Raw genomic sequence first — 68,739 nt, forward strand, 5'->3', positions numbered from 1 at the left:
CGAAGTTGCCCCCGTCCTAAACTGCAGAACCTGCCTCTTACCTTAGGTGGCAAAAGGGACTTTGCTGATGTGATTAAGAGTCTTGAGATGAGGAAATCGTCCTGGATTATCCAGGTCCTCCCAGTGTAACCACAAGACTCACAGAGAAGCGGGCAGTTCAGAGTCAGAGCGATCAGAGATGTTAGAGAAGGCGGAGAATGAATGCGTCCTCAGGCTAAGGAAGGCAGGCAGCCTTGAAGGACACTGAGAGAGTTTTGCCCCAGTCTCCAGAAGGGACCCAGCCCTGCCGACACTTTGATTTTAGCCCAGTGAGACCTGCTTTAGAACACTGGCCTGCATTGTGAGAGGATAAATGTGTGCTGTTTTAAGACCCTAAATTTGTGGTAATCTGTGATAGCAGCCGGAGGAAACCATTCCAGTCTCCTTCCCTGAGAAGTCCTAAAGAAAGGGAAAGCAATGGATCGCAAAGGAAGAGACATCTAGAAGTAAGGAGAGGGGGCGCCTAGGTGGCTCAGTGGGTTAAAGCCTCTGCCTTCGGCTCAGGTCATGATCTCAGGGTCCTGGGATCGAGTCCCACATCGGGCTCTCTGCTCAGCGGGGAGCCTGCTTCCCCCTCTCTCTCTGCCTGCCTCTCTGCCTACTTGTGATCTCTGTCTGTCAAATAAATAAATACAATCTTTAAAAAAAAGAGCTGATTTTAAAAATCTCTACTTAAAAAAAAAAAAAAAGAAGTAAGGAGAGGTATGAGCAGCCGCCTGAGGGGCCTGGGAGGGTGGCTTATGGGGCAGCAGGAAGCAAGACCGTTCCCCCACCCTCAGGCCAGCCCCAGTGCCCCCGCAATCCCAGTGTGAGGGGAACCGTGGAGTGGATGGTAATGCCTCACTTGTCAGATAAGGAAACTGAGGCTCAAGGACTAAGGTGACTTGGCCCAGGGCTAGATTGTCCTCACTCTACCCACTTGAACTCTGGCGGGGCTGGTGATAAAAATAGGTAGCCCAGCCGAGATGGGGCTGAGGCCTGTGGGTCCCTGGGCTAGTAAGCAGCTGAGCTGTCCGCAGGGGAGAAGTCCCAGTCCAAAGACAGCAGGAGGCTGCTGCTCCAGCCAACCTGGGAGCAGGCCACACCCCTCTTCCTTCTATCAGGTGAGCTTGAACAACATACTCCCCGCCCGCCCGCCCCACCCCCGTGCCCACCCACAGCCCCCCCAACGTCTCAGCTTCCCCTTCCGCTCAATGGGGTGAGATTCCCCACCTGTTGGAGCCCACTTCACACGCCAGGGAGGGCAGCCACTGTCCACGAAATGCTGTGGACAAAACGAGAGCTATTATGACATGTGTAAAATAATGCTCATGTTGGCTAAAGGGAAAAATAGAAACACGTACCATACGGTTTTCCATAATGTTGGCTATGACACTCAGAAAACTGCCACCAGTGAACTCTGGGGAGCCAATTGTGGAGCGTGTCTACGGGGGTGTTTTTATTTTATATTCTATATGTTTTTAATTTGTTATAATAGGCACGAGCTACAAAATAAATTTCAGATTTGTCATACAAACTCGTCCGTGGAGCATTGCCACAGATGTAGAAAGTGGTGGAAGTCTTTGAGGCTGTTCCCAAATACTGCTTCTCACTAAAGCCCCTGGGAGGGGGAGTCAACCTCGCCTGCTGTCACCCACTGACACGCCTCCCCACCCAGGTTGAGAGAGAGAGGGCAAGTCCAAGCAATAAACAGAAACCCAACAGAAGGACAAATCCTGTATGACTCCGCTCCTGTGAGGTCCCTAGAGCCCCAGACTCACAGGGACGGAAAACAGGATGGTGGCTGCCAGGGGCTGGGGGAGGGGAGTAGAGAGTCGGTGTTCAGTGGGAACAGAGTGTCAGTTCAGGGGGATGAAAAATTTCTGGAGACGGATGGTGGGGTTGGTGGCACAACCATATGAGGTTACTTAATGCCGCAGATTCGTGCACTTAAAATGGTTAAAATGGTAAATTCTGTGTTATGTATATTTCGCAGTGACAGCAAGCTAGTTAGTGAACACATCATCACCTCCTGTGGCTAAAAGAGGGAAGTAGGAGATTCTGAGGAGGAGGCTGGAACCAGGGGTCTCCGCAGGTGTTCGCCCTTTGTTCTGGGTCTTGAAGAGGAGTTTGGAGACCTCCACCTGCGTGCACAGTGGGAAGTTACAATTTGTCCTGAAGCTGAAAGATATTTTGTATTTTCCTGGAAGCCATTTTGGGGAGTTTGGACTTTAGCTGTCCAGGAACAGATGATGGGAGAACAAATCAGAAATGATCATGGCCTTCAGTGAAAAACAGAGTGTCTTGGTTTTTTCTGAGGACGGGAGTGACAAGGTCAAAGGAGCTGTCCCTGAGAGGCCTCCTCTGGCACCAAGGTGCTGGCAGCCCAAAACCCAGGAAGGAGGCTGGGGCGCGGTCAGGTCCACCGGGGAAGCTCCCCACGATGCGAGCCATCAGGGGCGTCCTGCACACAGTAGTATACGGATCTGAAGTCTGAGCCTACCTTGGAGGTAGACAAGGCAGCATTACTGAGCCCCGTCTGACCTGGGCGCTGGACAGAGTGGCTCTTGGCTCCGCTGGTCTGATGCAGAGTCCTGACCAGACGGCAGACAGTCACAGAAGGGCATCGCCGGGTCCCACGGGCTGGGGTCTGAGCTGCCCAGTCTTAAACTGCAGTCTTAAAGTTGCTGATTCGCTGTGGGTTCCCAGAGAGGGGCCAACATCTGCAAAGGCGCCCAGCCCCAATGGAATGTGCTAGAGCTTCAGCAGGGCGGGGGCACCAGAGTATGGAGCTAAGATGTGTCCCAGCGCCAGGGGAAGGTGAAGCATAGGCAGTGAAGGAAGCAAAGCGGAGCCCCAACATCTCCTTCTGGCACCTTCACAGGCCTGGCACACAGCTGGTGATGGATTAATATTTGTTGAGTAAGTTACAGAGGGAGCTCTCTTTCCAAATTCTGGTCCTGTAAAATGGGCGGGGACTTGCAGTGATGGGAATGACATTTGGAGAACAAAGCATACAGTAGGTGCTCCGTACCTTCCTTCCATCCCCAGGAAAAGGCCATTGTCGACTTGGCAAGTTTATGTCCTAAAAGCTAGACTCTGGACTAGGGTAGCTCTTTGGTAGAAGGAGCTGCTGTGTCAGTTCTGAGCCGAGCTTGGGACCCTGCCTGGCCAGAGAGGAACTCTGGGGTCTGGAACCCTGTCGTGGCGGAGGGGCAGTGGTGGGGGGGGGTCTGAATGTCCTGCCAAGCCCCTGGCGGTGGTGTAGCCCTGGGAGGCCACAGTGGGGCTAGGCAGCCTGGCTCAGCGGGGCCCTGGAGCAAACGGTTTAGGTCCTTAGGCAGGAGGCTGTGGGCAAGACCTCCCTGTCATCCGTGTTGCAATCACTGGCCTTGCCCCGAGGCTCTGCTCAGCCATCACTGGGCCACTGCCTCCCAGGGTCTCTCGGTCTCCAGTCTCTGTGTCTCCCAGCACTGAGGCATCTTGAGCTCTCTCCCCCAGCCCCTTGACACCTTTGTGCCCCTGTGCTTCTGTATCCCTGCATCTCTTGGGTCTGTGGGTCTCTCCTTCCTTCTCCCCATGCCCTGCTCCCCCATCTTCCTGCCCATCCCCACCCCACCCACTGCAGTCCCCTCCAGCCCACTGTGTTGCCCTTATCTGGGTCCAGCCCCTGCACAATTGCTGGGAGCCCATCCCCATGACAACGGGGCAGATGGCGGCTGCGATTAGCCTCTCTCCCTCCCGCCAAGGCTCAATCCGTCTTTGAAATTAAATCAGCTGCGATAACATCGACTGGCCAGAGGGAGGGAGGGAGGGCAGAGGCTGCCTGGGCCCCACCCAGTCCGCCCCAGGCCCTGGGTGCAGGGGGAGAGGATGTGGAGGGCAGCAGCAGCTTCCAGGGTGGCTGTGTGACCTTGGCCAAGTCTCTAACCCTCTGAGCCTCAGTTTCCCCATCTGTAAAATGGGGACAAATAGCCGTATCTCTTTCTTGCTGTGGGTGCAAGTCCGTTGGGGACTTGTGTGGACAAAGTAGGAACTCAGTAGGGTTAAGAACATTGCCCCCACCTGAGTCCATGCAGAAACCAGACTCTGGTGGAAACACCCCAGTGGGGGGGGGGGTGCTCCTTGGCCAGGCCTGAGGCTACTGCTAGCAGAGAGGTTGCAGACCTGGCTCCCCACTTGCTCTGGGAACCAGGGAGAATTCCTCCCCTGGGCTTTGGTGCCCTGACTTGTAAAATGCCCCAGGGTCACTAAATCCTAGCGCCAGAAGGACACACTGGGAAGCCATCTTGTCCAACCATTGATGGGGAGTCCACTCCTTCCCCATAGGATTTGGGTCCCTTCAGACAGCCAGGGGCCCAGAAGGGATGTAGGGACCCTGGAGTAAAGGGTGGAGGAGGGGGAGCCTACCTAAGTCTGAGGTCTACCTGCAGAAGTGGCATCTGGGAAGAGGTTGTTGGTAGGAGGTAGCTGGGCAGGGCTGAGCGGTAAGGGGTGTTTCAGGCAGTGAGGTCAGTATGTGCAAGAGACCTGAGGCAGGACTATAGCACAGAGAGTGAGGGGGGCATGGGGGGATGCATAAAGACCTGAAGGCAGGTGTGGGGAGAGGGGATGCATGGAACTCTGGGAGGAGGGTTCCAGGCAGAGGGCACAGTCAACACAAAAGTCCTGAGACAGGAGCATGACAGGTATGCGTGCTGGATGGGGAGGTGACAGGTGGGGCTGGCGTAGAGCAAGTAGCAGGGAAAGCCAGAGATGTCCTGGGGGCCAGATAATGCAGGGCCTTGTCGCTGCCATGAGGACTTTAGCTTTTTACTCGGAGTATCTCCTCAAACTGTTTTCCACAACATCCTTCTGGCTGCTGGGATAAGAACAGGATGAAGGAGCGGAGGGGGGGGGGCAGGGAGACCGAGGAGGAGACTGGCGCAATGCCCGGGGGAGTGATGGGGGGATCCAGGAGGCAGCAATGGGAGTAAGGAGCTGCATTCTGAAAGTGGGCCCTTCCCCCCTTAGGAGCCACTTTGAGGCTGGGCCAGGAAAGGGTCCTCCACGTAACCCCCGCCTTGGGGCACTCTTGAATGAGAAGGCCCAACCAGCCTGTCCCGCCAGGGTTTGCGTGCTGGCTTGTGGGGGCTCTGCGGGCGCCCCCCTCCCCGGCCTTCCTCACCACTACAGTCTCTGCACCTGGCACACAGCCAGGCCCAGAAGGCGAGGCTCCCTCGGCCAGACTGTCCTGTTCTGGTGGGACTTGGTGAGGCCTCCCCAAGGAGGCGACTTGGAGCGAGGCCCCCAAGGATGAATTTAGCAGGCCCTCAGGCAATGAGAAGGGAGGCTCAGGCGCAGGGACAGAAGGCACAAGACACAGACGCTGGGCAGTCGGTGCCCACGGGCGGGTGACATGTGCGGCCAGAAACACAACAGGGGCCTCCAATGCCCGTTCAGGGAGTTGAACTTGATTTGGGGGGCCCATCCCTGGTTGCACGTCAACCTGTCTGGGCTCAGGTTTATCAACGTGGCAAATGGAGCTAAGTGCTGAGACAGGATTCAGCAAAGCGGTCATGGACACGGTGCATGCTTAGCCAGGTGATCGGCAGCCCTGGGAGGAATTAGGAAGGGGAATGTCAAGACCTACCACAGGTCCGGGCTGGAGGGAAAGTACCAGTTTCATGTGCCAGGCTGGTGAAAGGAGGGGAATGCAGACAGCGACTTGGCCCTGGGACCCTGAGGGCATTTAGGCACCAGAGCCTTGCAAGCACCCAGGTCTGGGCAGTGCACCCAGCTCTCCACCATGCACCCAACCCCAGGACCTCGCAGCCGCCTGGGCTGCTGGGCCATAATTGAATTGGCCCAGCAGCTGTCGGAGCTAAGCGGGCCCACTTGACGAAGCCGCGGTTGGCCAGTAATTGGTGAAATTAGCAGGTCGGCAGGGGCACAGGTCAGGTGCTTAATGCTGTAGCTGGGGCTTTGATGAAGTTAGTCACATTGCAGGGCTGGGAGCTGGGATGCAACCTTCTGTGCGTCATGGGGGCTCTCCTGTTCCTCCAGTAACATGGTTAGGAGACCTCCAGCTGCTGGCCTGTCCCAGGGGCTCCTGGAGGCAGGACTCGAGAAACCAGAGGCTAGACTGAGCCTGGAGGTGCAGCCAACAGCTAGGTCACCTACTGTGTCCCCTTGGCCAGGGCACTTGCAGCACCGGAGGGGCTTTGCAACCCCTAGAGATCTTGGGATGATGCCCCTTGACTTCCTAGAAAAAGCCTTCAACAGGTTCCCCTTGGGGAAAAGCACCCAGGCCACTTCTAGGCATCCAGCCCTGCCTCCCTGCCACCACTGTGGGTGTCCTTCCGCCTAGCTATCCATCTGGAAATGGAGATGAACTCCTTCCAGGTCTATTTTTTACCGGGTCCTGCCCTCCCCTCAAGGTTTATGGCCTCGCAGCAGCTTCTCCTCTCATGATCTCCACAGACTATCCCCTGAGCACACCCCTTGGTTCTTGCTGTTCCCTGGAACAGTGTGCTCTCACCTTCTTCCATTTCCCATCAGTTGCTGAACTTGTCAGGCTGGGAGTTGAGATACATAGATGAGCAAAATCTGCTCAGGTCCCAGCCAGATCAGCACTCACAGCACCTTTCCTGGCCACGCTCACAATCCCCTCTTCCCAGCCTGGGAACCAGACACCCTGTCACTAACCAGCCTTGAACCTTGGCACCTGGAATCACCTCCATTTCTGGCTCCACTCCAGCCCCCCCAAGGAACAAGGAGTTGCCGGCATGCCAGTCCTTCAGGGATGCACACGTTTGCATACGCAGGCACACACACATGTACATGCACACGCATACACACACAGGCACACTGACCTTGGTTGCTGTACTTATTATGGTTATTGTTACTGTTATTATCATTTGAAAGGTGAATCCTTTGGAGTCAAAACACCGGGATGAAATTCTGGCTCAGCCACTTGCCAGATACTTGACCTTTCTCTCTGAGCCTCAGTTTCTTCTTATGTGACATAGGGCAGCAACCAATCTGGAACAGTGTAGGCATTAAATGGCACTGTGTCTATCTGCCTTCGCCTGTTCCTCATTAGGGCAGGGTCTTGGAGTTTTTGACCAGGTCCTGCCCTCCCCTCGAGGTTTATGGCAGCAGCTTCTCCCTGCCCAGAAATGCTTTTCCCCCTACCCAGAAATGCTTTTCCCCCCAGATAACTACATGGTCCACGATTTCACTTTCATTCCCATTTCCTCCTCAGGAGGTCTCCCAGAAGCACCCGACAAAACACTCCTGTGCCCACACCCTTGACTCCATCCTTCATCTACGAGTTACCCCCCTGTATTTCCTCTCTAGCATTCATTACGACTCAGGACAAGGTTCTAAACACCTGCTCGTTTTCTGTCTCCCCAGTAGAACATCTGTCCCATCAGACAGGGGTCTGTTTCGCCCATTGCTATATCCCCAGCACCTAGAACTGTGCCTGGCATATAGTAAGTGCTCAATACATATTTCTTGATTTGCACTGAAGTAAAAGTGCATGACCGATCCGTAACTTGGGATTGTTTCAAAATAGAAGTCTGTGTAAACGGTATTTTTAAAAAAGACTGGCACTCTGTGGGCCCACAGGTAATCAGGACTCAGTTCTGTCACCCCTCCCGTGATTGGAAGCTCACTACCCTTAGGGGAGTTGGCCTTGCTCTGACTTAGAGAAAGCCCCAGTTCCATAGGACTAGGACCTGCTCCTTGTGACACCCAACCCTTCTGGTGACCCCTACGCCTAATCCCTGGGCCTCAGACTCATCTGCTCTCCTGGCCTGCAGGAGTCCTGCAGAGACTTGGGGACAGCAAATGGAATTCATGAGGCTGCCTTTCTCCAAGTTGAGTCTCCCCAGCTTCTCCTAGGATGAAGTCTTCAACCTTCTCCCCACCCTAGCCACCCCTTCTGGACCCACTCCAGGCTGCTCCTGCCCATCTCCTGGATGGGGCCTGGAGCTGAACACAAAGCAGGATCAGAATTCTGAACAGAAGAGCTATGCATTCCCCGAGGGCATATGCAACTTCCTGGGCACTTCCTCATTAACACCTTTGGTCACACAAAGCTTGTGGCCCACTAAGATCTCCAGCTCCATGTCCACACATGGCTGACACAGCCAGGTCTCCCCAGCCTGACTTCCTCCTTCTCTTTAAAGCATAATTAACAACAGTCACTCCAGTTTCAAGGGTTGCTCATCTTATTTCTGATGTGGACAGTAGTTCTGCAGCCTCCCAACTGAGCATGTCTGAGAATGTAAAGTCTGTGCCTTTTTTTGGCTCCTTCAAAGCCTTAGTGCCTCATTGAAGACACAAGGCTGAGGACAGAACCCTGTGGCCCCGTTTATAAAGACCTCACTCAGGCTCAGACAAATACATACAAGCACGCCCACACAAACACCTTCATACAACAAGTATTTATTGAGTATATGCTCTATTTATGCCTTGAGCTAGAGGCTGGAGGTGAGCAAAAAACAGGATCAGAGCTCCCATTTTTGTGGACCTTATGGTCTACTGGGGCAGCAGACTGAAATCAACCACCCTGCCCTTCTCTGTGCTATACAGATACAGACAAAAATGTGTGCACAGTGTCCGCACACACATGACCCTCAGGCTATAGTACCCACACCCACTCCCCACCCTGAACCATGTGGGGTTACTTAAGGATTATTTGGGAAATCACACAACAGAGTCCCAGTCCTCAGATCACCTGCCAGGAGGCCTTGTATGTGTCCATGGTCTGGTCTGCCTATAGCTGGCCTCACTTTCTCTCCTACTTGTCCCTCTGTCCACAGCCCAGGAAACTTCTCAGAAGATGCCTACCACTGCTCTGGCTGGTAGAACCCACCACTAGAACACCACGCCAATAGCCTGCCCTGAAGTCCAGCCCAGGGGCCCAGCCATGAGCTCTACAGAGGCAAGCAAAAGTCTTCACCCCAAACTGTATTTCTGAGTCCTAAACAGGACCCAGGACCTCCCATCTCCTGCTCCAACAGCCATTTCCTCCCAGTCAGTCCCGCTCTGGCCTGCCTGGGATTAGCACACATCCTCCAATACCCCCAACACACACACACACACACACACTCTCTCTCTCTCTCACACACACACACACACACACACACCTAGAAATATTCATTCTTCTAATGCCAGACGTTAGAAGACATTCTTCTTAGTGCCAGACATAGCTCTAGACTTTAGGGATACAGCGAGCAATGAGGCAGGCACAGGTCTTATCTCCCTTGGACCTGCAGTATATTCAGGAAGGCACACATCTCTTGGTAGTTCCGCAGACAACCCTAAGGGCTGGGGCAAAACAGGTGAGGGACCTTTAGTGTGGGGTAAGTGGAGAACTAATTCAGAAGAGTGGTGTTGGGGAAGGCCTCCTTGGCTTCGAGATGAGAGGGCATAGACCAGGGAGAGCAGCATGTGCAAAGGCCCTGAGGTTGCAAGGCATTTGGTTCCATGGAGGACTGAAGGGTTGGCCAGTGTGTCTAGAGTTCAAAGAATGAGGGTTGCAGGGAGGGGAGACCAGGAAGGTGTGTAGGGCCAAGCCACCATGACTTGGCCTCCCTGGGAGGACGAAGACTGAGGTCTTTACACTTAGAGCAGAGAGACCACCGAAGGCTTGCAGCAAAGCGGGCAGAGTGATGTGACTTGGGTTTGGCAGGTTGGCTGCCTGACAAGTCACCAAGAGGGCTGGGAGTGAGACATGGAGCTGGAGGCATGTCCCCCATCAGAGATCCGATGGCAGGCACAGAGGCAAAGGGCTGGGTTGAGATGGACAGATGCCAACCCCAACGGCACAGACAAGAGATTACAACAGATCACCCACGCATGCACCCCCTCCCACTAGTGCAGCCTGGGCAGAGGGGGCGCCTGCGGGCCTTAGCATACACACTCCCCTGCACAGGGGCTGCCCCCCTCAGCGGCCCATCAGGTCCCCACACCCCACACATCGGGGCCAGTTGTTTCCATGAACTAACTTGGCAGGTTTATTAACCACCAGCCACGCAGGTGGCGTGTGCACGGTGGGCAGCACGCGGGAGCAGACCCTGGGGGACGGCCGGGTGCTCACTTGTTGTCCACCCGCTTGAGCTGCTCCTTGCCGTTGATGGTCACCGACCTGAGCTGCCCGTCCTCCTCCACTTCCACGCGCTCCTGCCCGTTCTCCACGATGCGCTTGGTCGTGACCTTGTGCCCGTTGACCATCTCGGTGGACGACATCACCGACTTGAAGCCGGAGCTGCCGGCGCCCGAGCCGCCGAAGGACGTGGACGAGAAGGTGGCACGGTTGGCCCCGCCACCTCCGGCCCGGCCCAGGGTGTCGAAGGATGAGAAGGCTTCCATGAAGGCCGGGAACTCGCCGAAGCCTGCAGAGAAGGCCCCCCTCAGGCCATGGCCCCGGCCCGCACGGTCACTGTTGAAAGGGACGTCCCAGAAGTCAAATGAGAAGGGGTCTAGGCCTCCGAAAAACTCGCGGAAAATGTCCTCAGGGTTCCGGAAGGTGTAGCCTGTGTCGAAGGGGCTGCTGTAGTGAGTGCTGGCCCCGCCACCGGCCCGCCAGCTGTCGCAGCCCGCGCGGTCATACACAGAGCGCTTCTTGGAGTCGGACAGGACCTCATAAGCCTCAGACACCTGCTTGAACTTCTTCTCAGCCTCCTCCTTGTTGTCGGGGTTCTTGTCGGGGTGCCAGCGCAAGGCCAGCTTGCGGTAGGCCTTCTTGATGTCCTCTGGGGAAGCACTCGACTGCACCCCCAGCACTTCGTAGTAGTTGGCCATGCCGAGGGGAGGGCGGGGGCAGAGGTGAGGTGGGCACGGGGGCCCGGGGGACCGGGATGGACTCGGAGGAGGCAGCAGCTGGTGTGGGTCCCTCAACGGGGGCCTTGCTGGAATCTGCTGGCTCCGGGCGTGGCTCTGCCCGGCGACTTTACCTTTTCATAGTACCAGCTCTCAGGGACGGGTGGGCGCCTCCACTAAGAGGGGTGGGGGGAGGGGGACACTGCCACCGTGGGGCCAGGCCAAGGGCAGACACCCCCTGCAGAGCGGAGGCTGGGCCCTTTGTGACATCAGCCCCATGGGCGGGGCAAATCCCACCCCCAGCTCTGCACCAGCAACCCTCCTCCAGCCCTGGGCCACACTGGCTGCCCCTGCCCACAAGGTCAAGGTTGAGGTCAGCACTTTGGCTGGCTGAAAATTTGGAGCTCAGTTATGCCGAGCCTGTGGGCTGAGCTCCTTGGAGCCACGGAGCAGAGACAGGGCCGGCCGCAGGATCTGGCCAAGGTGGGCAATGCAGGTTGGAGACAGTGGTCGGGGAGGGGAGGGAGGGCTTCTTGGGACAGGTCCACTTAGCCCACTGGCTGGGTTCTTGGGATGGAGGGGGAGCCTCAAGTGGGAAATCAGGCAGGGAGGCGAGAGAAGGGATTCATTCGGGTTCATTCTTCTTGTGCCCCTTCATCAGGTCAGATCCTCAGGTAAGCCCCACAAAGGCAGGCATGTTCGTTGGTGTCTAAGACCTTACCTGGAAAGCAGTAAAAGTTTGTTGAATGAACGAGGCTCAGAGACATGTAGGATATACTCAAGGTCACACAGCACATCTGTGAAAGAGAGAGAGTGAGAGGCAAACCCAGCACTGTCTGAAGACAGCAAATAAAAAGAAGCATTCCACTCAGGTCTGGTAAGAAAAATCCAGATAATAAGTGTGACTAGTGGGGTGCCTGGGTGGCTCAGTGGGTTAAAGCCTCTGCCTTCTGCTCAGGTCATGATCCCAGGGTCCTGGGATTGAACCCCACATTGGGCTCTCTGCTCAGCAGGGAGCCTGCTTCCCTTCCTCTCTCTCTGCCTGCCTCTCTGCCTACTTGTGATCTCTGTCAAATAAATAAATAAAATCTTTAAAAAAAAATAAGTGTGACTAGTGAGCATAGTGGGGTGAGTGGTGGTCCCCCAAAAGCTATGTCCCTGTCTTAAGCACTGGAACCTGCGAATGTGATCTCCTTTGGAAAAGGGGTCTTGTAGATGTAGTTAAATTAGAGATATTGAGACGAGAGCATCCTGGATTTTGTTGGTGTGTCCCCAACCCAATGGCAAGCATCCTTATGGAGCCACACAGAAGAAGAGGGGGATGGCAAGGCAGCACAGGGAGAGCCCACAGTTACCAGAAGCCGGAAGGAGGGAGTGCAGCCCTGCCAACACCTTGATCTTGGACTTCTGACCTCCAGCATGGTGAGAGGTTGCATTTCTGTTGTTCTAAGTCACTCAGTTTGTGATCATTTGTCATGGCAGCCCTGGAAAGCTAGTAAGGTGAGCGAGTTAGGGACCATATGTTCCTAAGCATTTACATTTCTTTAATTCTTGCCCCAATGTTAGATCATATTTAGAAATAGTAATTAACAGTACCAATTGAGAGCTAGTCCCCCCTTCCCCTCACCGCACCCCTGTTAAGATGGAACACATGCTAAACCGTCTAGGGACCGCACCAGTGAGGAGCAGAGCTATTGGGATCACTAACTCTTACCTAAGAGTGTTCTGTTCCTCTTCCTTCTCTCCCCCTTCCCTCTCTTTCCTTTCCTTCTCTTCCCCCCTCCCTTCCTTCTCTTCTTGCTGTCTGTAGTCCTTATCCCTCTCTGTATTCTCTCTCTCTCTCTGCTCCTTCCATACCCATCAGTGCTGGGTTCCCAGCACCTAGCAGGGACAGTGGGTTTGAGCCAGTCCCCAATGCTGGGAGGGATGAAAGCAGAACCTGGAGACACTTTACAAACCTGACTTAGAGTGGCAGACGCAGTCACCCCCCAACCCACCTCACCAGGAGCACGACCCATCCGCCGTGCCCCTGTCCATCCACCCCGAGGGGCTAACATCTGACACACGTCGCTTGGTAGAGGAAATGATGAGCAAGGAGCAAGTCCACTGGGGATAGCTACAAATGAAAATGCTCCTGTGTTTTTGTAACTATATTTCTGTCACTATCGTTACAGACTACTCTCGACAGGCTTGTCCACTGGAGCGCGGGAAGGCTGCCTCCCCACACAATTCTCCACGATGACTGTGGGGATGGTACAGTGGTGAACCAAGCATCACTAAGACGGAAGAGGTGATTAGGTTAGTGGCGTTGACGTGGAGCCGGTGGTGAGAGGGAGAACAGCCATGGTGCTGATGGTGGAGTTGATAATGGGAGAAAGAGGTGCTGGCAGTGGCAACAGCAGTCATGCCTGGGGTGGGAGAGTTAACAAGTGGAGGTGCTGGTGGAGGGGAGGGTAGCTGGAGACCCGTGGTGGTCGAGGTGGTGTTGATAGTGAAGGTGGTGATGGTGGAAGTGTGACAAGGAGGTGATGAAAGGGTTGCTAGGGGCACTATCGGGGAGGTTGGCCATGCTGACTGTGGTCCTAGAAGTGGTGACATTGGTGGCAGTGATAGGGACAAAGGCAGTGGGGTAGTGCAAGCTGCATGTCATATGGCTTTGCTTCAGTAATGATCCCCACATCTCGGAGCCTCATGACAGACATTTGGCCCTTGCCTACTTCGCCTGGGCTCCAACTCACAGGTCTTCTCCTTCTGGATCCCGGATGAGGGCATGCTCCAGTTTGGAACATACCATTCTCATGGCAGGGAGGGTGGGAGTAGGAGCTGGAAGACACATGGAGTGTTGCTGAAAACTTCTCCCAGGATGTGATGTGTGTCACCCATGCTCACACCATGTGGCCCAGGCCAACATCAGTGGGGCAGATAGGGAATGGTACTCTGTTCAGGAAGGTTTTGCGAGTCTCCAATAGCTGCAATAGCTGGAGAGGAACTTTCTGCTGAGGAAGTGGGCAATCCTGCAGTGTGCTGCTGGCGATCATGGGACTGATGGAGCTGGTGGGATTGGTGGCCCGGGTGCCACCGGCGATGGCGGTGCTGGTGCTGATGGCCATGCCATGTGGCTGAGGGGAGCTGTGACAGCCATGGAGGGAGTCAAGACAGTGGGAGTCACGGCGTGCTCTAGCAACAGTGCTGACACCGATGGCAATGACATGGCAGACGTGGCATCTACCTCCCTCCTTTGAAGGTCTCCTCCATGCTCTAGAGAGTTAGGGAAAATTCTCCAGAATTCCCTTACCTGTGTGGGTCCCAGGGGGAGTCTGCCAATGCACATAATTTGGAAAGTGAAAGAGAAAGAAGCTGAAGGCAGGTGACGACTGGAGGTTTGCAGCAACTTCCAGACCATCCTCTGAGACACCCCAGCATCAGAGCCGCAGGCTGAGCTACTCCGGGGAGCTTCCTGGAGTAGCGTGAGATTCCAGCAGCTTCCAGGCCAGGTCTTGAAATCCACTCACACTGGAGCAGCGATGACTTGTGTCCCTGATCTTTCCCCCCCGGGTCATCCCATGGTTGCAAAAACTTCTGTTAGTCTTCATACCTGTTACAGTCACCCAACTGTGTGATGTGGTCACGGTGACAGTGGCTCCGAGGGAGGTGGTGGTGGTGCGGGCAGGTTTGTGGTAATGGTGACAGTACAGACAGTGGTGATGGTATGATGGCAGAGGTGACAGAGGGGATGATGATGATGATAGTAATGAGAAAGGAGGTGGTCAGGGTGGAAACAGTGATGTTGCAGGTGATGGGGACAATGGGAACAGTCGTCATGGTAACAGTGGCATTGGTGGAGGTGAAGGTGGTGCAGATGATAGTGATGGTTGTGATGCTGGTGGCAGTCTTGGTGGTGATGAGAGCCATACTGGTAGTCAAGACAATGCAAATACTGGTTGAAGTGGAGGTGGGCAGTGATGGTGACTGATGGTGGAGGTGGTGTCAGAGATGACATGGTGGCCATGGTAACAGTGATGGTGGTGATGCTGATCATGGTGACAGCAGTGATGGGCATTGTGGAGGTCACGGGATGATGATCCTGGTCTAGGTGATGGAGGTGATGGCAAGTGGGATATGGCAGCGATGGCGGTGGCAGTGATGGTGGTGGCAGTGGCATGATAATTGTGATGTGGTGTGGCTGGTGATGATATTAGTTGAGGTGGAGATGGTCGTCATGGTGCTGATGGTGACAGTGATGATGGGGATGAGGGGAGTAGTGAAGGGAGGGAGGCTGGTATGTTGCTGGTGATGGGGCAATGTGACATTGGTCAGGGGAGGGGGTTGGTAACAATGACATCAACACAAGTGAAGCCTGAGGGTCCCCTAACAAGGTAGCTGGAGCAGAGTGTGGGTGGTTACATCAAGTTAAGAGACAAGGGACCATGGGGCACCTGGGTGGCTCAGTGGGTTAAAGCCTCTGCCTTTGGCTCAGGTCATGATCCCAGGGTGCTGGGATCAAGGCTCTCTGCTCAGCAGGGAGCCTGCTTCCCTTCCTCTCTCTCTCTGCCTGTCTCTCTGCCTACCTGTGATCTCTGCCAAATAAATAAATAAAATCTTAAAAAAAAAAAAAAAGAGAGAGAGACAAGGGACCCAGCATGACGAGATGCCCCCAAACCCCACAGAGACTTCCCCTCAACCCAGGCCCCCTTTGCCCTGCCTTGCCTGAGACTTGTGCTTTGCCCACACTGTCTTTCCAGGGAGGAGCTTTTTTGGCCACCCAGCTGGATCTCTGCACCCTGCTGACCCCAGGCCCTGTGCTCAGCCTGAGGTCCTACTCTGTGGTGGTCTGTAGGAGGTAGCTGGGATCACACAGCATTGGAAACCTCCTAGCTTTACAGCTGTCCCAGGGCTCAGAGTGAAGAAGGTAGGCTTCCTGGGATGAGCGCACTGCAAGGAGGGAGATCCCAGCTCCCCATGCCGAAGGTACCCTGAAGATAGGGGCTCTCTCCAGTTTACCGAGGGCGAGGCAGAGTAAGCTTCCCACAAAGGCAGGTGTGGAAACTGGAACCATGCAGAACTGATTCGCCCTTCTGAAAATGGCTCTGATTAGTCTCCTCTGAAACCCACCACTGAAAGTGTCAGCAGCAGGGGCCTCTGGGGTCCCTCCAGAGTCTCATGGGGAGACAGGGATGTGCAGGCATGACGTTAGCTCAGGCCCCATGCTCCTGACTCTCACTGGCTGTTTGCTCACTTTCCCTCTCTGAGCCTCTCTGTCCTCATTCATCAGTGAGGTATAGAAACTCCTCCTTTTGGGGCTAGTCCCTCTGGTCTGTACCCTCTGATGTTCTGGGTCCCTGTCTCAGGCCCACCCTAAAGCCTGCCCCCTGAGCCATGGCCTGGTTAGAGAAAGAGGATCTTGGGGGACCAGGTGATCTCAAGCAGAGACTAATTTGGGGCACGGGGAGGCCCAGAGAGGGCAGAGCACACCCAAGGTCACACAGCAGTCGCAGGAACCCTCCCCAGGCGAGCTGATGGAGGCTGATTAGGCAGCCAATTGGTATTCTGAGCAGCCAGAGGCCCCTCTCTGTCTCTGTAATTAATGGAGTGGCTTTTTAAAAGGATTCTAATCACCCTCGATCCTATCTGCTTATCACTAGCGTTCCTAATTAGATGATCCTGGCAGTCACTCTGCTAATTCCCTCCAGTCTCATGCAGCCCTGCCCAGCTTGGGGCAGCCCACCCCACCCCCGCAGTCCACCCTGGCCCAGCCAGATGGGCAGTCCGGACCTTCTCTCCCCTCAGGGGCCCTGGTTCTCTAACTGCATTACTTTCAGGATGGATGGGTGACAGCGATCGATGGGCCACTGGATGGTCAGTGACAGGTGAGTGAAGGGACTGAATGACGGACAGCTATGAGGGTGGATAGATGGACGAACAGAACACTGAGAGGTTCAGAGCTCAGTCGGTCAGGTCAGAAAGTTCTCCCATTTACCAGCTGTGTGTTTTGGGGGAAGTCACTCAACCTCTCTGTGTCTCACTTTCCACATTTCATCTGTAAAATGGGAATAATAGCATCTCCTCATGGGGTTGCTGCAAGGGCAGCTTAGAGCAAAAGAAACCCAGTGTACATGGGTTTGCTAGCCTAATGATGGCAATGTTGATAGTGGAGAGACGGATGGAAGGACAGATGAGTGAAGGGAAGGAGGTAGATGGACGGGTCTGTAGAAGAATGGGTAAAAGGATAGGTGGACATATAAATTGGTGAGCTGATGGAGAGCTGGTCAGGTGGTGGGTGATTCAACAGGTCGAAGGAACAGTGAGTGCTCAGTGCCAGACAAGGAGGCATGGGAAGTGGGGAGAAGCCTCTCTTCTTTTCCAGAGGGAAAAGGATGATCTTAGCTCAGGTCCCAATACAGACATGGCACAGACTTACTTTCCCTCCCTAGGACATCCAGGGCAGTTTCCTGGTCAACCCTCCTGGCCAGTGGAAATGGGGGCCCACTAGGTCCTTTCCCCCACCCAGGTAACACCCTTCCTGGTCTGGTGGCCCATGTGGTGTCTGGAGGCTCAGATCTAGCCTATGGTGGGGGGTTACCACCTGAGCAAGGGCATCATTTGTGGGACCCCTGAGTTCAAAAGTGTGCCAGTCTGTTAGGGTGGCCACTCTCCTCTCCCCACCCATAGTGCCCTAGTTCTCAGCACACCCCCACGGAGAGCAACCCTGGGCAGGGCTCTGATCCTACTTCCAACAGCTAGTCCTAAGCCTCCAGGAAGATTCAACCCCCATAGCCTCCACACATACCTCTGGACCTCTGCAGCTTCTGGGGCTTCCTGGGTCTTTCTGGAAAGAGTATAGAACAAAGAAGCCTGAAGTATCTTCCAGAGCCAAGGCCTACATGCATATGCACACATTCATACCCACAGTCATCCACCCATTCACCCATCTACCCACCCAATCATCTGTCCATCCATCCATCCATCCATCCATCCATCCATCCATCCATCCACTTACCCATCCACCCATCCATCTACTCACCCAATTATCTGTCCATCCATCCATCCATCCATCCATCCACTCATCTACTCATCCAACCACCCATCTACCCACCCACCTACCCATCCATCCATCCACCCACCCACTCATCCAGCCAGCCAGCCCTTCATCCATCCACTTCACATGTTTCTTGAGCTCCTATACATGCATATACTATAAGCCAGGCACACTCTGGGTGTGCAGGCATGTATATGCCAGTGAACACGCTAGTCAAGGCTCTGTTTTCATGGAGTTGCCAACTAGTGGGGGAGACACAAGAAACTGATAACGAATACACATTAATTTTTTTAAAAGATTTTATTTATTTGACACAGAGAAAGAGACCGTGAGAAAGGGAACACAAACAGGAAGAGAGGGAGAGGGAGAAGCAGGCTTCCCCCTGAGCAGGGAGCCCAATGCGGGGCTTGATCCCAAGACCCTAGGATCATGCCTCCAGGCCAAGGCAGATGCTTAACGACAGAGCCTCCCAGGCGCCCCACAAATACACATTTAAAACAAAGTCAGGTAGTGATAGATGCCATGAAGAAAAACAAAGCAGGAGGGCTTAGAGTGACAAGGCTTCTCTTTCAGACAGGGTAGGCTGATATGGCCCCCCACACCTCCACACGTGTCAGGCATCTGCGCCCTTGCACGTACTCACACACCTGTATACTTGAACACAACTGTACACACGTGCACACAAACACACCCAGGTCTCCCACGAAGCCCGCAGCTCTCCTGTGCCTGAGCATTGGGGTATGATGTCTTCAGAGATGCCCCTACCCAACCCAGCTGGGGAGATCTGGCCCACATCTCTGGCAGAACTGTTTTCCTTCTTCCCCACCCTCGCCTCCCCAGGCCTGCTCACCTGGAGCCCAGCGCACATCTGGGTTGTGCTGGGTCAACTACAGAAAGGCCTACGTGACTTTTATGCAATTTGTCATTCAGATCCAGGAGTCTTTCCTGCGCTGGCCTGGGTGCAAGCTAGAAACAGAGCAGATTTCAGCTGTGACCCCCTTCCCTCCATCCAAAGAGGTCTCTCCCAATCTCAGACTGTGGGAAAGGTAGCAGACACACACAAACATGTGAAAACATCTGAGCATTGCATGACCAGTTCAGTTATGTATTTCTTAATAAAGCAGGAGCCTTGAAATGTTGGGGCAGCTTCACGCAGAGGGACCAGAGGGAACAAAGCCTCGTGGGGTGGGAGAGCATCTGTTGTGCCTGGGACTGAGGAGAGTGGGGGGATGGGAGCTATAGAGGGCTGGGGACTGCAAAGGTCATGTAAGGCTCAGATGCCAGACCCAAGCTGGGGAGCCCTTGGGAGGATTTGAGGCACAGGGAGAATGTGATCAATTGCATGTTCTAGTGAGATCTCTCCACAGCGGTGATACTCCCCCTCATACCCAACAAACAGGTAAAAAGGTCAAATTCTGACATCACCAAGTGTTGGCAAGGATGTGGAGCAACCAGAATTCCCATACCCTGCCGGTGGGAATGTAAATTGGAACGACCAGTTGGGAAAATGCCTTGGCCTTACCTCATAGATGTGAAGGTGCCCAGTCCCTGTACTAAGTGATTCCCCGTCAGCATATGTTCCCAGAGAAACGCTCACACATGACAAAGGAGCGGACGCAGCTGCCTCTATCTGTTTAGAATGGAACACAGGAGGATGGGTAAATACACTGCGTTATCTTTAATAGCGTCACAGCCATGAAAAATGAACGGACCAGAACGTCATGTATTCATGTGAAAGAATGTCAGCAACGTGCCAGCAAATAACAAAAAAGGTAAAAGTCATAGAAAAACCGACCATTAGGATACCATTTATATAAAATGTAAAAACATGCAGGGTGATATGATCCGTAGTATAACGATTCATGCGTACGTAGTAAAAATATAACTTACAGGGGAGTGGTAAAGCCCTGGCTGCTTCTGGAAAGCGAGGCAGGCAGGCAATATCCCATCATGTTTTCTTTCTTTCTTTCTTTTTATTAATTCATTCATTTTTTAATTTTTAAAAATTTTTAAATTTATTTTTAAACTCTTCATTGACTACTTTTTTATTATGTTAGTCGCCATATTGTACATCATTCATTTTTGATGTAGCGTTCCACGATTCAGTGTTTTCTTTCTTAACTTGAGGGTGTCAGCGGGACTGCCAGTTGCCTCCGTTCTGGTGGGCAGGACCTGCGGCTTGTGTATAACCAATAGGATATGGCAAAGGGGATAGGATGTCATGCCCAGGATTGCAGGACATCATCTAAAACTGGCATGTGTTGGCCACTGTCTGCAGGGTGTCTGTCTGTGGCTGGCTTTAGAGGAGCAAGAGGCTATGGGTCCTCCAGTTGCAAGACTGCTCTTGTGCTAAAACCTGAGAATGCTTAGGAGCAGAGCCGACCCTTCCCTAGTCGAGCCTCTGAGAGGCTAGACCTGGTCACACAGCTTGACAGAAGGCAGGCTTGTGGGACCTGAGGCTGAGGACCCCACTAAGCCATGCCTGGGCTTCTGACCCACAGAGGTGGTAAGATAATCCATGTGTGTGGTTCTCAGCAGCTAAGCCTGTGGTGATTTCCTATGCAGCACAGAAAACCCATACTGAGGGGTACTGGGGCATTTGTTATGGTATTAGCTATTTTGGGGGGGGGGTATTTGAAATAGTTCATAATTAAAATAAAAAGCTTAAGAAAGATCAGGAGCAGGGGCACCTGGGTGGCTCAGTCGTTAAGCATCTGCCTTCGGCTCAGGTCATGATCTCAGGGTCCTGAGATTGAGCCTGCATTGGGCTCCCTGCTCAGAGGGAAGCCTGCTTCTCCTTCTCCCACTCCCCCTGCTGTGTTCCTTCTCTTGCTGTGTCTGTCTCTGTCAAATAAATAAATAAAATCTTTAAAGAGAGAAAGAAAGATCAGGAGCAGGTGAAGGGATGGTGCACAGCGGAGAAGACAGCCCAAAGGGTGGAGTCCACATGGCTTGTGGAACAACGTCCCCTCCATTCCTAAATTAGGAGCAAAGGGAGGGGCCCATCCCAGCATCTCCTCAAAGCCTGGGAAACCTGGATCCCAACTGCCAGATCAGGACAGCGGAACCTGGGTGGGGAGGGGCAGGGAGAAGGAGCAAGGACAGCGTTTTCCCAGAGTTCCCCAGGGAGCCCTGCCCTGTGGGCTGGGGAGGGCCAGATGGGACGGTGGAAGGAAGCAGCTGCACAGGGTCCGCCAAGCTCCCTCTTCGAGGAGGAAACCCCCCCATATCTAGCCTGCCTACCAGTGGGAGCCATCCTGTTCTGTCCCCTCCCAGGAAGACCCCCATCCCTGCCTGGGCCTCAGTTTTCCCAGCTGTCCAGGAGGGATGATCTGTGGGGACCCTGACTGGTTGGGATCAGGGTAGGGGAGAATACTGAAGCACTAACCAGGCATCCACCGGCACTTCTAGGGACCCTGACAGTTTTGGGAGATGCGTGGGAAAGAGAAACGGAAAGGGCAGGCAGCTTGCCCAGGGTTCCCAGACACCCTGGATTCTAGGAGTGGAGAAACTTGAAGGGGTTAAGTCTGAAGCCAAATGGGCTGAAATAGCATTAGCAAAAGGTCTCTTTGCTAGGTGGGCTCTTCAAGAACTGAGGACCCTTTGCTTTCCTCATATTATCCTTAAAACACCCTGCAAGGTGTGGTCTTATTTTATTGGTGAGGAGTCAGGATTCCAAGAAGTTAAGCCACTTGCTCGGGGCTGGACAGCAAGGAAGAGGCAGGTATGTCTGACCATAGCCTGGCCTTATAACCTGAGTGACGTTGCTTAGGGACTGGGAAGGCCCTGAGGTGCTCAGGGAAAGAAGAACTCAAATAAGGTTTTCCTCTAGGATCTCTGAAGGGGTTTTGAAGGATGAAGAGGAGCTCTCCAGGCAGGTCTGAAGGGAGAACATCTCAGGGAGAGAGACCAATCAGAAACAAGGCAGAGAAAAGAAAACAGGAGTTTGTCATGATTATTCTTTATGTCAAAACAGCAACACATGGTCTCAGCATGTTAAAATAATAGCACAAGTGTCTAAACTGAAAAGTACCTCCCCTTGCCCCACCCCCCACCTGCCACTGCCCCTGAATGATCATACTTCTCCAAACTAACAACTATTCTTCACTGGGTATGTATCTTCCCTGATTATTTTCTGTATCTACACAAATACTTTTATTTTTTAAAGATTTTTATTTATTTGACAGAGAGAGAGAGAGAGAGAGAGAAACAGCAAGAGGGAGAACACAAGGAGGGGGGAGTGGGAGAGGGAGAAGCAGGCTTCCCACCGAGCGGGGCTCCCTGGAATCATGACCCCCGAGTGGAAGGCAGATGCTTAACAACTGAGCCACCCAGGCGCCCCTCTACACAAGTATTTTTTTTTTTTTAAGATTTTATTTATTTATTTGACAGAGAGAAATCACAAGTAGTCGGAGAGGCAGGCAGAGAGAGAGAGAGGGAAGCAGGCTCCCTGCTGAGCAGAGAGCCCGATGCGGAACTCGATCCCAGGACCCTGAGATCATGACCTGAGCCGAAGGCAGCGGCTTTACCCACTGAGCCACCCAGGTGCCCCTACACAAGTATTTTTAAAGCCAAAAAAGAGTTATGCTTTATATATCCTGCAACTTACGTCCCTACCTCCCCCAAATTCCCTGCAACTTCGTTTTTTCTTTTCCTAATGTTTCTGTGAGGCACACCTGAGTAGGGCTCGCTGGGGCAGAGAGCTCGCAGAATCCTGGTCGATGTTCCTGCCAATGGCACGTGCCCAGAGTCTACACATCTGCAGCCCTTCCATGTCTGCTAAAAGAAGCAGACAGTGGTAATTTGCATGTATGATTTGCATGTACTTGATCCTTTCTCAGAGGCAGAGTACCTGTTGGAATGTTTATTTACATTTTTAATGGGAAGGCCCTCTTGCTGTGGCTTTCACTTGTTTTCCTCTTTTTTTGCAGTGACTATTGGTCTTTTTATTATTTACTGTGTGTTTGTTTGAGTTTTTGTTTTTTTTGCAAAATTAGCCCCCCATTCTGCAATAATCATTATCAAATATTATTTTTTATCATGAAAGCTATTAAACCTTATTGCAGAATTGCTGGAAAATGGGGAGAATAAAGGGGAAAGTATCTTCTATGACATAGATATCACCATTTGTCAACGTTTGGTGACAATTCTCTCCCCTTAGATGCTGTAAACACTGTCATCATCCTGTTACATATATACCTCTATTCTGAGACTTGGCTCAAACCTTCAGGAAACATTTGGAAGTCTTTGTAGCAGAAATCCTATAGTTCCTTTTCTCCCTCCCTCTATTATAGTAAAATAAACCTAACATAAAATTTACCATTTTAACCATTTTTAAGTGTATAGTTCAGTAGTGTAGTACCTTCACACTGTGATGCAGCCAGCCCCAGCATCTGTCTCCAGAACTTTTTCATCTTCCCAAATGGAAACTCTCTCCCCATGAAAACCCAACTTCCATTCCCCTTCCCGGCCCCATGCAACCACTGCCCGACTTTCTGTCTCTATGAATCTGGCTACTCTAGGTGCCCCCTATAAGTGCCATCCCATAGTATTTGTCTCTCTAGTCCTGGCTTCTTCCGCTGAACACAACATCCTCGAGGTCCATACACTCTGTAGCACGTGTCTGAATTTTCCTCCTCTTTAAGACCAAATAATATTCCATGGTGCGTCTAAAGCACATTTTGTTTATCCTTCGCCTGTCGAAGAACTCTGGTATTGTTTCTACCTCTTGGCGCTTGTGGGTAATGCTGCAAATAAACATGGGTGTGCATGGGGTACCCGGATGGCTCAGTGGGTTAAACCTGTGCTTTTGGCTCAGGTCATGATCCCAGAGTCCTGGGATTGAGCCCAGCATTGGGCTCTCTTCTCAGCGGGGAGCCTGCCCCCCCCCCCCCCGCCTGCCTCTCTGCCTGCTTGTGATCTCTATCAAATAAATAAATTAAAAAGAAAAAAAAAAGCCTCTGCCTTTGGCTCAGGTCATGATCTCAGGGTCCTGGGATGGAGCCCTGCATTGGGCTCTTTGCTCAGTGGGGAGCCTGCTCCCTCACCTCCTCTGCTTGCCTCTCTGCCTACTTGTGATCTCTGTCTTTCAAATAAATAACATCTTCTTTTTAAAAATAGGTGTCCAAATACCGGTTCGAGTCCCTGCTTCCAATTTTTTGGGGGTATATACTCTCCCTGTGCCCTTTGGTTGAACATTTAGATTGTATCCAGTCTCCTGGTTTATAAACAATAACGTCCCAAACATCCCGTCTCAGAGTTTCCTGCAAAAGGTATTTGGATGAATACTCAACATTCTTGAGTTTTAAAACTGGGATTATCTCTGAGCTCATTCCAAAAACGCGATACCAGATTATGCTTCCATGCCCTCCCTGCTGCAGATGCTTTTACATCTCCCATGTTCAACAACTTCCTTTTCCCTCTTTGGTTCCTAGAAAGGCTGACCTTTACCTTGAGATCTGTGGTCCCTTAGTTATCTGTGGGGGAACTAACCTAAGTGATCCAGGTGGGTTGCCATGGTTGGTTTCAAGACTAACTCTTTAATAAGTCTTAAATGTGTGATAGGCTATGTGTGATGATGTCAGGACTCCCAACAGCATCCCCAAGACCCAGGCAGGTATGGGCATGGGGGGCGGGGTGGAGATGGAAGCTGGGAGAGAGGCAAAAATGGCCCCTTGGGCAAACCTTCTGCCTTTTTTTTAGGTGATGTTCCTAATTTAAAAACCTTTGCAACTCACCCATACTTTTGCAAAACCCCACACAGCCAAATCAGAATTTGTGGGCTGGCTGGAGAAGACCACATGCCGCTGGTTTCAGATCTCTGAGTTGGGTGTTCACCCAGGGAGATGATGACCAGTTAGTTGTTCCAACTCCACTTCCTTTGTTCAACCAAAGGGCACAGGGAGAGTATATACCCCCCAAAAATTGAAAGCAGGGACTCGAACCGGTATTTGGACACCTATTTTTAAAAAGAAGATGTTATTTATTTGAAAGACAGAGATCACAAGTAGGCAGAGAGGCAAGCAGAGGGGGTGAGGGAGCAGGCTCCCCACTGAGCAAAGATCCACCCTTGCACTGATCCAGGATACCTCCTTTATCATCCATTATCTTGTAAATAATAGGGTCTATTTCGGGCTTACTGGAGCCTGAGCATTGATCTCCTTATTCTTACAGTAGAACCACAGGTATGAAAGGTTGTGATCATAGAATCTTAATACTAGAATGTGTTACACACACACCTCACTTTATTTTTCCTAATTTTCTGACTTGTGCTGGTCTTGTTTTTACAAATAAAGTTTGGAATCACTGTATCATTTTGCCTATCCCTCCTTCCCTAACACACACACACAGTGGACTTTTGATCTACTGTCTGGTGCTATAAAGTCACTCACGTAGGGCAGCCCACTGGCCTTACGAGGGGCTCGTTGGGTGCTTCCCAGCCTCTCAGGGGAGTTTGTCCTTCCCTTCCAGCAGGTGGATGGCAGGCATTCCTCCCAAATCTTACCTCCCTCCCCCAGGGCAGCATCTACTCTGGGGCCCTAGGGACTTGGAAGGCTATTTGCCTTCCCTATTTCTAGTAGTGGTCACCAGGAGATGGGAGCGACTTTTGAACAGAGATAGTCTCTACAAATTACAAAGTGGGGGTGTTGATTTTTTCCTATAGAAAATGGGAATAAAAAGGTGGGCTTAGAGGCGTCCCTCCCTGCAGGAAAAAGGAGTAGGGGGCCCTGGGCCGGTCAGCCCCACCTGGGTGCAAACAGATGGAACAAAGGCCAACTCACCCCAGGCACCCTGGCGCCAGGTGCCCCACAGAATCATAAAGGCACCATCTCCCTGCTAAGGCAGCCACTTGCGACACTTCGGCACTTTGCCTGCTTTGCCTGCACTGTTTACCCGCACAATGACTCTGGGCTGTGGGAGTCATTGTTAGGAGCTGATGATTAGATGGGGGAGGGAACAGAAGCGGCAGAGGAGGAGTGCCTGGGGCTTGAACTTTGGGCCTCCAAAGCCACACGCCTCCCAGTTCCCAGTGGACGGTCTACCACTCGACCCCATCCCTACCACGGCCACCACAGCCTTCCCCAGCTCTGGCCGCTGCCTTTGTCAGAAACAACCCCTGCCCTCGCAAGAGCTTCCTGGCAGCCAGAGAGAGCTGATTGATCAAGGCAAGATGTGTGTGCTTCATCCAAACCCCAGAACGCCAACAACCAACAGGTCAACAAACACATGTGGGATAAGTGAATGAATCTATCCGAAAGACATTTTGGAAGCACCTACCGTGGGTCTTGAGAGGCGATGGAAACACTAGAGTGAACAGATCCAGCCCTGGCCCCTCTTAGACCTGACATTGCAGGGAGAGGGAATCTGCTCATCTCCTTGTTTCTTGCCGGCAGCTTCTGGCACCTTTGACAGTGCCTGCCACTGCGTGCTCCAAAAATACTGGTTGGTGGTAGGAAGGCGCTATGGCCAGGATAGTAATAGAGAAATGGGGCAGGTGGGGGCAGCTTTGGATTCTGGCCTTTGGGTCCAGCCACACTGTTGCTCTGGGATCCAGATTCTAGGCCCTGGGCTCCATATCCTTGGCACTAAGTCTTGGGTTTGGAGCTCCAGGCTCTAGGCTAAGGATTTGAGGGTCCATGTTCAGGACCCTCAGGCTGAGTTCTGGGCTCAATGTTCTGTGATCTGGATTCTGAGGTCGATGTTCTGGGCCCCAGTTGGATTTAAGTTCTAGAATCTGAACTCCAAGCTCTTAGTTCTGAATTAGAGGGGGACAGGCTCTGTGCTCTGTGTTTTGGGTCTGGTTCCTGAGTCCTAGGGGATCGGTCATGCACTCAAAGCTCTGGACCCCAGGTTCTGACTCTAGGCTCTGGAATTCAGGCCAGGTAATAGGATGACTTGCTGGAGGCCAGGCAGAGTTATTGTGTTTACTGCATAGAAGGTAAGCTCCCCAAGGGCAGGAATTCCTGTTTCTTTCATTCAGTGATATAGCCCCCACACCTAGAAGAGTGCCTGGTGTGTAGGAGGCTTTCAACAGGCAGGCAGACATGCACACCTGAATACATGATCATCTAGACACACAGTGCTGCAGTCAAGAGCCAGGGCATGAGAGGGCAGAACCGTCCCTGTCCTCACTGTGGCCACAGCTGACGGGAGGGGAGGCTGGAATGCTGGGAGCTGGGGAAGGGCCAAGAGGGCCACCATGCTTTGAGACGGGCAGGCCAGGACCCATCCAGCTACACACCCGGCTGGTTCCTACCTGCTCTGGGTTTCTATTCTATAGGAAAAGGATGCAGGTGGGGTGGTGGTAGAATGGTACAGCAGGAACAGAGGACTCCCGAGTGAGTCAGAGTCCCAGGTGTGCACCTTCTGCACTGCCCTGATGGGCTGCGGTATCTGGGACCTCCTAGAAGTCCTGTTGACCTCCACAGGGCCCTTGCTTCCCTGAGTCCAAGCAAGCACCCTGCCAGCACCAGTAGTCTGGGATGGAAAGAATGAGAGGAGGGGCTTCCTGGACCACGTGGACGTCAGGGCTGCCAAGGAGCGAGGAGGCTGGCCCTTAGAAATCCTACTCATAGCAGACCCAGGGTACCAGACACGGTGATTAGAGCCAAAAAAAGGTCATCATCAGGGACATATGAATAGAATGACTAGTAATTGGGGACAGTAGCTTTGTGGGAGATAACATCATTCAAAGACATCATCAGAGAGATGGTGGTTGTACACTGAGGATCAGGAGGTCCTGGTGAGCAGTATGATCATTGATTGGTTATATCATTCCTCATTGATCAGGGACATGGGAGACTGAGGATGTGAGCAGCAGGAATGTTACCTGGTCCCCATATCCTTGATGACTGATTGTAGGGGAGACAAAGGTGATCACATTCAATGACCATCCAGAGATCCAGGTGATGGGTGAGCTACTGGGCACAAAAGGCAGCAATGGTTAGAGAATGTAGCAACCAGAGACCCAGGTGGCTGGTGATACCAATGATGAGGAAGCTGGCAGTCAGTGCTCCTGGTGATCAGGATACAAGGGACATTGGTCATCAGGGACTTGGAAGATGAGACTCCACAATCCTTATGCTGGACCCTAGTAAGCTGAGTGATGAGCACTGGGGAGCCAGGGATGTCAATCACCAGAATCACTGGTGACCACATCGACAGAAAATTTGATGGGAAGAAGATCCCATGATTAGGGACATTGGTCATTAGGCATATTGTTGGTTAGAGATGTTGGTGAATGGAGACAAGTGATCAAAGTCATTGCTAAGGAAACATTGGTGATGACAATAGTGTGACTGGAGATACTGGGGAGAAATATGAGTGATCAGATCTATCAATGATTGGAAAAACATTGATGGGTGACATTGATGGTCATGCTTCTCGATGAACTAGGACATTAATGATTGGGGGCATTGGGGACCAGCACATTGGAAATCAGGAATGTGAGTGATAAGATGCTCCAGCGATCACAAACATGGTGAATGAGGAAATGCAGTGGTCATTAGAGATGTTGGCACCAGACACACTGAATATTAAAAATTTATGAATAGAGATGCTGATCAGGAATATCGGTGGTAGGAGATACTCATGGCCAGGTATAACCACTGAAGATACCGGTGATCACATTTTGTGGCTGTCAGGGACCAGACACGTCCCTGATCAGAGGCATGGATAAAATATTGGGGATTGAGTGTGGGTGATCAGTTGTTAGTAATCAGATGTCTATGGTCACAAGCTCCAGCAATCAGACATGTCACTGACCAAGAACAGCAGTCATGGTAGCTATGTCCAATGACCACCTTTGTTGAATGAAGATGATGGCAATCGATGACATTGGTGATCAAAAACATTGGTGACCATAGTTGTCAATGAACAGGAATATTGATGACCAGATAGCTCAGAAACAAGAGCTGATCAGCACCTGGGAGGAAGTAGATGGGGGTGGAGATCGGGTCAATCCTTGTCGGGTTCTATGAGAACCCCAGGAAAAGGATCAGTGTGTAGCCTGAAGGCTGGAGAAAGCACAAGCCTCCCTCCCCGTGCTCCCCCAGTATCCACCCAGACACGAGGACCCCCAGGGGGTGACAATGAGGAAGTCCAGATGAGAGCAATGCAGGGGAGGGGGGGTCAGGGTCTCCAACCCCAAGCAGACAGGGCCCCATCCCTTATTCCAGGAGCTCTTCTCTCCAAATCACTGGACCCGAAGGGACGGCTAGGACTGACTGCCTATCGCCACACCCAGGATTCAGCAGCCTAGCAGCCCACAACACCGGCCAGAGGCATTCACAAAAAGTATTTTATTATTCTTAACAGTATTCACTTTAAAGGAATAGGAGGATAGCATACAATTTTTTACAGACAATATATAAATGTTGTACATAATTAACAATAACTTAGTTCACTAATCCAAAATGAAACAAGCCAAATAAAACATAAAAACAGAAAATACTGCGGATTCTTTTTCTTATGCGGATACTAGTACAAAATAAGTTACTTCTGGCTGTGGTGCCCCCCTCCCCCCTGCAGCGATCGCCGGGGCTCCTATTGCACTTGGTCGACTACCTCGGCATGATCCTCTTCCCCGGGCCGGGCCTTTGCCGGCCGCCACACCCCACCACCTCCGCATACAGAATCTAAGCTCGGACACAGTTATGTACAGCTGTACCTTGGGAAGGATCCAGCCAGCCACAGCAAAGCGGAGCAGAACCCAGGCATCTCCAGGGACCCCAGCAGGGTCATGGCCTCTCTCTGGACCCACCCCCAACTCCTGCCTTTGCCACCTGCCAGACCAGCCCCTGAAAGCCAAGAGCAGCCAAGGCCCCTCCCCAGGCCCCCCAGCTCCCCGTCCTAGGGCTGTGGGATCCAAGTACTTTTCCAAAAATAATTGTGAAGCTACAGCCTTGGTTTGTAGGTTTTATTCCTTTCCATTGCAAGGACTTCCGTGGCAACGTACAATCGACTGGACCCAAAATGAGTTTAAAAATAAAACAACTAACTCCTCAGCGAGTTAAGCTTATGCAGTCTTTGATATATATATATTTTTTCTTTTGTCTCAGAGTGGGAGGGGAGGGGGATTGAGGGGTGTTGCAGAAAAAGGATGTATGTACAGGGGTTCACCTGGCTGGGGCTCAGACTCGTTAAGGGGACACGGGTCACACCAGCTTCGGCCTCAGAGCCAGGGGAGCGATCTGGGAGACATTTCCCCTCTCAAGAAAATGTTGTTTCCTTCCTGTGACCCAGCCCTGGCCTGGGAATCAGCGCAGGACCGCCCCTGATTGTCTCTGCCCTCTAGGGCCTGGCCGCCAGGGCACGCACCGCTCAGCCTCCCCAGGCTGCTGGCCTGGCCACACCGGCTCAGCCCAACCTGGGCTTCAGCTATTTCAGGAAAGGAAGCCAGAGGAGAAGGTATGGGCCATGGGCCCCCGCCACCCCGCACACCTGCCCCCAGAGCCCCAGCAAGCAGATGGGCCAAGCAGCACTTGGTGCAAAAGAAGACCCAGAAGAGAACTTGGGGGGCAGCTTAGACCTCCACGTCTCTCTGGTCCTTGTTAGAAATGAGAGCACAATAAATTATTTTTGCCTACTCCCTTCTTCTAAAAACGGTTTGCTTCGCGTGTCCCCTGTACCCCCACCTTCTTCTCTTTATAAAGTTGTCTGTTCTGTTCTCCAAACAATTGTCCAGGATGGAAACCCCACCTGGGCAGTAAGCCGGGCCAAGGCTGCCTCCCAGCCTGGGTAAGGACCTTCACAGTGACCCTTGATGGCCAAGGGGAGCGCCCACAGGAGAGGCAGCTTGGGGCTCCGGCCAGGCTGGCAGGAGTGACATCAGTCTTCAGGGAAGGGCAGGCCGCTAAGCCTGCCTAGGGTCGCCAGCCTTGCACTGCCGGCCACCCTCTTGGCATCTGTCTGTCTGTTGCCGGGGGGCTGTCCCTAGCCCATGGCGGTCACCATGCTGGATGGGTGGGGGTGGCCAAAGGAGAGGCTGGAGGAGGGGTGGATGGGCGTAGGGGTGGGCAAGATGTGTCCCGAGTGGCTGAAGGGCGGGAGATGGCCCACAGGCGCCATGTGTCCGGCCAGGGCAGCGGCGCTGAAGGGGGAGGCCTTCTCCTGCATGCACTTGGACAGCTCCTCGAAGCACTCCGCACCTTTCTTGTTCTTCTTGGACTTGGTGGACATCTTCCGATTCCTCGTCTGGATCCCTTCCTTCTTCATGGTCAGCGGCCTGTTCACCTGGAAGGAACCACAAAACCTTCAGGAAGTCCAGTTCCCTGAACAAGAAACCAACCCCCAGCTTCCACATGGGGCAAAGACAGGTCTGGGCCAGGGACCCCACTTGCAAACCCCCCACCCCTGCTCATCTCTGTCTTCCTGCCAGCATGCTACCCTGTCAAGAAGGGTGCTTTTCCCTGTGTAAGACCCGCAGGACAGGGCAGGGGCCCTGAGCCCAGTAAGTGCCAGCACTGCCCCCCCACCCCCCCCATCAATATGACCAAGCTCCATGCCTACTTTTTTTTTTTTAAGATTTTATTTATTTGACAGAGATCACAAGCAGGCCGAGAGGCAGGCAGAGAGAGAAGAAGAAGCAGACCCTCCCCCCAAGCAGAGAGCCAGACTCAGGGCTTGATCCCAGGACCCTGGGATCATGACCTGAGCTGAAGGCAGAGGCTTTAACCCACTGAGCCACCCAGGTGCCCCTACATTTTGTTTTAAAGAGACACCCTTTCCCCGGACCTGCAGGAACCCCCCCCCCCCACCGCTGCCACCACCGTGGGGGACACACTTCCAGCCGGCTGGTCCCCTCTTATGGGAAGGCCTTCTGGCACTGGGGAGCGGCAGCCGCCTCCCAAGCCAAGCCACGCCGGAGATTGTGGCTGCCCCCCGCCTCCCCCCACCCCAGCGCACCAGGGAGCACAAAGAGCAGCGGTCCCCGGGGAGGGGCGGGTCAGGCCGGGGAGGGGTGGACTCACATTGTGCAGCTTGTAGTAGAGGCCACAGGCGTTGCAGACAGGGTCCCCGTTGGCGTTTCGGCGCCATAAGGTGGTGGTTGTCGTCTGACAATTTGCACAACAGGTGCCGGCTCTCCTGGCGGCCGACTGGGAGGGGAGAGGCGGCGTCAGCAGGCTGGGCTCCCACGCCCCATCTCGACCTCCCTCCCCGACCCTTACCCTCCCCCACCCTCCCACCCCATCCCTGCCAACTGAGCCCGGGAGCGGGAAAGCTCACAGGGGAATCCAGGCATCTCAGAAGCTGTGGAATTTTAGAATTTGAGACCTAAACCAGCACAGAACTTAGAATAAAGAACTCTCAGAAGCCTGATCTCGGAATCAACGGAGTTGCAAGAGCTCAAAGGACACATTAGCCCCCGCCTGGCCACCATCGAATGGGGAAACTGAGGCCCTAAGGAGGCTGGCTCAGTCTCCCAGAGCTCCTGGTCTGACTCTGCAGTCCCACGTGAGTCCTTTCAAAATCCACCATCCTGCGTGTGACGCGCCCCCCTCCCCCGAAGAGGCCAGGCAGGGACATCAAACGTTTAGGGAAGTCTAGAGCTGCGCTGTCCAGTACCATAGCCTCTAGCCACGTGGGAATGTTCGAATTCAACCCAACTAAAATTTAATAAAATTAGAGCTTCAGTTCCTTCTCGGGCATTAGCGACATTTCAAGGAATCAACAGTCACGACCACAGTGGACAGGGCAGGGCCAGAACATTTCCATCAGTACAAGGCCGGTCTCTGGCATCCCGCACCCCAAACCACACGCTGCTGACTGCCCCGCAGCCCCTCAGGGAATGCAGGCCAGAGGTGGTCTGGAAATGAGTGTCTGGTTTCTGAAGAAGGGAGCTGAAGGCTCCTAACAAGGGAAAGTAAGAGAGTCTTCACTGAGAAAGCAGATCTCCTCTTGTGGGCCCACCAGCGCACACCCCCTGCCCCCTGCAATATTTCCCAAAGAACCGCAGGCAGCAGGACGGGGTGGGAGAAGGAGACCGGGAGAAGCTGGGATGGCCCTCCGCCGGAGCTCCTTGCTGGGTCGCTGGGTCGGAGGGACCAGCCGGACTGCTGCCTCGGGGGAGGGGAGGATGAGGGTGAGTAAGCGGCCTGGAGCTGGAATTCTGACTCAGGGGCCAACACCGTATCCTCCACCCCTACCCCCACCCGGGCCCTCACCCCGCCCTCGCTGGGGGGTGGGGAGGGCGGAGAAGGGGGGCCCCCAAAGCGGCAAGCGATTTAAGCCTCGTAAATCACTTCGCCCTGAAAAAAATATATTTATTATTCTTAGCATTTTACGCATTATTTGCAGAGCGAAGGGTATTAGAAATTTCAAAACAGCCCAGCGAGAGGCAGGACTGAGCCGAGGAGAGGCTCTAAAACTCGCGGGGTCCGGAAACAGATACGCGGAGTTTCCTTATCTTCAGGCTGCAGATGTCCGGATAGGAAACTCCGGCAGGAGATCCGAAAGGGCATTTTTTTTAAATCACTCAAATGAAAATACACAGTATAGGTGACTCCATGGAAAAATAATAAAGGGCAGGTTTTTTTGGTGGTTGGTGTGAGTGTGTGTTTTATTTAAATAAGCGTGAGGAGATTGTGTGCTGGGCTACAAGGAAAATTACTTCATGGCCCTATTTAAAAAAAAAAAAAAGAGTTAAACAGAGGCCAGAGGACGGGAGTTGGGCCCTTGGACACTCAACGTTGGGGGTTCCTGAGCTTGGTGGGGTGAGGATACCTGGTTGGTTGCGGAGGGAGAAATCTGGCCCGGGGCGGGAGGGGGGTGGAATCTGGCCTAAAAGAAGGGCCACCCCAAGTGATTTTAATAATAAAAGGATTTCAAGAGGCAAAGCAGCTGCCTGGGAAGGGTTTGGTGGTGTTACTATTATTTTTTAAATAAGCCGCTGGCCAGGCCCAGGTTGGCGGCCCCTCCCCAGCCACCTGCTGCCCCGCGCTTACCAGTCTTCGCTTGGGCTTGATGAGTGGCCGGTTCTGCCCGTTCATCTTGTGGTAAAGCCCGCAGGCGTTACACAGGTAGTGCCCGGTGCCGTCTCGCCGCCAGAGAGGGGTGGCCGTGGCCCCACAGTTGACACACTCCCGGCCTTCTGAAGGGGGACAAGGAGAGACAGCGGGCCTGCCTGATGGACAAGGTCACAGGAGAGAGCCAGCGGGCAGGCGCCGACCAGGCAGCGGTCGGCCTCAGCCCGGGCTGCCTCGGGGGGCGACTTTTAGTTCCAGCCCTGGCCAGGAAGAGGGATCCGGAGGAGGTTTTCCCCCCGCAGGAGAGGAGTTCAGAGAGTAGCTTTACGGCCAAAGCTCCATCTTCAAAACCCTCTCTCGAAGGAAGGGAAGCAGGGCAGGAGGGAGGAGTGGGGCCAAGGCCCCAGGGATTCTCGGCGCGACAATGAAAGGGTATTTACAGCAAACTTTGCCGAGGGCAGGGCGGTGGCAGGAGTGGCCCCACTCGACCTGGCCAGGCCTGGGAGGGCTCTGGCTCATTTTCTGGTTCTGCCTTTTTTCTATCTTCCCCTGTTCCCCCAGCTGTGTCTGCCACCTCCAGATTCTCAGCCCTCAGCTCCTACCCTCCTTCTATTCTCCAAGCAGGGGAATTCCTTCTTTCTCCCCAACTTCCCCCTCTTCCTCTAGGGCCCTAGAATTCAGTCCGGGACTTGGATCGAAGGTGGTGTTCTTTAAAATAAAAGAAGCCGTAAGCCCTTTCGTTTTTAAGCCAAGTAGACTAAGCGACCTTGGTCTTCTGTTGATAGTGGGTTTTCTGGTTTTTTGTTTGTTGTTGTTGCTAAAAGACCATCTGGAATTCAAATCGAATGGGTAAAGCAAACTTGGGAGAAGGGGCTAGTTAAAGGCAAGGTAGCTGGCCTGAGCGGAACAGGGACCCCAAGGTGGGGATGAGGTGGGTGCCCGAGGTGGCAGCAGCAATCAGGCCAGGGAGCTGGACAGCTTGGCATCACGCGGCCCCTGGGAAAATGTCTCCCCATTTAGTTTCAGCTAAATTGTCTATATATATGGGCAAGGAAAGGTTCCTAGACTCAGGAGTAAAGATTTAAAAAAAAAAAAATCTTCCTCTTTCTCGGCTTACAGGGTTTGGGAAGGAGGCACTGACAGCCGGAGCCCCGCATCAGCCCTGGTTTCTGCTCTATAGCCAGATTCTTGGATAAACCAGCTAGGCTCCAGCCTGTCTCCGCAGAGGCACCTACACTTCGTCCCCCTCACTCCAGCCTTCAGGGAGGGACAATGAAGGACACGCCAGGGGGCAGGGAGCAGGAACAAGTCCTGGGAATGTTGCTTTGGGGGAAATCTCCCAGGGAGATTGGGAAACGTCAAAATCCCAAGATTGGACTGATTGAGTTGGAAAACCAGATTCCTTGAGGGTCTGGAGCATCTACAGTGCTCCCACAGCCTGCGCACACACTCACAAACACACGTACGCACAGCCTCCCTGTTGTCGCTTGCGTACTGCATTCTCTCATAAACTAAGTCAAGAGGCTGTTCAAATTTTCACTTAAGATCCAGGGAAGGGAAGGGGGAATTCCCATCCTGTGTTCTGTCTGGTAGTAGCCAACCTTGAAAGGGAGGGTGAGAGGCGGGGAAGAGAAACGAACTTTGGGGACCCCTCAGAATAGTAAAGAAAAGGGCAAAAGTTTGAGGGCTCCCTCTCTCCCATTCTGGAGTCTCAAACATCTGTTGGAGGCTATTGGAGGGGAACATGACCCACCCCTAGATCTGGAAGACTGACATTGCCCCATCTCCCATATCATAGCCCTCCTCCCCGCAAACATACACACAAAAGCACAAACCATCCCCACTTCCACAAGGTCCCTGGCGCTGGCCTTTACCTGAGCAGGAGCGTGCCTTGCTGCGCTGCTTAGGGGTGAAGCTGGAGGCAGGGCCACCCAGGAAGCCTCCAGGGTGGAAGAGTCCGCTGCTATAGTCGTGGGCAGCGGCCGGTACGTAGGACGGGTAGGTGGGGATGGGGTGGTGTGTGGCAGGCTGGGTGCCCATGGCAGCCAGGCCTGGGCGCAGGGGACTGCCGCTTTCCATCTTCATACTATCAGTCAGTGACACCTGGTACTTGACGCCCTCCTTGTCCTCCCCCCGGGCTGCACTACCCCCTGCGGAAGAGGAGGCTGGAGAGGCAGCCCCGGTGGTGCTGGGGTCGGGAGACACTTCCTTGGGCGGAGTGGGTGGGAATCCAAAGAGGTGGGAGCCCGAGTGGGCTGCCGTGGGAGTGAGGGAGGCCACAGAGCTCCCGCTGCCTCCCGCACTCCCACCCCCTGCCCCTGGGTACACAGAGAGGGGGCCTCCAGGGCCTCCGGCCGCTGAGGGGTGCAGCGGTGTCTTGGAGAAGGGGCTCACGGTCCAGGGATTGTGGTGGTGGGCCGCAGCGGCGGAGAGGGCAGCTTTACCCCCGTCGAGCCAGGGCAACCCAGGGCTGTGCAACAAGTGTGGGCGGCACATCTGGCCTCCTGTCAGTCGGGCTGCAGGAGAAGGGAGAGGGGTCAGGGTGGGCCGAGGCTGAGCTGCACCAGGGCTCTGATGTACAGGACAACTCCCAAGACAACCAGCAGTAACCTTCTTTCCCAAAGAAAACCAGAAACATAAAACCCTAACTGGTAATAATCAAGAATGTTCAATCCAGAGCTGAAGGACAAGTGGCACAGAAGGAACCCCACCGGATTGGGGCCTGGAGGGACCCCCCCACAAGCCAGCTGGTATTGGGCAGAAACCCTAGGGTGCCCAAACCCTCCCCAAGAGGCTGCTGCCCCCACCTTTCCCCGCCCCAATTTTTCAGTTGCTCCGATTCCTGCGGATCTCACATCCGGGAAGCAGGCAGCCGGGCCTTCCTCCCTTCCCGCGCCCGGCGCGCGTCGCGCCGCGCCTGGGCTCGCAATGACCGGCTGGTCATACCGGCTGGGGGCTCACCGTGCGCCGGGCTGTAGGAGACGCGTGCCCGCGCGTGGGCTGGGTTGGCGTAATAGGGGTTGCCTTGAGAGTCTAGGTGGTTGAAGAAGACGTCCACCTCATCGGGAGGCAGCAGCTGCGTGGGCTCCATGTAGTTGTGCGCCAGGCCCGGGTGATGCGAGTCGGGGTGCTGCGCATTCAGCACCGCGGGGTGCGCCATCCAGCGCGGCTGCTCCGGCGCCACCTCCATAACCGGCAGTGGAGGTTCGGGATCTGGGCCGAGGCAGTGGCGGCGTCCCTGAGAGACGGAAGGGGGCGTGAGGGGCGCCGCCACGGCCTGACACCCCCAAAGTCCCGCCACGCGGAGTCCCGCACGCCGCTACGCCTCCGGCGAGCTCAGCGGAGGGAGAGTCCCGGGTGGGAGGAAAGCTAAAAGCTCAAAACGAAAGGAAGGCGGAGGAGAGGGTTCCGCTTCACACATTCACATGGTGACCTCCGGTCCCAAAGCCAGGCATTCATGCACGCCGGGTCGCGCACGGGGACAAACCCCGACAGCAGTTACCCCAACAAACATACGGAGTCTCACTTTAAGTCAGACACTCACACCGAACGCCCCCCCCCCCCCTTCCCGGTACACAATCACATAAACACAGACCAAAAGTTGGAGACAGGCTCCTGGGCACCCACTGGGGCACATGAGCCCAGAGACACGCACATATCTACACTTGGCGCCAGATACACATACCGACTTGACGACCCCCCCCCCACCCCCCGCAAACACGCACACGCAGCCCCAGCGGCTGAGAGCCAGCCCCCTGCGTGCACTCCCAGGAGGCACAATCAGGACCTCTCACCAAGCCACACCAAAGCCGTCACCCCCAGCCTGGCCCCGACCTTGAGCCCCGGAAAGAGACCTCTCAGAGCTTGCCGCACCCCAGGCCCGCGGCTAGTTTTCGCACCCCAAACTTACACACGCAGCGCCGCGGGGAGGAGGGACCGCGGCCTCAGGGAAGGGGGATCAGCACCGGCGGGAGCCCTGGGAATGGCGGGCTCAGGAACCGCGCTTCGGGCGGCTGGGCTTACGGGGTAGGAGCGGGGGACAGCGCGCGCCTCGGCCTCAGGCCCGCCCGGCTCCGGCCCCTCGGCATCCTCCGGCCGCCCTGGCGCCAGCTCGCGACTCCTGCACAGACATGAAGCGGGGGCCGTGCACGCCTAAGAAGCCCGCGCCAGCCAATCAGGGCCGCGCGCCGCCCAGCCTCCGCCCCCCATTGGCTGAGCCCGCAACTCTGGTCCGCCGGACTCCCGGACTGACCCGCCGGCTTGCCCCCCTCCGCCGGCGGGCCCCCTCCCAGCGCCCTCCCGGCGGCCCCTGCTGCCAACGACCCCCGCCAGGACCCTCACCCCACTGGCCAACTGCTTCTCCCCTTCTTAAGGAACCTCAGGGCCCTCCTCCCAGTAACTAACCTCCAACGGGGGACCCCTCCCCGGGAGCACGGGTCGTGCACCCTTCGGGTGCCTGAGTGTCCTCTCCCCGGGACCCCAGCCCTTCCACTCTCTGATACCACCTCCCAGCTGAAGTCTCAACTACCTACCCAGACCATTCCCTCCCCCTACTCGGGCTCTGACTGGCCAGGGTTGGGAGCACAGCTGTGGGACAGCAAGAGCAGTGAGGGGCAAGAACTAGGAGACTCGAGTGGGCACCTGGGCCTCGGACAACAGGCCGCTTAGGACTGCGCTTGACTGGGTGGAGGTGGCCTGGCTGGCGGCTCCAGAGAGGGGGAGGGGGCGTCCCCTTCCCGGGCGTGGCCTTCGCAGACCAGCGGGCCGAACTGCCTGGGGCGAGGCCACGGAGACCCGGACTGGCGCCGGCGCTGGCTCGAAGGAGACGCCTCTGGGCAGGAGGAGGCATTTTTCCCTCCCGGGGGTCCCTGAGGCGGCCCCTGGGGAGAGGGAGGCGGGAGACTGAGAACAGCGTCCCCTAAGTCACCTGGAACTGCTCGCCACACACCTCCAGTGCAGAGATCCAGCTCTGTGGGGGGAGTGGGCCCCGTGCACAAATCTCTTTGCTCTCTCCCATTATACAGACCGAGGAGACCGAGGCTCGAAGGGTGCCTACGGCCGACGAGGGAGGCGGGGGTGGGTGGGTGAGTGTCGGAAACAAAGAACTTTTGGAGGGTGAGACAGGTGCGAGGGTAAGGGGGAGGAATCGCCCTCCTCCAGCCCCTCTCCCTTAGCTGAGTCTACAGCTCTCGGAGTTAGGAGCCCAAAGGGATCCCAGGTGGGTCCGGGACCGGGGAGAGGGCGGGGGTCTGGGCCACCCCCCGGAGGGTGGGGGGAGGGGCGGCGGGATTGACAGTCGGTAATTGGGTAACTGGAGGCGGCTTCTCCGGCCGGGCGGCCCCGCCACCGCGACGCCGGGCCCCTGACGTCACCCGATTCGCCAGGAAATGAACTTTTTAATAATCCGAGGAGGGAGGAAAGCCCTCGGTCCCCTCGGCTCGGGGGGCTCCCGGCCAGGCCCAGCTCCGCGGGCGCGCCCCAGTCACCCTCTCACAGGCTAGCTCTGAGCAGCGCCGGGGGGGTGGGGTGGGTGCGGGCACCGGCCAGAGGCCTCCTCCTGCCTCTGCGTCCGACTGTCCGTTCATCTGTCCGAGGCCCTGGCTCAGGTAAAGACGCGGCGCTGGAAGCGCGGAGCCCCATCTAGCTGGGAACCAGCGTATCCCGGGCGCTTAGGGACCCTCCAGCTACGGCGACCCGCTGCGCCTCCCGCTCCGCTCCACTCCGAGGCGCGCGGGGCCCGCCCGGGCTTCTCGGAACTCCGCTCGGCAGGAGAGGAGCAGGAGAGGGGGCCGGCGCCAGCCGGGTAAAGCGCGCTGTGGCCGGGGAGTGGGAGCGCGACGCCGCGGGCGCCGGGCCTCCGCGGTCGGGCCGGGCAGGTGATTGGCTTCAGTGCCTTCCAGTTCGCGTTCCCCGAAACGCGCGCGGTCTGGCCCGGACTCGCTGCCTCTCTGTTCGTCTGTCTCCCCTCCCTGCCTTTAGCTTAACGATTTTTCTTCAGCGCGTAAATGCGATCGTCAGAACCTCTAGCCTGTTTTGCGTCCCTGGAGCCTAGCGGGAGCTTATCAAAAACACCGCAGCCCGAGGGACAACCCCGGGTGTCCGACAAGGCTGTCCCGTCAACCTGAACCCCGGGACCCAGAGCAGGAGGCAACCAGCCGTTTGTCGGCCCGGGGCCGTGAACGCCGGAGCCGAGCGGAAGCTTTCCGAGAGGCTGGGATTCGCGCCTTGGCTCGCAGGGACGTGGCCGCTGCGGGCCCTCCGGAAAACAGGTAATTCGCTTTATTTCCCCCAAAGGCGTAGTTCAAATGACCCCCATTCTGGGTGGGTCTGCAGTTTCATCTTTCCGAACTTGGCTAAAATACCCCTCTGGGGCAGCGTCTGGGCCACCGCAGGAGTGGAGGTGACTGCAGCTCCGAGCCGCCCGCTGGCCTGGAGCAGAACCGAGCGCGGGCGGGGATTTAATTACCCCGCTCGGCGGCTCAGAAAATCGCCGCGCAGAGAAGCTTAGCCGGGCGGCTAAGCAATGCTTGAGCAGGGGCCTCGGGAGATCCGCACCAGTCTCCCTTCCCGCAATCCCGGCCTAGAGAAAAAAGGGGGGTCGGGGAGAAGGGAGCTCCCCCACGTCTCCTGAGGCCCTCGGGCTTGCCTTCCTCCAAAAGGCGGGCAAGCAGCCGGCTTGGCGGAGGCCTCCACTATGACTGGAGCTCCTGCGTTGGACACGGGACTGCTGCGTTCTCCCGCAGGAACGAACCCGCCTGGGAGAGAAAACAGGGACGCCAGGCAGGAGAAGGCCCAGTTGGCCAGTAAAACACCCCCCACTCCAGTCATGAGTGTACATGTATGCCAGACAGACCAAGGGACACTAGCCAGGCATCTTGCCCAGTAGGCATCGGATACCATCTTATCATTTGAACCCAAACAAACGACGGGGAAGGATCAGGGAGCGCCCCCAAATCGCCTGGGATTGCGGAGGGCATCCTTGCACCTAAGAAGAACAGATTTATTTCAGTTTACAGCCTTGGGATTCGGGGTCTCCGGAATGCCCTCAGAGGGACGCCTTTCCTTTTTCATGTGTTTTTGTTGTTGTTGTTGTTGTTGTTCGCTTCCAAGGGTTGTTGCTTATAGCGGGTGCTGCCTTTTGATGGCACTGAGAAGCTGTCACTTTCCTTACATAAGAACAAGACTTCGAGAGGGACTGGGGAAGAGTAGCAGAAAAACTGAATTTTCTAACTGCCTTTTTCAAGTGGCCTGAGATTCCCCGAAAAAGAATGGGTCGTTGGTGCGGCTTGGGAAGCTTTCTCCAGGGAGCCGGCAGCGCAGGGATCCGAGGCCCGGTTCTATAGGGCCTCATCCGCCTGGGCCCCGGCCCTCAGCTGCCAGGTCTTCCACGTCCTGCATCGCCCTCCCCTCTGCGCCCTTTGTTTAAACTTCCGCCATCCAAGGTAGCCCCTCTGGGACCATAAGTTGGCCCTCTCTTTGTAACCTAATTCTTCCCACCTTTTCCTATGGGCATCTAATTGGCCGGCAGTGGAGGGGAGATTCAAAGAAACCAGTTTGCTTAGGGGGCCTGCCTTCCATAGGGATATTGAATTGTCAATACAGCGACCTCCCAGCCCCGCGCTGGCATTGTGCCTTGAGGGGTACTGAGGAGGAAATGGGGGCCGCTTCAGCCAGAGGGGTTCAGAAGTCCCCATTGGTCAAGGCCTCAGATCTGCTAGGCCGGCCGCCATCCCTCCAGAGGGGTTCTGCAATGGAGGGAACAGGGCTCCAACAGCCCCTTCGCTCGTTGGGGTTCACTTCTAGGCCCCCAGATGTGAAGGCTCCCACTCCTCTGGCCTCCATGATGGCTCTCCCATCCCTTACGTCTTTTGGGCCTTTTTGAATCGCAAAACCCAAGGCCCATCTTCCAAGAAGTCTTGGCGCCGTGGGTGGAGGCGCCTGGGAGATCCTCTATCTCCTTATCAGGTTCTAACCACCTACCTCCAAGCCGGACAGCCTCCCCCACGGGCCCTGCTGAGACCTGCAGCAGTGGGCGGCGTTTTTCCCTGCTTCACGAACAGCCACGGTTTACTGAGGGTGCCTCGCGGCCCAGCGGCCCAGCAGCATGACAACTGGCAAATCCGTTTCGTTAGACGCAATTTGTTTGCAATTTGTCAACCCGGCTGGGAAACGCTCTCCAGACGCACTGCCCTACCTGGTGCTCGAATCCTGCTTACTCATAAACGAATCCCATCGCTAGGTGCTTGTGTAGACCCGGAGCTCACCGCCAGATGTTCCTGATCCCCGGGAGACGTAGCTTTTTCCAAAACAACGAATTTCCTTCCGTGTTTTCCGGGAAAGGAGCGGCCGCCACTCTCGGGGGCCCCGAACGCCGGATCTTTCCCCTCGTGGTTGGGGCAACCGGGAGTTCAAGCCTGGCCGCTGCTGAAGAATTCTAATGCCCGGCGTCCAGACAGACGCAGACCGCTGTCTACGCCTCCCGGCGGCAGATCCCGGAGCCCGCGGCGGCCCTATTCTTATTGAAATCCCACTAAACGGATTCCTACTCCGGCTTGGGGCTGGGGGGAGACTTCCAGACCCGGCGCTCTCCCCCACCAGCACCCCAGCCACACAGGATAAAAGGCCGCGGGGCGCGGCGTGCGGGGGCGCACGCAGGAGCGAGCCGGGTTAAGCCGCGCAAAGCCGGCGCACGGGACCAGTCGGCAGGTGCAGCCTCGGCTCTGCTGCCCGACTTGGGCGCCTTCGCCGCCGTGGCCCGGAGGTGGGGGCGGCCGAGACAAAGACCTCAGCTCCGGGGGCCGGGAGGTGGGGCGCTTTTCGAGGCACAGGGAATAACCCGGGCTCTCGGCCTATGTGTGGCTGAATCCGAGAAATGGGAAAGCGGGAGGCCCGACTCGGGCCTGCTGTCCTCAACTCTGCAAATACTCCCTCAGGATTAGGCCCCTGTGCCCTGGGGTTCGAGCCGCTGGTAGGACCAGGGCAAACCCCGAAGGCCACATGTTAGGGGCCACTGGGCTAGGCAGATCGCGTTTAGGGGGCCGGGTGGGCCAGACCTGGGGGCTGGAAGGGCCTTGGTCAGGCGAAGGTGGGGGAACTTACCCAGCAAGGTGCGGCGGGCGGCGCCCCCGGGTGGACGGGGCCGGAGCGGAGCGGGGCGCTCAGCGAGGTGCGCGGCTAGGTGGGCCCACAGGACACCCGCGCGGGCTGGCGGCGTTCGCCAGCAGGGCCCGGGCGGCGCGCCGAAAGGCTACATAGTGCGCGGCGGGCCGCTTTTGTTCGCCCGGTGGCCGACGGGGGCCGGCTGGGGTGGGGGCGAAGGCAGCCAGGAGATAGAGGCTTGAGCAGCGAGCCCGGGCGGCGCTGGCCTTGTTACCTCCCTCTCGCTCCCCCTCCCCTCCCCCCCGGCCTCAGCGGCCGCTGCTTTTTATTTCGACAGCACTTTGAGGGGGCGGGAGCGCCGCAGGGGGGGCAGGAGGGTGCCCAGAGCTCTGCCCCCCCCGTTTCCTTGGTCCAGCCGCCGGGCGGCAGGCCGAGGGCCGGTGGGCACTCAATGCGCAACACCCTACTCGCCCATACTCCAGACTACTCCCGCCCTCGCAGGGGCGCACAAATGAGCACCCCTGCTCTCAAGGGTGTATGTTCAGAAAGTCCGGGACGTCTCTTTTTGGAGACTCTCCCCGGGGACCCTCACAAACCGTGGCCACAAGCGCTCACACACGTACACAGCCGCCTGCTCCTCTTCTCCAACCTTCTTCCAGTAGTGCTCACGCACACATACATCTGTGCACATGCGTTAGTGCATACAGCTGTGGCTGTGTGGACATCCTCAGCCGGGAGATGTGGGTCACACCGGCATGCACACGTGCACACACCCAAATGTAGCTTGCGAATCTGGCACGCGCTGCGTGCGCGCGCCTTTGCGCGCGCGCTTGCGCGTGTGTCTCTCTCTCTCTCTCTCTCACACACACACACACACACATACACACACACCTCCCTCACTTCCAGGCTGATTCGGCTAAATGTAGACACATGGCCTCTCCCTATCCCACCTATCCCTCCACTTGAATTCTCCCCACAGCAGACCAGAGCTTTGCAGAAGTGGGGTGTGAGGTGTCTCCCTGGCCCATCCCCAAGGAACCCTCTAGCAGGAGGGAGCTAGGGAGTAGAGGGCTTGTCTTTGGAAGGCTAGGCAGAGGAACTGGGTGTGGGAATCTTCCGGGCAAGAATCTTTTGGGTTTGTGAGCTAGGAGAGCCTTGGTATTGTACTTCCGAAATCCCCACCTCAAAATTCAACTCCACAGTGGTTGTGTGTGTGTGTGGGGGGGGGGGGGCGTGTGGTCCCATTCCAGCTGCCCTGGGGGACTGAAAGTGGTCTGGGGAACTTGGGCCCCAAGAGAAAGTGCTTTGCTTTGGAACTGTGTGTGTGTGTGGGGGGGGACTAGTGTGTGTCGCAGAGAGGAGTGTCCAGCCCTCCCACCCCCTACTCTGTGGACATCTTCTATCTGTGAGTCTTTCTTTGAAGCTGATAGTGACTGTGTTGCATGTGTTATTTGCTGTGTGCACACAGGAGAATATCTATCCTGGGTGCCCACGTGTGTCTGTGCGCATTTGTGAGCACGTGGGAAGTCTGCAAAACTGAGTATATTAAAATGTCCATTTCTTCTTGTGGGTCCTTGAGAGTTTGTATATTGAGACTCTGTGTTGTGTGGGTCCCTGAGAGTTTGTGTATTATGTGTGGCTGTTTCAGAGCCTGACCTCCGAAGTGCACATGGGAGAGTGTCTCCATGGAACTGGGTGTGTGTCCCTGAGGCTATGTATCTGTGTGATCATTGTGTCCCTGAATCATTTGATGGGAAGCAATCACATCCAAGTGCTTGTTTATAAAATGGTGTATGTCCCTATGTGGGTCGGTAGCTGTGCGCCTGGGTATCCTGTGTCTATGAATTGGGGTGTTTGTGCATGTTTGTGTGTCTGCCTGTCTTTTTTTTACCAGCATTGGCTATCTGGTGTGTATCATTATATCTTTGAACTGATTATGGGAGGGTGGACAGTGTAGAACATAGCCAAGTGTGTCTGCGGATCAGTGTATAGCACTGTGTGTGAACTGGTATGTGTTGGGGTGGGTATTTGTTTACCTAGGGTGTGGGCATCTGTGTGCACAAATGTATCTTTGAACTATGTGTGTTACTCTACCCAGCATTAATTACCCTGTGTCTGTTGTCTGGGGAGGAGTGTGTCCCTGGGTGACACACGGTACGTGTGTCTTCCCAGATCACCCACCGTCCCTAAATGGCAGGGCAGGCGGCCAGTGGAGCTCCAGGGTGCCATTTGTGAGGGCACTTTCTGTCTGTCTGTGGGAGGGGGAGATGAGCTGATAAGGCTTATCTGCGGACGCCAGCACCGTGCTGAATAACCGTTCTAATGAGGTGGTCTCGCTGGGACCACCCGCTCCCAGGGCCCCCAGCTTCACTGGGGCACAAGAGCAAATCCCCATGAACCCAGCAGGGCCGGAGTGTTTCCTGGGCCTTTTCTAGTTCTGTGTCGTTTCTTCAAAGGCGGGTTCCAGGTTTTACACTCCCACCCCACCTGCCATCTCTCCGCTGTGCTGGGCTGAGCTGACCAGAGCAGGCTGGAGCCTCCCAGCCTCTGGTGTGCAGTCAGGAACACAGCCTTAAGAAGCTAGGGGATGTGAGGCCCCTTGATGTGGGGGGCCCTCTAGGGTGGGGGTAGATTGAGAACATGGAGGCCCAGGGATGGCAAGACCCAGAGAGACAGGGAATGGGGGACGGACGAAACAGGGAAATCCAAATTTTAAATCTTAAAAAGAAACTGGCATAGAGGGACAGAGACACCAGTAGGGAATGGAGGGGTGGGTTGGGGACATGCAGGAACAGACAAAAACAAACAACTAAAAAGTGGCAGAAAGAGTCAGAGAGGAGGGAACAAAAGCAGCCAAAGTGTTAACCAGAGAGGGAGGGAGAGACACGGACAGAGAGACAAGGGAGAGATAGAGAGAGGAGAGTGAGAGCAAAACAAAACAAAAATAGAGAGATGGGAAGACAGAAGGGAACCCGGACAGGCCTTGAGAGCAGTGGGAGAAGAGGGAGAGCAGAAAGGACTCCAAAAGTGTCAGGGAAAAGTGGGGACGCGGCAGGCAGGCTGGGCGGGATGGACAGATCGATGGAGGGACCGAGGTAATACAGAGCACCGCGGCCCACGCGAGCGCGGGAGGCCGATCGCCAGGCTGCGGGCCCGGAGGGCGCGAGCGCAGAGCCCGCGGGCCGGGCGGGGCACCGAGCCGCGGGCTGCGGCGGCGGGCAGGGGGGTCCGCGCGGGGCTGCGCCGCTGTCCGGGGTAATTTTTCATCTCGGCCGGCTAATCTTTGTTCCCGGCGAAGATAATGAATAGCCAATCGTTATCTGCCCGGCTCCCGGAGGCTGCCCGAGAATGGGGTTGTACAGGGCTGGGAATTGTTTCCAAAGTGCCGCGGAATAAATGGTGTTCCTTATCTCTGCCTTCCAGATTATCGGAGCCCTTTCAGAGCGCACACAACAAATGTGCCCGCCATCGAATGCATCATTTACCACCGCAGATCCGCGCGCTGATGGGCAGGCAGATAGCCGTCCGCGGGGGGCACGCCGGGCGTCCTGTGCCCGCGCCGCCTGCCTGCCTGCCGGGGGGTACCCGCCTGTGCGTCCCTGGGTGTGCCCGGCGTGTTTGGATGGATATTCGCCTTTGCCAGTGGATGGGCACTGAACAAGAAAGGGTATTAGTGTGCATGCGGGGATGTCAAAGAAGTGTGCTACAGGAAAGTGCAGATGTGCAAGCCCACATGCACATGCGTGGTGGGCGTCTGTCCCTGGAGCTGGCCCCGCTGAGTCTGTTTGAGGGAGCACAGAGGAAGGGATGTTGCACGTGAGTGTGTAGGCATGCATATTACTCGGGGTGGGTAGACACGTGTGTGAAGGAGTGGGTGTGCAAATCTGTGTCTACAGGTGTGGTGAACGAGCGTATTGTGTACGTATCTGCCCTGGGTGAGGCTGTTTAGGAATGCACACAGGGTGCGTGTGTATGTGTATATTTGGACATGGGTGTGTTACTCTTCTGAGTGTTGTGTGCCTGCAGGTGTCCAACAGTACTCAGTGCTGTGGGTTCATACCGGCCTGTAAGCACACCTGTGACTGCTGGGAGTGAGTGAATGCGCAAGGTGTCCGTGTTTACCCCGGTGTGCACAAATCTGCGTGAAGGCGGTTGCATTGTTGTGTATCTGTCTGCCTGGGTGTGCCGGGGTGTGCTGCAGAAGGGTCGAGAGGGAAGGGCAGTGGTTGGGTTGTGCCTGCGCGTGCACGTGTAGGCTCCGTACACACGAGCTGGGGAGCTGGGACCCCTCCCCAGCCTGGGGAAGAGCCAGCCAGCGGGGAGCGAAAGGTGTGTGCGGGTGTGATAGACGCCAGTGTAAGGAATGGGATGTGCTAAACGGTGTGTGCGGCTGTGTAAGGGAGAGGGGTCTTCAGAGGAGTTTGGGAACATCCGGGGGTCCCATCCCGCCTCAGCAAGCACGCCCTACCGGGGCCCCACAGCCTCCCCGCTCCGGACCTGAGGAAAGAGACTGGAGCCCCGCCGCCCGAGGTCCCCGCGCCGTGAGTGACACGCGCCGCCGACAAAGGCTGTATTTTTCCAGGCTCGAGCCCCGCCCGCGTGCGCGCGGGGGCGCGCGCGCGCGATGGTCCCCATGGCGACGCAGATAGCGCCGCAGCCATTTTCCCTATCTCCCCGGGGTCTATTATACGGCGGGATTAGCTCATCTCCAGGCAGGTCAAACCCAAAGTCACACAACCTGCGGCGCGGGCCCCGCCTCTCCGCCTGGCTGCCCCTCCCCCGCCTGAGGGGTCCGGTGCGGCCCCGCGACCCCCGAGTCGCGGCCCTTGCGCAGGCGCAGAGCGCCACCTGGCGACCGCTGGTGTCCTGAGTGGGGTCCCCAGGAGCCGGCAGCCTGAACCGGAGTCACCAGACAGAAGAGCTGGCGCAGGGGTCCTTTCCTCCCTGAGGTGGAATCTCCAGAAGCAGGGGCTTTGTTTTGTCACTGCTGTGTCCCCAGGGCTGGGCTGACACACAGTAGGTCTCCATAAGTGCTTCCTTAAAGGATAATGGCTGGCAGGAAGTTATAGACCTAGCAAACTGTCAAAGGTCACACCAGTAAGTTGACAACAAGAAATCATTTCTTAGAATGTATCCACTGAATTTAGGATAAAAGCCAAACTCTTCTGGAATCTGGGTAATAGCCTTTGCTGATCACTCAGACCTATTTTCCCCCTTTCTTGATCCAGTCACAGTGGCATTCTTTCTGTTCTTTGAACCAGAACATTCCCACTCCTGGGCCTTTGTGTCTGCTGTTCCCACTACCCAGAGTGTATACTGTCTCTGTTCAAATGTCACCCCTCAGAGAGCGAAACTGAGCCTTCAGACTTTTCCTTTAGAGTAAGTACTTAGCACAAGTAAACTAGTCTCCTTTCTGTTTGCACAAGTTGCCAGCTTTCCTGCCCCACTGGAATGCTAGGTTTCCTGGGGGAAAGGGAGTCAGTCTTGTTCCCCAGCAATAGTCCAGGGCTGGAAACTCCTCTCCCAACTGATCGGTATCAGGCACAACTTTGGGAATGAGTGAATGGGGACAAGAGAAGGCCAGAGCAAGTGGGAGAGACTGTGCCCTGCTATCATGATCATTTTTCCTTATCGTTAGACCATTCCCCCCTACCCTGCCCCTGTCTTTTGCTCACCCTGGCCCCAGGATGCCTGGCTCCACCAACCTCCCCTCTGGCAAGTCCCGAGGGGCCTGGGACTTAAGGGAAAAAGCACCATGGAGGCCCCTCGGCAAGGCATGCCTGCTTTGGTTGTGGGGGCAGAGAACACTTATCACCCTGTGTTCTCAGGGAGCCTGGCCTCTCTGGGAAGGCCCAGGCCACTGAGTGAGACTTCACTCATAATACAAGATAGTTACACCCAAATTGTCAGGAGGAGGTGATGATTGATTGCTATGCATGGGATGGGGACTGTGAAGTAACTAGAACTAGAGAAGGCCACAGCCCCCACTGAACTTCCAGGCCCATCTCCAGGCCAAGCCTCACCCTGCTCAGGGGGGTGGAGACAAACCCTGTGAGAGGCTTTGCCCAAGGACTTGGAGAATTAGCTCCCTGTTCCCTCAGAAGTGCCCCAATTCCCTCCCAGGAGAGGAGCTGTGGGTTAACACAGGCTCTTGGGTCAGGACCCCCCCCCCCAACATATACTCACACACCTTCTGGCTGGGTAGTCTTAGGCAAGTCACTTTCCCACTCTGAGCCTCAAGTCTGCTTCTGCAAACTTCCCCTCCAGAGTTATGAGAATTTCTCATAAGCATGTATTTAAAAGGAGGTTTGTGATCCAGGCTTTGAAAATTGGCAATCCAAGTCTCAGGGGCCCATGCAGTGACCAATTGTCGCCAACATTTCAAAAGTGGGAGATTTCACATAAAGAACTTCATTTTCAGCTTCTTGAAAATTTGGAAGATTGGCCTGATCATGTAATGCTGGAGTTCTGTGTCACCAGCCTTCTGTGCACTGGAGTCTTCACCCACCCACTTCAGGCCCACGGGTCAGGCATGTGTCCCTCATAGAAATACCGTTTGCCGTAGCTGTGTTGGTTTTGGTCTTCCTTCTCTGTATCCTTTGGTGGAATTTACAATATCTTTCTCCCTCTAGGTACTGTAAACCATTTAATAATGAATTCATTAATAAATCCAATCAACACTTTAAAATAATGTGTTCGGCCACACTGTTTAGACCCTGGATATACATATAGTACAAATAAAAGAGAAACAAGGAAGAGTCAGACATAACCACACAGATTAATACATCATCACAAATTGTGACAGAACTCTGAGGGGCAAAGAACATGTATTTACAGATATTGAATCCAAGCGTATTTGCAGAGACCTATGTTGGGTCAGGTCATGTGCTGATAGGGGAGGGCATGGGAAGAAACAGGATATGGTCACTGTGTGCAGACAACTCACAGGATGGTGGAGGGGTAGACACATTAAGAGATTCTGTTAAGGGGTGCCTGGGTGGCTCAGTGGGTTAAGTCTCTGCCTTTGGCTCAGGTCATGATCCCAGGGTCTTGGGATGGAGTCCCGCATTGGGGTCTCTGCTCAGTGGGGAGCCTGCTTCCCTTCCTCTCTCTCTGCCTGCCTCTCTGCCTACTTGTGATCTCTGTCTGTCAAATAGATAAATAAAATCTTTTTTAAAAAGAGAGAGATTCTGTTAATTCCAGCCTGTGAGAATTGGAAACACAGGGTGCTTAGGGAGAGGCCCTTATCCTAGTCTGAGAGCATAATATATAAAGAGTGCCTACAAGTCAATAGAACAAAAATAAAAGAGAAAAAAATAGGCAAAGGGTGTGAGCAGAAAAGGAACTATAATTGGCTCTTAGATTGATGAAAACATGCTCAGTCTTACTCAGAGAAATGAGCATTTAAAATATGTTGAAAGATTTGGGAAGAGAGAAGTCCTAAAATTAAATTGTGGTAATGGTTGGAACTCCCTAAATTTACTAAAATTTATGAGATGTATATTTAAAATGAATAAACCTCATGGTGGGTAAATTATACCACATAATGCTGTTTGAAAATAAACCCTGAAACACTTTGAGATACCATTTTATATCTATCAGTATTAGCCATACCAAAACATTTGATTACATACTGTGTTCCTACGGGACTGGGGAGATCTGTTGGTGGGAGTGCCAGCAAATGCACTCTTGGGGTGGGATAGGGAATGTGACAATATCATATTTACAAACACATTTATGCTTTGAACCAATAATTCTATTTATGGGGTATAGATATACCCTCACGCTTGTGAAATTTGTAAGGAAATATACTGTAGCCTTGTACTTGGTGGCAAATGATTGGAAACGAAAGATGCTCATGCAGAAGAGATGGTTAAAGTATTGTCGTATGACCAAAAAGTAGAATGTTATGCCACTATCATGAAAGAAAAAGAAGAAAGAGATAGAGGAAGGAAGAAGTAAGGAAGGGGGGGTTAGAGGAGGACGGAAGGGCAGAAGGAAGGAAGGGACTGTTTATGTCAGGATATTGAATGATCCCCGAATACTTTTAATGGAATAATTTAACAAATAATTTTAATGGAAAAATGAAATTGTATAGGAGTAAGTATGGTGTGCTACCATTTATTAAAAACGGGGATGAGAGGGGCGCCCAGGTGGCTCAGTCGTTAAGCAACAGCCTTCTGCTCAGGTCATGATCCCAGCGTCCTGGGATGGAGCCCCTGCCCTCTGCTCCCTGCTCAGCGGGAAGCCCGCTTTTCCCTCTCCCACTCCCCCGGCTTGTGTTCCCTCTCTCACTGTGTCTCTCTCTGTCCAATAAAGAAACAAAATCTTAAAAAAAAAAAAAAAAACGGTGATAGGAGAGAGTATATTTGTATACATATTTATAGGCTTTCTCTGGATGGCAAACACAAGAAATCATTAACAATTTTTGGCACACACAAAAGGACGGAGCTATGGGTGGCTGGGGCCAGGGATCCAAGAAGACTTTTCACTGTGTAAGCTTCAGTTACTGTTGAAACTCCACAGATGAATAAAGATACAAAGATTAAGATAGAGATAGATATATACAGTTTCACATACTCACATGTATAGCCATATATATCCCCTACAAAAAAAACTACAGATTAAAAACCAAAATAAAAAAAAAAATTATTAAAAAGATAAAGAGGGAGAAGAACAGAACTTTGCCAAAAAAAGTCAGGACAGAAACTTCCCATAGCTGACCAGAATGGAGAGAAGAAAAGGATTCTCCTTTCCTTTTGGCCAAAATATAAACTGGTATAAGTATTCTGCAGGTGGGCGCCTGGGGGGCTCAGTCGGTTAAGCGTCTGCCTTTGACTCAGGTCATGACCTCAGGGTCCTGTGATGGAGCCCTGCATCTGGCTCCCTGCTCAACGGAAAGGCAGATTCTCCCTTTCCCACTCCCCCTGTTTGTGTTCCCTCTCTCACTGTCTCTCCCTCTGTCAAGTAAAGAAATAAAATCTTAAAAAAAAAAAAAAAAGTGGGGGCGCCTGGGTGTCTCAATGGGTTAAAGCCTCTGCCTTCGGCTCATGTCATGGTCTCAGGGTCCTGGGATGGAGCCCCGCATCGGGCTCTCTGCTCAGCGGGGAGCCTGCTTCCCCCCACCCCTCGCCTGCCTCTCTGCCTACTTGTGATCTCTGTCAAATAAATAAATAAAATATTTTTTTTTTTAAAGTATTCTGCAGGTAATTTGGTTGCCCCTTCAACTAGAAAGTTGAATATAGAAATGCCACACGACCGTGCAAGTCCTCTTCTAGGCATGAGAGCTCTCACACATGAACAAAAGAAATGTGGGGCAAGAATATTCGTGGGGCACTATTTGTAAAAATAATAAGAATGGTAATTAAAATTTTAAAAAAGAAAAAAAGAAAAAGAAAAGGAAAGAAAAAAAAATTTTCAAGATTTTATTTATTTATATGACAGAGTGAGAGAGATCCCAAGTAGGCAGAGAGGCAGGCAAAGAGAAGGGGAAGCAGCCTCCCACCGAGCAGAAAGCCCAATGCAGGGCTCGATCCCAGAACCCTGAGATCATGACCAGAGCTGAAGGCAGAGACTTAACCCACTGAGCCACCTAGGCGCCCCTGGAAAGAAAAAAAATTAAAGGAAACTCTGGATGCAAGCTAATGGCCCATCTTGAGGACACTGGATAAACAAACAAACAAACAAACAAACAGTGGAAAGTTCTTTGAATGGAATGCCATGCAGCAGTCAGTCACATTGTACAGATTGGCGCAAAGCACATAACGTTTTAGTCAAAGAAAGAACTGGCAGAATTTTAAACACGAAATAGTACTGTATATTGTTTATGGAAATGAAGCATATGAAGTAACAGTACAGAAACATAAATGGAATTAAATCTTCTGCAAGATTTAAAAATAAGATCTGGGAGGGAGCAAGCCAGGCCGTGTTCCTGGGTGGGAAAACTTAATGCCACAAAATGCCCATTCCTCCACAGTTTCTGTATTGATTTCATGTAATTCAAATTAAAATAAGATTCGGGTGATTTTTAATTTAAAAAACTGGGTAAAATGGACCTCAAAGTTTGCATGGCAAAATAAATGCCCAAGAATAACCAAGGAAAATTGGAAAAAGAATAACATGGGGTTTTTACCTTACAAAAATCAGAACATATTAGAAAGCTGCTATAATCAAATCAACATGGTATTGGTATAAGAACAGACAATGGGAAAGAAGAGAGAATGCAGAAATAGACTCCAGTAGAAGTAAGAATGTAATGCTTGACAAAGGTAGTATTTCAAGTCAGTCAGGGGAAGAGTAGATTGTGAAATATTTGGTGCTGGCACAGGTGACTATCTATCTGGAAGAAAATAAAATTGGACCCCTCATATATCTAAATAAATTCCAGATGGATTACAAATTTTAATGTGAAAAACAAATGACTTGCAAAGAAATTCCTGGAGGTGACACTTGATATCTAGCTGGGGGAGCAGAGGGTGTAAGGGCTCAGCGCCTTCTGGAAAGAGCAGCAGCTCAAGATGGCCGGGGTGGAAGGGGAAGGCCCCCGTGTATAGGAACCCTCCCCAAAGTCTGGTTATATCCATTACCTTCTTCAGAATTGTGTGCCACATCTCTTTACCCCCGTGCTATTTCATTAATAATTTTACTTTATTTTTTTAAAGATTATATTTATTTATTTGAAAAAGAGAGAAAAAGCACGGGGTGGGGGGCAGAGGGAGGAGTAGGCTCCCCAGTGAGCAGGGAGCCCAATATGGGGCTCGATCCCAGGACGCCGGGATCACAACCCAAACTGAAGGTAGCCGCTGAACCAACTGAGCCAACCCAGGCGCCCCAGTCTTTAAATCAATTCCTGAAACCAAATTGTTTCTAAAAGGTAAATTTGTATTACTGCCAAAATCACAGGTTCAATGGGCTCGTTATATAGTTTTTTAATAGGTTATTACCAAGATGAAAAAAAAAGGTCTGAATTACGATGGGTTAAATTGGCATATTGGAAATCACTCTGCCACCTTGTGTGCAGGAAGGACTGATTGGAGGGGTAAGGTGGGGAAGGAGTGAAGGGAAGTGGCCAGAGCAACAATCTCTAGAAAATAGTGAGGTACAAGCCAGGGTCTCCCACACCCACTTTCAGGGTGTCATTTCCAAATCTGGCCACTCCCCGCATCAACACAGCTACCTCCCCGCCATCATTTCACCTCAATTACTGGGCTAACTTCCTCAATGGAAGTCCCTCAGATTCCTCCTGTCCATTCAGAACACAACAGCTAGAGGGATCCTGTGAAAATGTAACTCAGACCCTGTCCCCTGTTCTGCCCACACCCTCTCAGGGCTCCTGTCTCACTCAGAGAAACCCACGCCATCTCTTGCCTCTTTGTCTCTCTCAGCTCCTTCCCTTTGCTTGCTCAACTCCAGCTCAACTGGCTTCCTTGCTGTTTCTCAAACGTATCTGACACACATCCACCCCAGGACATTTGCCCTTGTTGGTGCCTGTGCCCAGATATCTACACGGCTTCTTCCCTTCCTTCAGATTTCTGCCCAAATGCTGCCTTCCCCGAGAGGCCTTTCTGTTGAAGACCAAGCCAGCTGTGGGCGACAGCCAGGGTCTAGATGTGCCCTAGAGACCTTGTAAGCTCTGTGCCGAATCTGGGCAGAGAGGCTCTCCCTAGGTCCTGGTTTTAGGGCCAAGCCTCCCTCAGATGCCTAAGCCACTGCACCTGAAGCCAGATACATCCCTGGCCTTTCAGTTACATGACCCAACCATATAACCCTTCTCGTTTTCTTCCTTTAGCCAGTCTGAGGTAGGTGTTTTCATCTCTCACAACCAAAGAGTCCTAGTAATCCGAGCCGTGATAGAGGAAAGATGACCACAAATTCTCCATTACTGACAGAGACATCCCCTTCCCTTGAGTCTGGGTGGTCTCTGTGACTACTTGGCAAGAGAAAATGGTGGAAGGGACACCAGGTTTCCAGGTGCAGGGCTTTGATTACTAGCTTTTACCCCCTCTCTCTTGAAGCCCTCTCTATGGGAGTCCTGACCCGCCATGTAAAAAGTCCAGCTACCCTGAGGTCACCAGGCCACCAGGAAGCCAGAGCCAGCGAGTTGGAGTGACAAGCAGGCAGAGAATGAGTCACCTGGTGTTGAACCATCCCAGTTCAAGCTCCAGAGATCAGTGGGCAGACAGGAGCCCTGCCTGCTGCTTCCTGTCCAAATTCCTGACCCATGGTTTTGTGGGTTACAGTAATAAAGACTTGTTTTAAGCCACTAAGTTTCAGGGTAGTTGTTTTGTTTTTGTTGTTGTTTTGTGGTGTTTTTGCTTTGTTTTAATGCATCAATGGAAAAGGGAACAATAGTTATCTACCACATACATTTACTGGATTGAGAAGCGAGTCAGAGAGGAGAGGCTGCTGGCACACATCAGGTTGGCTCGTTTCCTTGGGAATCCTTATGCTTGTCTGGGTGGGTCCCAGCCATTCAGTAGAACAAGTCCTGGCAGCCGATGGCAATGCTAAAAAAGATGCTTGTCACAGGCAGGGTTCTCTGTGGCACCAAAGGATATCAAAATGTCCACAACAGAGGTAACAACACACCTGAAAGCAACCCCATCTGGCAATCCTCCCGGGAGGGAGGAGAAACGAGCAAGGAATCATGGTAGAGCCCCACAGTGGAGTCCCGAGGGCCATGAACATAGAGGACACACCACGGTCAACGCGGATGAGCCTCGCCGAGGACATCGTGAGAGAGAAGGAGGTCATGGAAGAGCACAGGTAGATAGTGTTTGAAAACTGTCCGTTTGGGACAGTCTATGCTTTTGCATGTATGTTTGTGCTCAGGACTGTGAATAGAAAACTGGGGTCCGTGGCCCTTTGCCAAGGACTTAAAGGATCTTCCAAGAGTGGTGTTTTCGCCCACTGACTGAGTAGGTCTCAGCAGGTGCATGGTCAAGCACCAGCATTAGATGTCCTCACGCCCAGCAACTGGGAAGCACGGAGGATGTCACCAGTCAGACCCCGAGCTCCGTGAACGGTAGCTAGTATTACTGCCATTAGTAGATGCCCCTCATCTTACAGGTGGGCAGAGCTGCGGGGAGGGAAGCCGACTGCAGAGGCCAGCGGCTCATGGATAACAAAGCTGGGAGTGATCCAGGCCTTCTGCCTCTTTCCACCCCTCAAAGTTACAACTTAATAGTCTATGCTTGTCATCTGGCCCAGGGCTTCTGGGGGTAATTGTCCTCTCAGACGAGAGAGAAACATGAGGAGGATTGTCCCCTTCTCCCTGGTATGGGCTGCATTCCCTCTCCCCCTCAATTCATATATTGAGGTCCTAACACCCAGGGACTCAGATGTTTCTCTATGTGGAGACAAGGCCTTTGAAGAGGTGGTTGAGGTGAAATGAGGTCATATGAGTGCTCCCTAATCCATTCTGAGGGTGTCCTTATAACAACAAGAGATTAGGACCCAGACATGCGCAGAGGGATGACCACGAGAGGGCACAGGGAGAAGGCGGCCATCTGCATGCCAATGACAGAGGCCTCAATGACACCAGTCCTGCTGACACCTTGATATTGGACTTGGGGCCTCCAGAACAGTGAGAAAATAAATGTCTATTGTTTAAGCCACCCAGTCTGTGGTCCTGGTTATGGCGGGCCCTAGAAAACAAATACACGTTCTTTGAACAAACTCGCGTGAGGACATGACATGTGGGCATGTGGCAGCTGCCTGGGGGGACACGTGGTAAGGATGTGGAAAGACAGGAAGAGCCTGGATCCCCAAGGACATCACCAAGCTGCTGCGACATGCCTGGAACTCCCACCTCAGACTCCTTGTTCTCTAAGGAAACTGAAGTTCTGTGTTGCCTTAAAAGTGTCCTCAGCCGGGGCGCCTGGGTGGCTCAGTGGGTTAAGCCGCTGCCTTCGGCTCAGGTCATGATCTCAGGGTCCTGGGATCGAGTCCCGCATAGGGCTCTCTGCTCAGCAGGGAGCCTGCTTCCTCCTCTCTCTCTCTCTGCCTGCCTCTCTGCCTACTTGTGATCTCTCTCTGTCAAATAAATAAATAAAATCTTTAAAAAAAAAAAAAGTGTCCTGAGCAGCCCAGATTCCCACCTGTGTGGTGCACAGTGGTCTAGCTGCAGAACCCCTTCCCACTGAGGCTCTCGCTTTTCTTTTCAGGTTTCTCCCCTGAGGACAGACAAAAGGGGCCCGGCCACGTGTGATCCTCCATTGGGTCCTAGACCAGGACAGAAATAGCTATAAGGATATCCCTGAAACAAGTGATGACATCTCAATATGGTTGTGGGATTAGAGAACAGTCTTGTCCTGTATCACATTGCCCTGATTTCCATCAGTGTATTGCATTTATGTTAAGAGAATATCCTTGGTCTTAGAAAACATACATTGAAATATATGATAGGAAAGAGGCATCGGTGTCCAACATACTCTGAAATGGTTCACATTTGATCCACATATGTCTATGTACATATTAATACAGAATGATGAATAATAAAGCAAAAGGGGCAAGATGCAAACAATTGGTAAATCTAGGTAAAGAGTATATGAGAAATTACATTAAAGTTAAGAGCTATCCAATATGAAAAAAAAAAATCTCTTCTATAAAAATAGTCCTCCACTCTTCCTCCCCCAGCACAGCCTGTCACCTTATATGGGATATCCTGGGCCCATGCCTCTGGTTCTTATCTGTCTGCTGCACTTAACACCCAACACTCAAAGACCATATATTTCCACAGATGTATATCCTGAAGCACACAGTTTAGGTATTGCCTGGATTGCATACGTGTAAGTAGAAAGGGGATTCATTGGTTCGCAGAACTGAAAATCCCAGGGTGGAAAACGTTGGGTGGCTTGAATCAGGACACAGATGACATCCTTACTTCCACATACACTCCTCTTGCTTCTGTGGTTGGTCCCTTCCCAGACAGGCTCCAGACTCATGGCAGCAGCTCCAGCCCCTACATCCTTTTGTGTCCAAACCCAGTGGGGGAGAACATGGGATCTCTTTCCCCAAGGTTCTGAAAATTCTCATCAGCTTTAGTTTGCTCATGTGTTCACCCCTGAAAGGGGCCTCTATGGCCAGGAGGACACAGTGGCCAGGCTGACCAGGCCTGAGCCAAGTACCCGCCCTCAGCAAATGACTGTGGGTTTGGCAGTGACCCTAGAGGAAGATCAAGATATGGCTTCAGAAGAACGGGAATGGATGTTGGGTGGCAAAAAACACAGAAGACCACTCAGCTCACATCTTGACGATCCAACATCCATAAACATCCTTCACTCCATTTTCATTCCTGAGGGAAGTGTAATAGCAGAATTACGGGCCCTGAAGATGTCCACCCTAATCTCTGGAAACAGAATTTGTCCCTCACATAGCTAACAGGGCTTTGCAGATGTAGTTAAAGTTACTAATCTATTGACCTCAAAGTAGGGACTGACCCTAACTTATCCTGGTGGGCTCAGTGTAATCACGTGAGCCCTTAAAACCAGAGACCATTCCCCAGCAGGTGGCTGAAGAAGAAAGCTGAAGAGGAAGTAGAATGAGGTAGGCAAGGGGAAGAGAGATACCAAGCATGAGGAGGGTTCCAAGCATGATTACAGAGAAATATTGGCAAAGAACTGTCTTAAAATGTCCCAGTCTTACAACAAATAACTGAATTCTGCCAACAACCTCAGCAAGCAAGGGGTTCTTCCTCCAGACCCTCGGAAAAAGTCCAGTCTGCCGACATCTTGATCAGCTCCAGAAGACCCTAAGCAAAAAAACCCAGTGGAGGCACCCTCTACTAGGACTTTGACCCACAGAAACTGTGAGACACTGAAGGCAGGCTGTTTTACGCCTGTTGGTTTACAGTAAACTGTGATAGCAGCAATGGAAGGGTATAGAGGTGGCAACACACTGTCTCTTCCTGTCACACATCCGGTCCCAGGACCAGGATTCCAGTGATCCTGGGTTGAGATTTAACTACCCCGCCACCCCCACATGACTTGTGCAGAGAGGAAAGGAGAAGTATGATATCAATTCCCGCATGGGAAAGGGGAGAGTCCATGACCACCACAGTGGGCACTAGCTCATAGCACAACTCAGAATACTGGAAACTGTTAGACATGCAGTTGCCCTATGACCCAGCAAAGCAACCCCAAGGTATGTACCCAAGGCACTTGGAAATATGTCTCCCCATTAACACTCACGCACCAATGTTCAAAGCAGCATTGTTCACGATGGCCGAAAAAGTAGCAACAACCCAAATGCCAATCAACTGGTGAACAGATAAACCAACTAGTCTAGCCCTAACAAAGGAATATTATTTGGCCATAAAGAAGAATGAAATACAGATTGATGCTATACCATGGAAAAGCAGATGCGCGGTCAATGGGAATGCCAGAATTTCTAGATTATTCAGAGTTACACCACCATGATCACGGTCTAAGTTGAGAAGACTCTAATAACTCCCCCAAAGAAACTCATTGGCAGTCACTCTCCACCTCTCCCTCCCGCCAGCCCTGACAACCATAAATCTACTTTCTGTCTCTATTACAAACATTTCATATAAATGCAACCATCCACTCTGTGGTCTTTGTGACTGGCATCTTTCACTGGGCATGAGCTTGGCAAGGTTATTCATGTTTAGCATGCATCTCGACCTCTTTGCCACCTGCTTGGGCAGCCAGTTCAATTGCCCAGTTCTATTCTCTGAGAGGTGTTTCCTGCCCATCATTCTCCGTGGCTGTGTCTGAGATGGGCTTTAGGGCTCTCATCTCTCTGGTACTGAAAGACCAAAAGAACCCGCCTGGCTAGAAGTGCATTTTTATTCTGTTAACCAGCTAGTTTCGCTTCTGCAGAACGCTTGCTTTTTTCGCGCGCGTGGGCCCCCTGAACCAATCCGCTGGCGCCAAGTATGCCTGTTCAAACTGTCAACCAATCAGCTCAGCCCCATCCGAAACTTGTTTGTATCTGTCTATAAAAACCCTGCACCAACCCAGCTCTGGACCTCTCCGCGTTACCGGCAACGAGCGGCGCAGAGGTGCAGGTTCGAACCTGGAATAAACGACCCTTGCTGCTTGGCTTTGACTCACGTCTCTGGCGGTCTTTTAAGGTGGGAGTAATACTCAGTTGGTATTTCAGTACCCGGTTCCTGATGGTGCAGATCCCAGAAGATGCCAGACACTGGAGATTGCTCAGACTCCATGATAATATCACATAGTCTTGTGCTGTTTGTTTTTGTTTGTTTTTGCCAGACTTGGAGATTTTTTTTTTTTTTCTGGTAGTGCAACCCAATCAGAAAGTCTCAGGTTTTCCCCCTCTATTTCTTTTTTTTTTTTTTTTAATTTTATTTATTTATTTGACAGAGAGATCACAAGCAGGCAGAGAGGCAGGCAGAGAGAGAGAAGGAAGCAGGCTCCCCACTGAGCGGAGAGCCCGATGCGGGGCTGGATCCCAGGACCCTGAGATCATGACCTGAGCCAAAGGCAGAGGCTTTAACCCACTGAGCCACCCAGGCACCCCAGCCACCTCTATTTCTTTACAAAAACATATTACAAAGGATGTCAGGCACACAAAAGATTAAACAGAAAAATATAAAAAATGTACCCAGGACGCAGATCAAGCATGGAAACATCACCAATATTGGTGAAACACAGGAATTCACTCCATACTTATACGAAAAAGTACAGCTTTTTTTATAACAAGCATTGCACAGAAAGCAGGAAGTATAAAGAAAAGGATTGATTCATTGAACTACATAAAAAGTTCCAACTTCTGTATAGTGAAAGATACTACACACAGACTTAGAGAACAAACAATAGACAGAGAGGGTATTTGCATTGCATATAACGAAGCAACAGTCAATATCTATAATATGCAAAGTGTTCCTAAAAATCCATAAGGAAAAGACAAACAACCCAATAGAAAAAATAGGCAATTCGCACAAGAAGAAATATAATGGTCAATAAACATATGAAAGGAAAGCATGCCCTCATTTATAATCAAATAAATGATAATTAAAAACAACAATGAGGTACCATTGTTCATTTAGCAGATGGCCCACACACAAAACATTATACAAGAAACAAGACTGATAATATCCATCGATTGTAAGCCTATCAGAAAGCAAGCACCCTCCTCTGCTATTGGTGGGAATATAAACTGGTGCAACTTTTAGCAAGAACAATTATCTAGGATCTATTTAAATTTAAAGTGTGCTTATCCACAGTCGCACACTTAGTAATATTTTATGCAGAAGTAGTAGCACATGAGAAAATAAATGTACAAACATTGTTAGCAAAAGAATTGATGTGCTGATAGGGAACACTGTCCACTGTTTATTTCAAGTGGTGAAAAGCAAGTTTTAGAACAGATATAATCCCATTTTTAAAAACCCTATATGATAATGTGTACGTGTGTTCTTTAGGGTTTTCTATGAGCAGCATCATTTGAATTATAATAACAGACATATTTCTTTCATAATCCAAAAGACAATAAGGACTCTAAACAACCTGATAAACAATGTGTAATACTTATGTGATTTAAAAATAGTAAAATCATGTTTATTTTATTATTTTTCTTTTGTAGATGGTGCCTTTTGTGTCCTAGTTAAGAAACCTTTGCTTAGCCCAATGTCACGCTGATTTTTTCCATATGTTTTCTTCTGGACTTTTAAGAGTTTTAGCTCTTATACTTAGATCTATGATCCCTTTGAGTTAATTTTTCAGTACAGTGAAGTTCCCTTTTCCCATAAAGATACTCAGTTGTCTAAACACTAAAACTTTGTCACTCTATGTTTAAAAAGCAGCATTTTCCCCCACTGAATTACTTTGATACCTTTGTAAAAAAAAAAAAAAATCAATTGACCGTGTAAACATAGATGCATTTTGGGACTCTCACTGATCATTTCATTAGTTTATCCTTACATCAATATCACACTGTCTTGATTGCTATAGCTTTATAGAAAGTCTTGAGATCAGATTGTGCAAATCTTCTGACCCTATTCCTCTTTTTCAAGATTATTTTGGTTCTTCTAGGTTCTTTGCATTTCCAATAATTTTTAAAGAGATTTTTATTTATTTATTTGTCAGAGAGAGAGAGAGACAGCACGAGCAGGGGGAGCGGGAGGCAGAAGGAGAAGCAGGCTCCCCGCTGAGCAAGGCTCCCGCTGCAGGACTCCATCTCACGACCCTGAGATCATGATCTGAGCTGAAATTAAGAGTCAGATGCTTAACTGACTGAGCCACCCAGCAGCACTCAACATATCTCTTGATGAAGCCTGGATTTTTATTGGAATTGTAATCATTGTATAGATCATTTTAAGGATAATTGTCACCTTAATAATACGGGGTTTTCTAACTCATGAATATGGCATATATCTCCATTTGGCTAGATCCGCTCTAACTCCCCTGTGAAAGATTTTATAGCTTTTTGTTCTGTTTTAAGATTTTATTTATTTATTTGAGAAAGAGAGAGCATGAGGAGGGGAGAGGGGCAGAGGGAGGAGCAGGCTCTCCACTGAGCAGGGAGCCCAATGCAGGGCTCTAGTCCTGTACTGCAGGATCATGACCTGAGGCGAAGTTAGGCATTTAAGAAACTGAGCCACCAGGTGCTCCTGAGATTTTGTAGTTTTGACTGGACACATCTTAGACTTATTCTTGCATATTTTATCTCTGATGATATTGTAAATTAAGTTATTGTTTAAATTCCATTTTCTACTTTTTCATTGATAGTATATAGAAATATATGGAGGAGTGCCTAGGCAGCTGGGTCAGATGAGGGTCCATCTCTTGATCTCAGCTCAGTTCTTGATCTCAGAGTAGTGAGTTCAATCCCCACATTGGGCTTCACACTGGGCATGGAGTCTGCTAAAAAATAAAAAGAGAGAGAGAGAAATATGTGGATTTTTGTATATTGATTTTTATCCTGAAAACTTGCTTTTATTCACTTGTTAGTTCTAGCAGCTTTTTAAAAATTATTATTCCTTACGGTTTTCTGTGTACACAATCATGCTTTTGCATGTAAAGACAGTTTCACACCTTTCTTTTCTGCCATTTACTCCTTTTCCTTACCTATTACACTGGCTAGGACCTTCAGTATCAATGTTGACTAAAAGTTGTGATAGCAGACATCTATATCTTGTTCCCAATATTAGCACTGGGTGTTTCATGTTTGAGTATGATGTTAACTAAGATTTTTCATGATGTCCTTCATCAGACTAAAGAATGTCCCTTCTGCTCCTAGTTTGCTGAGAACTTTTATTGTGAATCAGTGTTAAGCTTTATCAAATGCTTTATTTGTATCTTTCAAAATAATCATATGGTTTTACCCTGTTATTCTACTAATATATAAGATTATATGAATTGATACTGGATATGAAAAATCACCTTTGCATTCCTGGTATAAGCCCCACATGGTAATGTTATATTATTCTTTTTATATGTTGTCATATTCAATTTGTTAAAATTTTGTTAAAAATTTTTGTGTCTATGTTCATGAGGGATTTTGGTCCACAACAAAAGTTTTGTGTCATTTCTTGACACAACATTTCTTGAAATGTTTTGTCTATTTTGGGCATCAAAATATGAGGCAAGTTCATACTTGCCTCAAGGTTATACTTGCCTCATAAAATTAGTTGAGAAGGGTTCTCCCATCTTCTATTTTCTGAAGTGGTTTGTGTAGGATTTATATTATTTTTTCCCTAAATGGTTTCTTTGTAGGAAGATTTTAAATGACAAAATCAGTTTCTTTAATTTAAATAGAGTGATTCCAAATTTCTATTCTTCTTGGATCAAGTTTTGATGATTTGTTTCTTTCAAAGAAATTGTCCATTTCATCTAGGTTATTTTAAAATATATTTAAAAAAAAGAAAAAGGAACTTTCTTACACTGTTGGTAGGAATGCAAATTGGGGCCATCGTTGTGAAAAACAATATGGAGGCTCCTCAAGAAATTAAAAACAGAATCACTATACGACCTAGTAATTCCACTGCTGGGTATTTATCCAAAGAAGAAAAAAACACGAATACAAAGAGATACATGCACCCCTATGTTTATAGCAGCATTATTTACAATAGCCAAGATATAGAAGCAGCTCAAGTGCCCAACGATCAATAAATGGATAAAGAAGATATGGTGTATATATACAATGGAATATTATTCAGCCATAAAAAAGAATGAAATCTTGCCCTTTGTAACAATGTGGATGGAGTTAGAGGGTATTACGCTATGTGAAATCAGAGAAAGGCAAATACCATATGATTTCACTCATATGTGGAATTTATGAAATAAAACAATGGAGCAAAAGGGAACAAATAAGAGAGCAAGGCAAACCAAGAGACTCTTATCTATAGAGGACAATCTGATGGTTTCCAAAATGGAGGTGGGAGGGGGTATGGGGGAAATAGGTGAAAGGGATAAAGGAGAGCACTTGTGATGAGCAGGGGGTGTTGTATGTAAGTGGGGAATCACTATATTGTACACCTGAAACTAATATTACTCTGTATGTTAACTAACTGGAATTTAAATAAAAACTTAATAACAATAATAAAGAAGCTAGACTCAAAGGTCGTATACTGTGTGATTGCATTTATATGACATGCAGACAAAACAACAGGGAAAGAGATACAATTAGCACACCCCAGTCCAGATCAGCAGACCCACCCAGTTGCCCTTACCAACTTACGAGTGATAATAAATGGTTGTCATCTGAGGCCATTAACTCTTGGGGTGGTTTCTTGCCCAACAGAGGCTAGCTGATTTAGCAATGGGGGTTGGGGAGAGGACTAGGGTGAGCTCAGGGGCTTGGCACCGATCTTGTCCCCAGATTGCAGGAGCAGAGAGTGACTGAGGCTCAGGGTGGGGCCTGGGGACTAGTCTGTTTCTCCTTCCCTTAGTGAAGACTGCTGGAGCTGACCCTACCAGAGTCCCCGGCCTTTGCATACTTGGACAGCACCCCATCCCTGATACACCTGTGGTTCCCTGGCCAGTCCCACTTCCTGAGAGCCTGCCTTTCCCACCATAGACCTTCTCCCACCCCTCAGGCTTCCCTCGTGCCTGGGGCACCTGCTGCTGATCCTGGGGGTGGCATAGCCCTAGACCAGGTTACTGTGGGTCACTTCTTGCCAGCACACAGCTCTGGAGAGTGCAATACCAGAGGCCACACATCTTTCAGAAGCCTCTGTGGCTAAGGGAGCCACCTCCTCCTGTCTATCCTCCAGGAGGACAGCCTCCCATGACACAGAGTTAGCAGGCCAAAATTTGCAGGGCTGAGAAGCAGGCAGCTCTGTGGAAGCCCTCAGGCTGAGCCCACAGCAACTGGGTATGGAGGTCAGAATGGGTTCTTTTTTTTTTTTTTTTAAACATTTTTTTAAGATTTATTTATTTATTTGACAGACAGAGATCACAAGTAAGCAGAGAGGCAGACAGAGAGAGAGGAGGAAGCAGGCTCCCTGCTGAGCAGAGAGCCCGATGCGGGGCTCGATCCCAGGACCCTGAGATCATGACCTGAGCCGAAAGCAGAGGCTTTAACCCACTGAGCCACCCAGGCGCCCCGAGAATGGGTTCTTTAGCCAGAATTTAAGAGTGGACCTTCATTGACTGCTTACTATTCTGAGGATCTTATCTCTGCTTTCTCATTGAATTCCTACAATATTCTGTAAGTCACATACTATTTTATGCAAAGTCTTCAAATGGGGAAATTGTGGCACCAACAGGTTAAGAAACCTATGTGATAATATCACACAACTCTTAAGAGCACAGCCAGCACGTGAGCCTAGAAAGTCTTGCTGCACAGCTGGTACTCCCAACCATGATGCCACCTGCCCCCAGCCCACACATCTTAAATCTGACATATTTCCGGCTTCATTAAATCTGACATACTTCTGCCATTATTCCCCACGTAACAAGATAGAGGAAGGCAACCAGGGTCAAGGTTAACTCCATGACCAGCCAGTGGCTATGAGAAGCATGAGAAAGAGTGTTGAGGTTAGACCCCAGAGCCAGCTCCCTTTGGTTCAAGTCTGCCATTGTAGTACCTCCAGACCTTAGCCAAGATGGTTCACCAAGCCGTGCCTCAGGTTCTCCATCTGTGATGGTGTTTTTCACATCAAGTTAGCAAAGCTGCAGTCTTGGTTATTCAACCAAATGCAAATCCAGGTGTTGCTAGGGAGGTGTTTCAGAGGTGGGATTAAAGTAGTCCTTAATCGGTTGACTTTTAGGTTATCCTTGATAATTGGGTTAGGCCTGATTCAATCTGTTGAGGTGTCGAGAGCAGAACAAAGGTTTTCTAAAAGTCCCACCTGTTGTTAGCGGCTCCTGTTCTGGCCTGTCCTTCCTGACGACCTGCACCAAGGATTTGGGACTTGCCCACCTGTCCCAACATCACATAAGCCGCTCCCTTGCAACACATCTCTTACTGAAGATCTCCCACTGGTTCTTCTCTGGCTGAACGCTGGCTTGTGGACCAGAGGTACTACCTTCTTCATAGGACAGTGGTGAAGAGTAAATGAGTTAATATAAATCAAATGTCTAAAATTATGCCTGGTGTAAATTGAGCACAAGGAAACCGCTCATAGTACAAGGAGGCTACAGAACATAGAATTTATGATGATAGAATTTATGATGACCTTTGGTGCCCAGATCAGACCTTGCCCAATTATACTTCTGCTCAAGGGCTCTGTTCATCCCACTTAGATCCCACAGCAGGCTGGCTCCAATGGGATGTAGAACACAGACTTTTACCTGGGAACAAGCACTGATGCCTGTTAGCACCTGTCAGCGCCCATATATGAGACATGTGTCAGACTTCTAACCTACAAAACGATGAGATAATAAGTTTGTGGTGTTTTAAGTCATCATGGGGCGCCTGGGTGGCTCAGTCTGTTAAGCATCTGCCTTCAGCTCAGGTCATGATCTCAGGGTCCTGGGATCAAGCCCCATATAGGGCTCCCCACTCAGCGGGAAACCTGCTTCTCCCTCTGCCCTCTCCCTGCTCATGTTGTCTCTCTCTCAAATAAATAAATAAAATCTTTTTAAAAAAATCACATATTCATAACAATACTTAACAATAACCACCTCACCAATCACCATTGAAGAGCACTAGGGAACCAACTCATTATTTTGAAAACTTTAAAAAAGGGAAAGAAGCAAGCATTTATTCTGTCTTTCCTATATAAACCGCCCCTCAGGGCCTTCAAAGAGTTGATGAATGAAAGTGTGTCTTGATAGAAGTATGTCAGCTCATGAATGATGAATGAATGATACAATTAGAATACCATCTATCAGCGTGTGGTCAGTAATGAAGAAAAAGATCTGGACAGCTATTATCAGTGGCTACTAACATCACAAAAAGAGGCAACCAGATGTTACGTGTCCCTGAAGGAAGCAGATGTCACCATCTATGAAAGAATTTTGCACCCCCCCCATCCAAACCTGAGTCTCATCAGGATCTAACAGGAAGTAGAGAGAGGAACATGGTAAAAGACACCAACAGGGATGCCGGTCAGCAAAGAGCAACACATAATTTACAAGGTACAAAAGAGGAGCATCACAGATTAAAAGAAATCTGAAAAATGTATCAACCCACCACAATATACAGATCTTATCTGGGTCCTTGTTCAAACAAATAAACTGAAAATAAGAGTAATGAGTAAGTCAGAGGGCATCTGGGTGGCTCAGTCAGACATCTGACTCAGTTTCGGCTCAGGTCATGATCTCAGGTTTGTGAGATCTAGCCTGGAGGTGGGGGTTGTCCCACCCAGTGAGGCATCTGCTTCTCTCCCTCTCCTTTTGCCCCCTCCTCCTCCTCACGTGCTCTCTCTCTCTCAAATAAATAAACAAATCTTTTTTAAACAAAAGAGTAAGTCAGGACATTTGAAAGAGACAACTTGGAAAGAGAATGCTATTTCTCCTAAAAAGTATTGCAGAATTATTTGACTCTTTAAATCAATACATATTGATCTTGGCTAAAAATTTTAATGTTGGATGCCTGGGTGGCTCAGTTGGTTAAGTGGCTGCCTTCAGCTCGGGTCATGATTCCAGGGTCCTGGGGTCAGGCCTGAATCCGGCTCCCTGCTCAGCAGAAAGCCTGCTTCTCTCTCTCCCTCTGCCTGCTGCTGTGCTTACTTGTGCTCTCTCTCTATCTCTCTGTCAAATAAATAAATAAAAATCTAAAAAAAATTTTTTAATGCTAAAGAAAGAAAAAAAAGGAAGATGAATGGAGCATTTTTGATAGTTATTTAACAACATCTAGTAGATGGGGCACCTTGAATGGCTCAGTGGGTTAAAGCCTCTGCCTTCGGCTTGGGTCGTGATCTCATGGTCCTGGGATCGAGCCCCGCATGGGGCTATCTGCTCAGGGGGGAGCCTGTTTCCTCCTCTTTCTCTCTCTGCCTGCCTCTCTGCCTACTTGTAATCTTTGTCACATAAATAAATAAAATCTTAAAAAAAAAAAAACCCAACATCTAGTTTGAGATGCCTTTCTACCCAGCAGCAATATTTCCACAGTAAAATGTTAAGTACAGGGGCGCCTGAGTGGCTCAGTGGGTTGAGGCCTCTGCCTTTGGCTCAGGTCATGATCCCAGGACCCTGGGATCAAGCCCCGCATCGGGCTCTCTGCTCAGCAGGGACCCTGCTTCCCTTCCTCTCTCTGCCTGCCTCTCTGCCTACCTGTGATCTCTGTCTGTCAAATAAATAAATAAAACCTTTAAAAAAAATTGTTAGATACAGACCCCAGGAAAATGTTTCCCTACATATGAAGATGTTCATTGTAGTGTTGTTTACAATAAGCAAAAAGCACAAGGATGAGAAAAAAGACAAAATATTC

The 68,739-nt window shown here is 51.9% G+C and overlaps 2 protein-coding genes and 2 long non-coding RNA genes across 7 annotated transcripts; 2 read left to right on the forward strand and 2 right to left on the reverse strand.

Moving 5' to 3' along the window:
- Positions 1–9,140: 9,140 nt before the first annotated feature.
- DNAJB8 (DnaJ heat shock protein family (Hsp40) member B8) lies at positions 9,141–11,298 on the reverse strand. Its single transcript, XM_082747200.1, has one exon. The coding sequence runs from the start codon at positions 10,813–10,815 to the stop codon at positions 10,108–10,110; it is 708 nt and encodes a 235-aa protein (XP_082603326.1). The 5' UTR covers positions 10,816–11,298; the 3' UTR covers positions 9,141–10,107.
- A 43-nt stretch (positions 11,299–11,341) lies between these two features.
- LOC309872696 lies at positions 11,342–19,683 on the forward strand. Its single transcript, XR_014316067.1, has 5 exons — positions 11,342–11,710; positions 13,008–13,131; positions 15,576–15,742; positions 16,653–16,700; positions 19,269–19,683. It is a non-coding gene; the product is annotated as an uncharacterized lncRNA (long non-coding RNA).
- Positions 19,684–29,154: 9,471 nt separating this feature from the next.
- GATA2 (GATA binding protein 2) lies at positions 29,155–43,801 on the reverse strand. 3 transcript variants are annotated; one of them, XM_082747172.1, is made up of 7 exons: positions 42,934–43,317; positions 37,745–37,954; positions 36,796–37,072; positions 35,709–36,350; positions 33,814–33,959; positions 31,840–31,965; positions 29,155–31,102 (listed from the first exon to the last, which is right to left on the reverse strand). In XM_082747172.1, the coding sequence occupies exons 3-7, from the start codon at positions 37,022–37,024 to the stop codon at positions 30,803–30,805; spliced, it is 1,443 nt and encodes a 480-aa protein (XP_082603298.1). In that variant the 5' UTR covers positions 37,025–37,072; positions 37,745–37,954; positions 42,934–43,317; the 3' UTR covers positions 29,155–30,802. The 3 variants fall into 3 exon arrangements, with proteins under 3 accessions (XP_082603298.1, XP_082603299.1, XP_082603300.1); XM_082747173.1 differs by lacking the exon at positions 42,934–43,317 and adding an exon at positions 38,783–39,005; XM_082747174.1 differs by lacking the exon at positions 37,745–37,954 and having other exon boundaries at positions 42,934–43,801.
- On the forward strand, positions 39,102–50,057 carry LOC309872689. 2 transcript variants are annotated; one of them, XR_014316056.1, is made up of 3 exons: positions 39,102–40,103; positions 46,357–48,312; positions 49,355–50,057. It is a non-coding gene; the product is annotated as an uncharacterized lncRNA (long non-coding RNA). The 2 variants fall into 2 exon arrangements; XR_014316057.1 differs by having other exon boundaries at positions 39,102–39,637; positions 39,814–40,103; positions 46,357–50,057.
- The last annotated feature ends 18,682 nt before the right edge of the window (positions 50,058–68,739 follow it).

Source organism: Mustela nivalis (genome assembly GCF_964662115.1).
Source record: "Mustela nivalis genome assembly, chromosome: 1".
NCBI lineage: Eukaryota > Metazoa > Chordata > Mammalia > Carnivora > Mustelidae > Mustela > Mustela nivalis.

Excerpts from the sequence above, each read along its gene's own strand:
- DNAJB8 (XM_082747200.1), bottom strand. The coding sequence starts at position 10,815 with ATGGCCAACTACTACGAAGTGCTGGGGGTGCAGTCGAGTGCTTCCCCA.
- GATA2 (XM_082747174.1), bottom strand. The coding sequence starts at position 37,024 with ATGGAGGTGGCGCCGGAGCAGCCGCGCTGGATGGCGCACCCCGCGGTG. Across the intron at positions 36,351-36,795 it reads CTCCTACAGCCCGGCGCACG|CCCGACTGACAGGAGGCCAG; the intron begins GTGAGCCCCCAG and ends CTTCTCCTGCAG. Across the intron at positions 31,103-31,839 it reads TCTACTACAAGCTGCACAAT|GTGAACAGGCCGCTGACCAT; the intron begins GTGAGTCCACCC and ends GGTTCCTTCCAG.